This window comes from Melopsittacus undulatus, chromosome 5 (assembly GCF_012275295.1).
Source record: "Melopsittacus undulatus isolate bMelUnd1 chromosome 5, bMelUnd1.mat.Z, whole genome shotgun sequence".
NCBI classification, from domain to species: domain Eukaryota; kingdom Metazoa; phylum Chordata; class Aves; order Psittaciformes; family Psittaculidae; genus Melopsittacus; species Melopsittacus undulatus.
The window spans coordinates 85999467-86071555 of NC_047531.1; the positions used below are offsets into that span (position 1 = coordinate 85999467).

General features: G+C 38.7%; 1 protein-coding gene across 1 annotated transcript; it reads left to right on the plus strand.

Moving 5' to 3' along the window:
* Nucleotides 1-17820: 17820 nt before the first annotated feature.
* SLC15A5 (solute carrier family 15 member 5) lies at nt 17821-48637 on the plus strand. The gene is made up of 9 exons (XM_005148189.2): nt 17821-18190; nt 19887-20109; nt 24874-25043; nt 28910-29130; nt 30344-30530; nt 34444-34632; nt 38939-39070; nt 46536-46644; nt 48493-48637. Exons 1-9 carry the CDS (start codon nt 17821-17823, stop codon nt 48635-48637), a joined length of 1746 nt encoding a protein of 581 aa, XP_005148246.2.
* Nucleotides 48638-72089: the final 23452 nt, after the last annotated feature.

The window sequence follows — 72089 nt, forward strand, 5'->3', positions numbered from 1 at the left end:
ATTCCATGAGCATCAGTGCAAGTTTCTTTCCTTTACTAAATGTTATTGAGTAAACAAGCCAGCTAGAAAGTTTCACAACCTTTTACAATTTGTTCACAAACATGTAAAATGTAACTATTGCTCAGTGGGATGACACTTGAAGTCCTTTGACTACCATTCTTGTAGGAATAAGAATAGTTGTCTTGTTTCTTCCACTTCTTTAATAGGATTTAGGGGGCCTATAAGGATGCTGGGGAGAGACTTTTCGTTAGGGACTCTCGTGGTAGGACAAGGGGTAATGGGTTCAAACTTAAATAGGGGTAGATCGGGTTAGAGATAAGGAAGAAATTCTTTACTGTTAGGGTGGTGAGGCACTGGAATGGGTTGCCCAGGGAGGTTGTGAATGCTCCATCCCTGGCAGTGTTCAAGGCCAGGCTGGAGAGAGCCTTGGGTGACATGGTTTAGTGTGAGGTGTCCCTGCCCATGGCAGGGGGGTTGGAACTAGACGAACTTAAGGTTCTTTCCAACCCTAACTATTCTATGATTCTATGATTGTGTGATTCCATAATTTGGATCCATCTCATCCAAATCCTATGGAAGCCAATGTAATTTTTATTTATTTTCTAACTTGTGGGATATAGCTTACACTCAGCTTCAGTGGCTCACGAGGATCTCAATACTTTTTATGCTTTGAAAAATAAGCCCAGTCACAATTAGTGGCACCTCCTTTAAATCTGAATTTTCACAGTGATAAAGAAAATTCTTACACTGGATGTTGAATGAGTGGGGCCTATCTGCAGTTTAACTCTCACATGTGCAGAGAGTGATAGCAATGGCATGTATTTCTGAAGAACTTTTTATCAGCTAGAGATAACTTATCAGAATAAACAATGATGGGGCAAAGTTTCCATCTAGCAAGTTCATGACATCTTATGAAGCAGCAAACTTTATTTTTCACTTCTGCATTGTTGTGCAATAGTTTTAATAAATTTCTTAGAGAATCCCAGTTCATAGTATAACACAGGAAGGAAAGAAGGAAGCAAGCAAGGAAGGAATGCAAGAGGGAAGATGGTGTTGATATTGTAATGTCTTTCTGCAGAATGAGTGGTGGTTAAAATGTACTAGCCAAGGGTTTTCTTAGCCCTTTATCAGTTTGATATACATATGGGCAATGGTGGAGGATTAGGACAGGTTGTAATGAAACATGGTTTAATTTACCCACTTTTGTTATGGCATCAGTGCTCTAAATGTAGTAATCTTTATTAAAAATTAGTACTGTTATTTGATATTTTAACTGGAGAAATAGCTACATGTTCCAGTTCAGCTACATGTTCCAGTTTAGCTACATGCTTTAAAAGCTTAAAATAAGTCAAACTTGTGACAACACCTAAAACTGGATATATATGCTTAACTGTGCAGTTGCATTGTCAATAATGTGTTTATTGTGCACAAATTTAGACATGATCATAACTTAGTGCAAGATTCAGGCTTATGTTGGAGAAGTAATAATTTATTTTTTTACTTTTGCTACTACTTTAAGTTATAAGAGAGTAAGGGGAAGTTTGAAAGGTCATGCTCTATGTATTCTAAGCCCTATTATGTACTGCAAAGCCCAGTCATGGTTGCCATTACATTTGTGGAAATACCTTAAAGAAACTATGGAGAGATTTGGGTAGAAGAACTTCAGGCATTTACAGAAGTTCCCTGTGTTGGCGTTATGAGAGGTGGGTGAGTCCAACTTCTCCCACAGTGCTTAACTTACTCCTTACAACCTTCAGGCATTGTGTTATGCAATTCAGCATTGTTTGTTGTGATCATGTTGCAAGTTCTTTGATAATTGCTATTCGTCCTGAAATCCAAATCCTTCAGGCAGGTGAATCTGTGTGAATTTCTCATGGTAATCCTTTGTGCTTATAGGGGAGGAGGGAGTTAAAAATGGTGGCTGAGTACAGCCCTAAAGGTCAAGCCAGCAGAACACATAACATGAGAAACAACACTCTCATTTAAAAAAGGAAAGTTCATTATAAATACTTCTACTTTCAGACTTTTCTTTCCCTAGACATGACTTTTTTTCCTAACTGGTTTACTTCCTGAATCGGTTACTTTGGTTTTAGCTTGGGGCAAAGGTTTGGCAACTGTTTCCACATATTTTTAGTTTAATTAGATTTTTATATTCTTTATTAAAAGAGTATTTGAAAAATGCAAATCCTGAAAGGCCTACTTTTCTGGTCAGTACAGAGTGCCCTCACATTAGATTGCTCTTAATAGAAATTAATTGTATCATGCCTATAGACCTTGGAGCAATTTTGTAGGTATTAGATTCTTAGACATCTCTGGTGTTTTATTATTGATTAAAGAATGAGAGGAAATCGTGTGGCTTAAGACCTTGTGCTGGGATTTATGAATTACTTCTTTTCCTGTGTGACCCTTGGCAGGTCATTGAGTCTGTCTTTCAGTTTCCCATCCGTGAAGCAAGGAATAATGATGATTTTCTGCTGCTGCTCTTTGTCCATCATGCCTGCTTAAGTAATTCACTCTTTGGAACAGGTCTTGTTACTTGCTAGTGCAAAGAAATCTCATTCTGAGTTAGGATCTGGAGCTGTAATACAAATAATTAATATCAACATTAAACAGTCAAAGGTATTACATCCAAGATGCATTTGGCCTGAGGCCACATAGTTCTTAAAATGATGGATTTTTAATTGATTATTTGGAATGATGCTGTTTCTCAGACTAGCTAAATCGCTTAAGACCCACGCATGCTGGCTATATTTAGAGGCGAGGAGGTGGCAGAATAATTCTTAATGTGCTCTGTTTCTAATAACCCAGGTGAGTGACAACCTGTGAGTGCTGCATCTTTTCAACCAAACATGACTCACAGCCCCCAGGCAGCAAGCATGTGCAGGTTAGAAATTGTATTGAACCGTCCACATTCAAGAACCAGTGAAATACAGCCATAACCATAAACATTTAATTTAATAATTTCAGGTTAGTACAAGGATATAGGCATACTAATGGCTTGGCATCTATAACAGCAAAATGCAAAAAGGCTGTGTAAAGTCTGTGTGGGGTTTCAAGGTGAGTCTGGAGTAAACAAGGCAATATTTTCATCCCAAAGCATACCCTGATGCTTTCAGAAAGCAGAAATACACCTGGAGTATCAGGCACTGTTATGAATTCTGCAGAAACTATATCTTTACAAGAATAAGATTATACCTAGTGTCCAAATCAAAGGCAAAATGTAAATGGCCTTCTAAATGCATTGATATTTATACTGAAACAGACCCCCACACAAATGGCTGTTTCCTAGGCATTTCTTGTCCCAAACTATTACTAGCACCCATAAGTGATCTCGCTCTCTTAGAAAGCATACATGGTGAAATCAAGTTAGAAACTGCCAGGGAGGTGCAAGAGAGGAGTGAGTACCACGTGTTTCACATCTTTGATGAAAGCTAAAAGTAAGTGGCAAAAGAAGGAGAAGCTGGTTTTCCAGTGGGAGAAGGATCCCTCTGTCTTCTTGGAAAATGCTTCATGTCACTTGTGCTCCAGGGGACAGCAGGCCCAAGTGGTTCTTGTTTTGTGTCCTAAGCTTGGCACTGACCTTGGCACCCAGCCACATAGCACTGGTTTCTGTGAGATTACCCAAGGCAAGCTCCTCTCTGGGAATCTAAGACACTATTACCAAGAACTCTCTGTGGTGCAACAACTTTCTGTCATCACGAGCTGCAAAGTTAAAGGCATGCTTTGGTCCTGACTGCAATAACAAAGCTCGCCAGGCTCTGAAATAGCTGCATCTTTGTTCCAGCACGTTATCATTAAAGAAGTTAACAGCTGCATGAGAAATAAAGGCAGTTCTAACTATTTGCCTTCTTAAGGAGGTTTCATTAGACATTAGATATGGCCCTTCTTCCCCCAAATCACTGATTCTTTTTCAATAGTTCCCATGTTTCATCTCCAGGAATTTGCATTCATAGAGCATGAAGTAACATGTGTAGTTTGCCAGTTTATGCAATACATGTAACAACACTGAAAACAAGTTAGGTCAAAGGCACAAGGCTTTGGTTCAGAATTTCCTTGCCTCTTGCTTCCTTTAGAGCGAACACAGTATTGATTTTATATTTGTCTCCCAGTTCTGTTTCTCAGAACCCAGTTCCTGAACCCTGTGGCAGGAGAAAGCTAGGCATAATACCTGCTTAACAGCAAGTGCATACCCAGCTTGGCTACTGCCAATGGAATTTCCTCATGTCAAAAAATCAGGTAAATGTTACTCAGTGGTTTTGCACCAGACTAGAATCATAGAATCATAGAATAGTTAGGGTTGGAAAGGACCTTAAGATTGTCTAGTTCCAACCCCCCTGCCATGGGGGTTGTCAGTCCCTCTGTCCAGGATTTAGTTTTATTAATATATGTAGAAAAAGTATAATATGCAAAGTGATCTTTTCTTTTAAACCTGAGGTTCTTTCAATGCCTGTGTATTACCTTAAAGTTTCCACTTAATAGGCTGTTGCCCTGCATTGTATTTTCTGTTTCCTACAAGAACTAAGTTGCTTCATCTGCCTGCCCTCATGATAGAGGACTTTTCACCTAAAATTATATCCCATATAAACCATTAGTCTAATCAGTTCAACTCTCAAGGAAACTGATAAATGAACAGTAATCTAAACCCCAGCCTCCCTTCAAGTGCTAGCCTATGTCAAAGGGCCTTAGAGTTCATGCCGTTCTGTGTAATGAGTTCTGCCCTGGGAGGATGGAATAAATACAGCTTGATAGCTGATGAACATTTGAGATTCTTTCTCCTGAGCAGGATTGTGATTTTCCTGCATTTCAGTAAAATAACTTAAAAGCTAATTTAGTCAGTGTATTGGTGGTGGTCAGATGTGGGTGCTTGACCACTAAAAACTAAACTGGCAAGCTACACACTCCTTTCTCCTTAAAGTCACTTAAGAGAAGGGGAAATTATTATCTAGAGTGAGCTGTCAACCTTTATGCCAGCTTTTCTCTTGATATGATTTATAAAGCAGCTAAGATAACCTCGGGGGGGGGGGGGGGGGGGGAGCTTTGCAATGGAAATAGCAAGTAATTCTTCTCTAATGAACATAACACTGTCACAAGTTTAAAGTTCAAATCTGAGGTATGAAGGTTTGGGGGAAAAAAAGAGCCTGTAAAATACTAATGTGACAGCATATGTGTTCCTTGCCTGCAAAATGTATGAAACAGGAAAAACAGGCGAACTTTGTTTTTCTAATGGGGTTTAAAGTATTTTTCAGTCTTTATTAGACAGAAGTTCCTCAATTATGGTTGGGTTTTGATGCCTTTTTGGGGGTTTTTTATCTTATTTTTGCTTCACACTCTCCTCCATTGAGATGAGGCATTTTGCTCAGCACAAGTTGTGCGTCCTTTTTTCCTTCAGCACTGCAAAATGTACCGTCACAATTGGCACTCATTAAATAAGCCTTTGTTGGTAGCTGCAGCCAAAAGGCGGAAGGCTGAATGGACTACAGGAACTTAAAATCCTGGAGGACGCTTGTCCTGACCAGAATTTAGAAATACCAAATAAGGATATACTGGAGAACTCATTCCTTGTCACTCCATTAAAAAAAGCCTTCACACCAAAATCCAAGGAAAAGAAGAATCCCATTACTCTCTGGCAGCTTTCACTGGTATCTAACTAACTTCAAAACTGCTTTAAAAATAAAACCAGATCTTTCCTAAAATCTGTTAAATGCAAACTGAAAACAAAAGAGAAATTAGAAAGTTGATAAATCAATGGCAATCAGGCTAACCTGCCCCTGAACTTACCCAGCATATTTCTTATGATGAGAGCTGTATGAATGCAATTTAGTCAGTGAACCATAGTATCTGCAAGTTTACTGAGGCCGATAGGCTTTCACTGGCTGGTCAGTATCTTTCTGTCTCGAGGCTACAGTTGCACTAGACCCTTGCTATCACCTGAAGTAAAAAGAGTAGAATCATAGAATAGTTAGGGCTGGAAAGGACCTTCTGATCATCTAGTTCCAACCCCCTTGCCATGGGCAGGGACACCTCACACTAAACCATATCACCCAAGGCTTCATCCAACCTGGCCTTGAACACTGCCAAGGATGGAGCATTCACAGCTTCCCTGGGCAACCCATTCCAGTACCTCAGCACCCTCACAGTAAAGAATTTCTTCCTTATATCCAGTCTAAACCTCTGCTGTTTAAGTTTCAACCCGTTACCCCTTGTCCTATCACTACATGTCTTTTTGAAAAGATAAAAAAAAGGTGGGAAAAAGGAAAATGAGCAGATTGTATCATTCTCCAGCTGTTTTCAAATGATAGACTCTACCACAGCAGTAGCAGATTCATATTTACTCTGAGAACCTGACCTGATTGCATATGGGACCTACCTAACATTCAGGGAGCAGCAACCAGGTGGCAAGTAACCTGTCCCTCTGTGGCACAAAATGCACACTGCATGGGGACAGTGTAGCTCGAGATTTGTTCTGCAGTAATGTCTCCTGAGATATGGTCACCACAGATATGGATTAGGGTATACAAAATTTGGCATCACAGCTGTTGAAAAAAAATCAGGAAAACATTGGAAGTTCTTACTCTTTTCAGCAAAGTTTGAATTTCCACAGGGGAAATAAAATCAGTAATTCCTGATAAATACAAAGCTTAGTATAAAAAAAACATTAAAAGTAAAAAAAAATAAGCAGCCTCTCTCTTTTCCATTAGCAAGTGTCTGAAGTTTTTTGTCTCTTAGTGACACAGAGAGATGCTAAATGCAGTATTTTGCCACCATCATGGGATGATTTATCTATGAAATGTAATTGTTTTATGCAGCTGTTATACCTCCAGTGGTAAATAAGGCTTTGTTTGTGCTCCAAAACGATGCCACTTTAAATATACCGCTGTAGTTAAAGTAATACAGCCCATTGGTTGTTGGTACAGCCCTGTAAAATGGCATTCAGTCATGTAGTTGTCCCGGTATAGTGAGGGGAGGATATCTGCTGATTTTGTACTGCATTGAACACTGAAGGTTTCATTGGTGTTACGGTAACAGCTGGATGAAAAAGGGCAACTAAAATGTTATGCTGAGAAAGGTCTTGAGTTCAGATAAGGCCCAAATAGAAAGACTGTGAGCAGCTTCAGGAACAAACCACATTTTCCTGTGGACAAAGGTAATGGTAGCACATTATGGGGTGTATTAAATATCATTAACAATGACAAAAGTATGGCAAAGCCATTTCACTGAGGCAGGAAAATGTAAGGTTTCTGGTAGTAGTATAAGGAGCCTTAACACTGAGCACATAAGAATTCCTCAGGATCCAACTCTTGTGCAGAATAAGACCATTTAATATTTACTCTCAGAAGTCGGTGTCTTCAAGTTATAAAGCTGCTTCTGAGGACTGAATTAAAGTCTGTACCATTGTAAAAAAAATGATAAATATCTTGCAATGCTTTGAGTATAGTATTTGTTTTCTGATTTCAAACAGGCAGTGAAAAACAATTCTTGCCAAGGGTTTCCAGTAAGGATTACAGCTGGACAAGGCTTATTTTAATGCTTGATTTTGTAAAAGTCAGGTTCAGTTAAATTAATTGCCATTTTGCAAGGCAGAACAACTTAGAGAACATCTGCCTGGAGAAATTCTGTGGGTTCAGGACAGAAGATATTCTCCCCAAAAGATACACATCAACGTAATGCTCAGTACCAACGATAGAAAGGCTTTAAAGTACATGCTCCATACATCAAGCCCGGGATCTGATTGTTACACTGATGGATATTCTGAAAAGGCTTATCTTTTTTCTCTCTCATGTTAAATTTGGAATGGCTTTGATTTAATCCTTAAGTCGTTATTTAGGGTTTTAGTTTCTCCTCTGATCTTATTTAGGATTCTGTGTTTTTGTATTTGGCCCTGCTGTTGATTTGCTAGGGAGCCACAACTTCTTTGTGTTATAATTGACCCATCTCTACTATGGCAAATAACATTCCCTGCCTATCTGACAGAAAAGTGCCAGACTTAATTAGCAACAATGTTTTCAAAAGTGATTAGTTAGAGACATCCTGTGAAAATCGAGGCTCTTGAAGACTATCAGGTTGTGCCTCTGGATATGCATTCACACTTAAGAATTCACAAATAAGTTGTTGAAAAACAGTTGGTGCTCTGATAAGATGCATTTTAAACACACTACTGTATATCACAGCAAATATATTAATGGCTACTTTCATACACACATTCTGAAACCTCTTTCCCTTAGTCAATTCCAGAGACTTGAAATCCTACCTACTCTTAGTTCATATATTCCATTGCAGAGAAGGGCAAACTCCACCATACCTAGTGAGGGTTACCTGCAAAATTCAGAGGTAAAACACACTATGGACTATGAGAAGAAAGCACCCATGCTGATGCGTTCCAGATGTTCCAAAGTTCAACTGCTGGCCTGAGGATCCCAGCCCTGGTTGATGATTAAAGAGATGTAGGCTCTGGTTCATTTGTCACTCCTGACATGAAGGTAGTCAGCCAGCTGCCATCCATGGGAGTGGCAGGTAGCAAAGCAGGCAAGTCTTGCACGAATCTGGCCTGACAAATGTGAATCTGCCAGATTATGACTAATCTGGACCCGAGTAATACAATTGCTCAATTTTTTAAAGAACTGGCATATTCTAAGGAAAACAAGTCCTCACCAGCTTCTGTTGGTTTACATCTTTACCTCTCCAACCCCTTCAAAGGCAGCAAAACTGTAGAAAGGGACAATGAAGAAAAAAGCAGTGATAACAAAAAGGAGTCTGGGAACAGACTGAAGAGGGATAACAGTACAGAAATATCAGTTCCTGCTTTCTGCAGAGGAACGAGTGTGCAGGAGCACAGAAAAGTAAATAAAGGCCAGGTTAAATTGGAGACAAGTAAAAATAGCAGCAGAGCAGAGGAATGGAGAGAAATGACAGCAAAACAAAAAAGATGGAGAGTGGAAGGAAAAGTAGAAGCCAACCTGATTTCCATAGCTTGGTGTTAGCAGTAGTCTGTAGCCCTACCTCTCTACTTCAGCCACTCTACACTTTCCACACTCTGCAAAACGTAAAGCTGAGTTTTACAGAAGCTCTCACTTCACAGCAGTTACCCCAAGAGTAAGTGCATCTTGTGCTTTGAGATTATTACCGGCTCTCAATTGTTATTTAAAGACTATTCACAATCTAGCAAGGAAAAAAAGAAGACTGAACACTTGTACAGGTCATCCGAACTTGGTTTTACAATACTTGTCCTGAAGTCTTACTGATCTCTCAAGTCTATCAGTGGTATTTTGCTTCAGAAGGAGGACTGAAGGGACTGTATAGCACATAGAGAGATACCATGATAGTGAAACCTAATTATAACCCTTACTAAAAGTGCAAGGTGCTGAGGTATCAGTTCCTTTTACATGTACACAGACTGATTTCTTGGGCCACTTACAGACTTTTCCTGTTGCAACCTGAGGTCTTCCCTCAGAAATTATTGCCCACTGTTACACCTGGAGAGGCAAGCATTTTGATAATATGGCTATGTCATTGTTGAACAGTACGGGCCTTGTGCTCCCCTTGCATCACTTGGCACATAGCCTTCTCCTTCACCATTCCAATTGGCCACAGGAGCTGGGCAAGGAAATTAGTGTCCCTTTGCTTTTCTTTTCCTTTCAGATCCTGGTGTGATAACCAAAACCTGGTTTGCATTCCTCCACCTTCATCTCTTCTGCCACATATATAATTACTTGATGTATGTCTCACTAAGACATTTCGTATCTAAACCTTCAAAAAGTCTGTCAAAGAGAATGCAACAGGGAGGAAAGCTGAGAAACTCAAAAGGAGGTTCGAGCCAATGTGTAGTATGACTGTGACAAAACTTTATTGATCTACAAACACTTATGTATCTAATTGTAAAATTTGGGCACCTAATACCAAATGTGTTTCATATTATTCCCTTTCTGTCTTTCTTTTTTGAGTGTAGCCTTTTCTCCTGTAACAGTATCAATTATTTTTCAACACTGTATCTCATCCCATTCTTTCTCATCTCTTTTTCAGTACTACCCTTTTGTCTGCTAAATCATCAAAGGTAGTTTTGTTCTTTTACCTATGGTGGCAGAGTCTGTAAACACTCAGAAGCATCTTAGAAAGAGAATTTCTGAGTGTAAGCATTTGTGATGCATTTGCACTAAAAGCTTTGAATTGCTGCCTTTGATAAAGCTATTTGGTCTGATTATATTGTTTTGGAATCACACATTCAAGCCCACCTCTCTGAAAAAAAATGAATTTCTCAAACTTTAGTATATTGCATGTCTCAAAATGGAGGAGGATTGTTTTTAAATACCTTGTAACCCCTATCCTGAAATTCACACACCAGCAGTTAAGACTGACATTTAAAGTCCAGTATTTCAACACCAACAACTCCTAATTTTAAAGACTTATCAAGTAGTAACAATAATAATTATTCTAGGTTTAATTCTCTTAAATGGCTTTCAAGCATTTGAAGACTGCATGGACAGATACTGAACATGACAAGCACCCTGCATGAGTGCTGAATAGCAGGTGTAACAGCCATTAATGGGTGTAGTGTATTTTCTAAGCAGGAATTGAAAACAATATTTCAAAATAGAAATTAAGGTCTCATAGACTAGAATATAGGTGGGAATAACTATATATTTTTGAGATTGAGTGATGTCCTTAAACTACCAAAAGTCATAAAGAAAAAGAGTATTCACATCATCAGAGGCCCAGAAGCACAGTCAGCTATAAAGTTACATGACGTATTCATGCAGCATTTGAGGCTTTGAACCTTCTTTCATAAACCTTTGCAGTTAAAGACATCACTACCCAGGGACAGATATCACAGCACCCACCAATTGCATCAGTGGAACAGGTTATGTGATCCATCTTTCATTTGTTTCAGTCAAAATCAGTCTGGTTAAACAGTAACTGAAGTTGAAAAAGTTAATCCACCATGTTTAAGTTAATTAACAGAGTTTTGTTCACTTGCCATGTTCAATGGCAAGACATCTAGACAAATTAAATATGGATGTTGCCCCCACTTACATGTTAAAATGTGTTTTCTTACATCCACATGTAATCAGAGCAAACCACCCTTTGAGTGTATTATGTGTATTGATTTTCAAGAGCACCTTCTTGATGGAGCTCAGCACCCTCTACTGAGCGTATCAGTGAGCCTTTAAAACCATGCTTCTACAATAATGATTCTTTAACCGTGTTCTCAAAAAGAATATTTTTATGGCAACATACAGATTTTACTGTCTGCTAAGTTGGTATCTCCTGTCCCTCTTTTTTTATGTATTGATGGTTTTAAGGCAAGGAACTGAACTGCTTTTAATAAAAAGCATGCTTTGTTTGAAATGATAGTGAAATCACTTACAACATGTAACAGACACTAATCTGTCTTGTCTCCAGTAATAAATCAGTAGCATACATGCTGTTTTATCATATCTAGAGACAACTCAAGGTACTTTATTACAAGCTGTGCAGTGGTTTAAAAAAGAAAAAGAAAACAATATCAAAACCCACATACTAACTTTTTCCAAAGAGAAAATAAATGAATCCAAAGTTTTCTTGTTTTTTTGCTGTGTACAGTGTACTTAAGCTCTCCATTGCATCTCATGAAGGACTGTAGGCAGAGAGTACTAGATGGATTTAGTGACAGTATTTATCACAGCATTAGTGAAACTCATAATCAGTCAGCTGAGTTTGTTTGTATTGAAATCTGGAGGTAAGGGTGCCAGGTTGATGTCTAAGTACATCCCATACCTTTCCTTAACCTTAGCTTTTGTGGGTTGATGTGAAGACTGGAGATGCTGAGCACTTCTAATAAGGCAAGCCATTCTACCACTGAGACGCGTATTTGGACCAAGGATTCTGCCCTTTGCTGAAGTTCCTATGTGCTACTGGACTGACATTTGGAAACTAGCCTATTCGGTGTGCTGAGATACCACTCAAAGGTCATTACAGTACTTAAATGCGGATGACATAGATGCCCTAACATAGTTGTGTTCCAGAGGAAAAGAAGCAACATGTGGCTTCTCGCCTTTGAAGGAGCATGTGGTTTCTGTATTAAATGTCAAACATAAAAGAAACCTTAAAGAAGTAGCTGCACTTTGGAGATCACAACGTGCTGTAGAAAGGGTCTCTAGGAACTCACACATTTTTCAGCTGTGGACATTCAAGCTTGCAGCTGAATAAATAAAGTTATGTTACACTCCTGTACCAGTTTACAAGGTGGAAGTATGAATGAACAGGTGAGGGAAATAAAGGAGGTTTCAAGAAGATATCTGAAACTTTCTGTTTTCAACTTTTATTCAGTCAACTGTGAGAATTTATAAGGAAATTCAGATGATGTGAATTTCCTATGATTGTTGACCTATCCATGAAAATTCATGAGATTCCAAATACTCTTTTGTGGACAAAACTGAAAACCTTAAGGTATTCTTTTTCCCCTTGTAAAATCATGCTCTGCTGGCTCTAACATTCAGCTCCCCTTTTCTGCCATTCTCCTGCATCCAGTGTGCCTAACTGTGCTTTTCTCAGTGCTTTTTCACTCCTGTCTGTTGGAATCTACCTATTTTGTAAACATAATCAACTATTCATTGACATAGAGTCTTGAATTTGCTCTGCCCCAAAGTCCAGGAGAACAGCCCTAATCTCTAGATTACAAAGTTAGCTTCCCTGCAGCTCATAAAGCTTTACACAGCGTGTTACAGCTCCAGCAGGAGAGATTAAAAGACTATCTGGGCACTGCAGTGGTTGGAAAGCTCTTCAGTGAGGTGGGAGATCTACTGTCAATCCCCTGTCCTGATGAATATTGGCTTCTAAAAAAGATGCTAACATCTTTTCGTGGCTTCACTGAAACCAGTTAGGTTGGATCAGGGATGAATTTACAGTAGAAACACTGCCATCACATAGTACTTATATATGTATTTTAGAATACTAACCACAGTTTGCTAAATGGACTTGAATATAAATGAACTGTCACTATGGGAGAATAGCTGAAATCATCTTGGATGTACAGATAATATTGTCTCAATTGTGAACCCTGCTTTAGAATCTCATTTCAGTCTCTACCTAAAAAACTATATGTCAGAAGAAAATAACCTGAGTGCCATCTACAAACTATAACATGACACAAAAAAAGCCATCTTTCTGTATGATAGAGCTACTTCTAATTTTCCCATTAGACCAAATGACATCATAAAGAATATCTGCCAACAACGTGATGTAAAACCATACCATGCATAATGAAAAATAATTGCAATTCAATTACTCCTGAATTATAAAACCGTCAGCTAGGTGCAATAAGACAAACGCCTTGGAACATATGAAAAACTGCTTAGCATAGATAATTCTGTATGTTTGAACAAAACCTCCAAAATAAAACATGTGTGGTTTGAAGGAACAGGGGAATCATGCCAGATTAATTCTCAGTTATAGCAAAAGGATCACCAATTTTAAAACCATCCCCCTGAAAAGAAAATTCTAAAGGTAAATTAGGACACCTTTCTCACTCGTACAGGGTATACCCAGTAACTGGGCAAGAAACTTCTTTTTCCCTCTATCATTTTTTTGCTTAGATTCTGCTTTGACAAAGTATTTACCATTGGTAAAGTTTTGCATGTATTTGTTCTTCTGTATGTTAGACAAGTAAAGTTCTCAGAAGCATCAGATACAGGCTGCAAATGCTGTGAACTCCAAAAGCAGCACTGCCATATTGTGTCCCAGATCTGATCCAAGACTATCTGCACAGCAGCCAGAGAGCCCTGAGACTGCAATGGCAGGCATTGCAAAAATCACTAACATCTTGTCTGAGGTAACATTTTAAATAGAAGAAGTTTCATTATAGGATATAGGACTTGGGAAATAACACATTGTCTGAAGTGATACCTAAAGATGAAAAAAGAAGAACCTCCCCACCCCCAAATCGACAGAAAAAGACAAAGATTTTACTAGAAGCTAAATTATTTTTGTTTTTTTTAATATGAACCTTTGCCTGCTCTACAATTAAACTCTGTCCCTAGAGCTATTTTGAGGTCCTGTGAAGCACATGCACAAGTGGCAGGTCATCTCCAACTTGTGCAAGACCACAGCTTCTAGTACATATTTTACATGCCTCTAAAGACTGGTAATTTGCATTTGTTGATTTTTTTCTGCTGCATAGATATAACTGCAAGGAAGGCAAAAAAAGAGAGAAGAATATGCCTAATGCCAGTGTCTGCCCTTTCCCTCAGGCTACACATTGCGCTAGGCAAATGCAGGCATGAGCAGTACCTGTAGGAAGAAAGCAGTGATAAGCTGCCCTTGCTGAAGGGCATCCTGCAGGTCAAACTTGGTTTGGTGTCTGCTATTTTGTGTTAAAATGAATATTTCTCATATGCATAAGAGAAGTAAATTAAAGTTGTGATTTTGAAAACATGAAGTCTAGTCTTAACCTGTGCTTTTACCACATCTTTTTCTGTCCCTAGCCTTGTAACTCTTCTAATTAGTCACCTGGAGCTGTAGCAAGACACTTGGGGACAGAAGCATTCCTCCAGACTTGTCTTTACAGCATTTCCTTGCTCCCTCCTTCTCTGTCATCCAGCTTTGAGCTGTGTGTTTTACTGTGGCTGCCTGATCAACCTACCCCCCTGGACTTGCTTTTACACCATCAGGCAGCAAACCCCAGACATGTTTGCCCCTGTTTGGCAAACTCTCACCTAGAGGTGTTTTGCTCTGCCTTTAAAACTGCAGTCCTCAGGTCAGTGGTCACTGAGCCAGCTTCTCAACCCATGCACGTTAATGGAAGGCCTGGTGCTAACTAGAAATATATGACCCATGACATTTTTTATTTACAGTGTAAAACTTGTTGTGTTGGATTGTCAGTCTTGTCCATGTCAATTATGTTTTTGCCCCTGATATTTAGCAGGAACCACAGCTGCTGCTATGATGAAGAGTAACACCTCTCGCGTATTCTGCCAAAGAGTAAAAAGAGTAAGAGTAAAGAGTAAAACTGAATTAAATTTACAAATACATTATCTCTAATGTCCTTCCAGAACATGAACAGAGGTGTAAAGTCATTACTACCTTTTAACCAGAGGAACTGGTGTGCTGAACACTGAGTTCTGCCTCTTCAATTTCAATAAACTACCCCCATAATATAAAACCTGACCACTATCACTTGTCAGAGAATATTAGGAGAAAATTTCAGTTCCAAATGGTCCAATTTAACCGACTTGCCTAATGCAAATTTAGAGTTTCAGCATGTACAGAAGTAATCTGCCTTGGGTGACAGGGCACCAAATAGCAAGCCATTTATTAATGGCCAGACCTCTAGTGAGCTCACACTGTCCTGTGACAGAAAGTATTTCTGTAAACCTCTCTGCAAGATCTGACTGTCCCATTTGGAAAGCCATTCTTTAAAGATTTGATTAAGAAAAAATATACAAAGTCCTTACTGGCATTCAGAGGTACTGCCAGAAGGACAGGGTTTTGAAATAGCCCTTATATGGTGCACCTAGTTTCTGGCTGCTTCAGTATATGTAAAACTCTACATATGTTAATACAAATAATAAAGTTTTCCATCAGGCATTTCTATTTCCATCGTTCCATCTACTACATTGTGTATTAAGAATAGGGCAAATGAATGGTAGGTGATTAAACTAGAATTCATCTAAAACCACATCAAGTAATTAGATAGACCACCTAGAATTGCTGCTAAAGTGATTAAAAATAAATCAATAAGGATCATATTGTTATATGAAGTTGTATATGCTCTTAGCATTGAGCATGTTAACTCACATACTGATTGTGATCTGTGACTATCATAACCACCACACCCATATTAGTCACCTGGAAAGGCAATACAAAAGCCCTCTTACTTTCTATAACATTTGTAAGTCAATTATTCCTTTTCCCTAGCTTGTAACCCAAAATTAGGGTAAATGAAAACACATGAGGTCTAAGAGATAGCCACCCCAGCTGGTAACCCTTCTGTCTTTACCGGTTGCATGATATGATTCACTTTGATTCGTGAGCATCCATGAGAACAGGTAAATTTTGCACTCTTTAAAGAAAAATAATTTGTAGAAAACCAGACTATTTTACATTGAAATGGCCAAAGGAGCAAGAGTGTATGTATCCTGATGTTTTCTATCTGATGCTAAAATACACTTGTATTTCCTTAAAAAACACAAATGATCATTTTCCTCATGAACAGTTAGAGATGCTTCAAACAACAGAAGATATATGTGCCTTTTAGTTGAAATACTATTGTCTGCCCTGTTACAATTTGGGATTGGCTTCATTAGGCTTAGATGGAGAAGCTAAATTGAGTTAAATATGATTTCTGGTTTGGATTTCTCTGGTTGGTTCGTCCAAATGAAAATCTCTTTAGCTACTGCAGATCAGAAGACAGGAATAGTTCTTGGCATGCTACAAGTCACAGCCATTTGCGTCCCCAACTGGGCTTCTCTGAAAACTATTAGTGTTTTGCTATGCTAGTCTAAAGCAAGAACTGCAAATAAATTAAAAATTATCTATTTTAGAATTATTTTGGGAAATAATCTGTTGCTGCTTAGATTTAAGTTTCACAAAGTATAAGCTTTATGTTTGAATCACAGTTGCTTCTTTTTCTTCAGGAGGGGTGGGTGAGGAAGGGATGTAATCTTGGTATCTATCTTTATCCATACTGGTTATACACCATTGTGCATCTGTTTTGGGATATAGGAGTTCTCACTACTAAATAGATCCAAAGAGGTAAAATTTGAGTAGTTATATGGACAGATGGAAACAAACAACAGAGCCTGTGCCTCAAAAAATGCTCTCATAAGCACTGAGATGTCTGTTTAAAGAAGCAGATCTGATTTACCACTGCCTTGTAACATGTGTATGCATTTACATCTGTGAAAAACAAATGCAGGATCCTTCTCATTCTTAGTTGGAAGTATTTTGAGCAGGTGTTAGTGATCTTAATGAGCTCCACAAAACAGAGGTCCTGATCAGGGAAATCAGCAAACTTCCCTGTGGATAAGGTGGCAGGAGCATTATAAAGCACTGTAAGTTGGGGTCTTTCTAATTTTCTTTCAAGCTTGTAATTACTTTGGTTGATACAACACATCATCTGTGCCCTTGACCTTTACAATGCATTACAGCTATGATGCAGTATCTAGCTAAAGGAATGGTTCTGATTTAGATTGGTTTTTTAATTATTATTTTTGTTAACTTTCTTTTAAAATTTGCTTTTCCAACTTCAATGTAGTAACATGACTTATTTTTATAATTAACTTTATCTGAAATTCAACCAAAAATAACAGGAAATATAATAGTGATTAGATACTAACCTTAAAAAAAATCCTTCTCTTTATCTTTGCTTGTGGTTTTTCACTTGTTGCCTAATTAAAGTATCAGACTATTATAAGCAAATTATTCCCTTGATGTATTATTTGAATTCTGCTGAAAATGTTAGCTTTCATGGGTATTTAAACCTTTATCTTTAACATACAGATAGAGTTGCACATACAGTATTGGTTTCACATAATTTAATAGGTAATGTAACTCTGGGGAAAAATCTTGTTCACCCCCAAATGGACTAATTAAATAAACTGATTGAATTTTTGAGTGTCATTAAACTCAGGAAGTGAAATGCTGACAGAGCTCTTATATTTTACTTTATTTTTTAATACTCTTTGATCCTATAAGTAGTGTCACCAAAGTGACAGGTGCCTTAAGAGATTGTCGTAGTGAAGTGTGGAATTCAAAGGGAGTCTTACCGGTTTGCTAATTACAGCAGAGGGGAATAGCAGTATACCTGTAACTTAGGCTGCTCTACACAGTTTCACACAAAAAAAGACAAGAATGCTTGATGCTGACAGAAGGGATATGCAAGAGGAGCAACTTTTGAACCGCATGGCTGACAAGGAGCAACAACCATTACCTGGAGGAAGCAACTGTGCTGGAAACCTGTCTCAACCTCAGAAGAAACTCCAAGAAGCCATCTGTGTGCTGCTGGTGGAACTGTGTGAGAGATTCACGTTCTTTGGCATTGTCTGCAACATGATCCTCTTCTGCACTGTTAAACTTGGCTATCGCAACTACCAGGCAGCTATTGTTAATATGTGCTTTGTAGGCACCTCTATGTTGACGCCAGTCCTGGTTGGGTGGCTTGCCGAATGCCTTGTCGGGAGGATCAAAGTTGTGTGCATCTGCATGTTTCTACATTTCCTAGGTAGGTAACACCCTGGGGACTATTTCATCTAATTCTGTTACAGAAATGCATTATTGGGCATTGTGTTTGAAATCTAATAGCTTTCTCGAACCTTGTGGCCATTTACTCTCACAGCTAATTACTTATTTTCTCCTCTGTGAACTGCAATGAAGTATTTTTGCCTATGTACTTTTGTGAGGCAGTGTTTTGAACAAGACTGAAGTACATTCGCATGTGTATCTTGAGGCTAGTTAGTGCACCAACTTGACTCCTTTAAAGAGGCTTAGCTATTCAGAGCACAGACACTCAACTCTTAAAATCTGTTCCCTTTACCAAGTATCTAAGGTTATTAATGTTTGGTGCAAATGAGAGCCTTGACTCAGAGAGATAGTTTGAGAGTTTGGAAAGTTCTTCCTAGCTGTTAGTAGTAAGATTTTATTGTATGTAAAGGTATATGAATGTTGTGTTTGGACAACTTAGAAAGGTGTATTTAAGCACATCAGTACAAACAAGTCTTAAGGAGAGAGGGTGTATCCCAGTATCTGTATTGAGAGTCTGCTTTCTGTTAGCACAGTCTGAATCTTTCCTACATGTTATTTTGGAGATCTTTTACATAAAAGCTCTGTTCTGTAGTAAGTCTGTTCTGCAGCAATTGGTGCATCTCACAGCCGGTGGTTATTCTGTCAACTTCAACCAAGCTAACAGAAATACTTTTTACTCAGACTATTTGGGCATAAGCAAGTCTGATTTCTGCAGACATGCAACAAAGGAAGGAAAGAATCAGAGCAACTCCTGTAATGCTCTTGAGCTGATTGCAAAATCATTGTGCAAGCAGCCTGGAAAAATGATTGCTATCATGTTCCACTGTTTCTCCCATGGGCTTCTGGTGTGTAACCTCCTTCTGCCACTTGTCCCTTCAATGCATATCTTAAAGAAGAAGATTAGTGACACAAGCAGAGTTTTATTTCTCTGGGTATTGCTTTAACCAGAATTTCTTTGGGAGTGAGTTCACAGTCATAGTCGTAGTCATTCCTAGTGTTGGTGGTGTTGACACATCAATATATTTTGAGATTAGTCTCCAATTGCAACTTGGAGAATCTCTAGCTGATTAAATCTGAAAGAGTTGCTTTGCAGGCTAGAGATGGTAAATGCAGTTCATGGCACTGCTTCTATAGGTAAAGTTTCTGAAAATCATGTATTTTCCATGAAGCTGCAGCAAAAAAAACCTTTCTTCAAAAGTTTAGAGAATTTATTTGTTACATTATGATTCCCATTACATTCTGGGGTTTAAAGAGGATGCAAAAAAGGCTACACATCACCATGGGGTGGGTTGTTTGGTTTTCTTTGTATCTGGTCAGTGTTCTATCAGGTGAACTTACATGTTCTAACTTGTGCTCCCTTGCACATGGAGAACTACTTCCCTCTATATGCAGGCAATGGAGAAGGACAGTGAAAGGAGCTATGTTTCCAGGGTGAGATCTTCAGTTGATCGAAGAACCTGAATACTTACAAGCATTTCAGGGGAAGATTGCTTTCTTGGAGGCCTGTATTGGTCTTGCCTGACTGTGTTATATTGACATCCAGAATATTGTCAGAATGAAGACTCTTCCTCTTTGCATTTCTCTATTATGTATTTTTTATGTATCATCTGTCTTTTCAAAATAACTGCTTTCAAATTACAATCCCTTTCAAATAACAATTTTCTTTCCAATTCCAGGCACAGCACTATTACCTGTTGTGGCATTCCCCTTTGAAGATGTTTACATTGACAGACGACATATTCTTCATACACTGACCAAAAGGGAGCAAAACATAGTATTCTACTTTGCACTACTCACCGCTAGTCTGGGAATAGGAGGCATAAGGGCTATAGTTTGTCCATTAAGTGCATACAGCCTTGAGGACTGTGGACCAAAGGAACTTCTTTCCTTTTTCAACTGGTTGGTAAATTGTTGGCTAAATATCTTTGGGGGATCATAGAGCAATGCCTTGAAATTCACTTCTGACTTACAAGGCATATTTTATAGATGGTGTATTTTGTGTTTTAACTGCAAAACATTCAGATTTTGGAAGATTTTCCAAGAGCTTCTGTAAAACTTTTCCTAATTTTTTACTTTTCCTAGGGTCACTAAGTGACCATGTAGCTTAGCCTCCTACAGAGATCTTCAGGCAGAATAAAGATGAACTGATTTGCCCAAATGCTCAAAAGCTTGACAAGCTAGTTGCTCTTGGTTGCTCTAGGTAGAGCTAGTTGCTCTAATCTAGCTCTTTAATCTAGCTCTTTTATGCTCTTTAATCTAGCTATCCCTTTAGGATATTTTGCTGTTACTCCCTAACTGTGTCAAAATCAGAGTAAATTTTCAGCAGTGACAGGCAATGGGAATTGTCTGCTGGTTTGTTGGAACCAGGGATGGCAAGCAGTCTGGAACTGCAAATCTCGGTGATAGGGATCTGCTGTATTGTTTCAGTTCTGTTGCTGTGAAGTTTTGCCACCAGATAAACCACTTCACTTCTGTGTTCTGGTTTGAATATTTAAATTTTCTTAAGAAATCTTTGAGCAAAATTTGATTCTCAAATGGTTCTTAAAATTTGATATTTTTTCATATGAAGTATTTCTCTCCTTCAGTGCATCAGAGAAGTAATTTGTATTATATGTTTGCCTTTATTTACCACTTCTGTAGCACTATACAGGCTGCTGTATAGATTCACTTGTACTTTCTGGTTCGGCTGTGGAGTGAGTATCAAAGAAGGCAGGGTGATATAAGCCCTAAACTAACCCCTTTTCTCTCCTTTCCCTCTACATGCATGGTTATTAAAATAATAACTGAGCTCATTTGCATATTAACAATGCAGTGCAGAGGAATCAGTGAAGATCTTAGTGAATCAGTTCTTTCCTCCTTTGGGGATGGCATTCCTGGCTATTCTTTTTCCTCCAATTAAGTTAATATCAAAGAGTTTTGAATTAAATCCAAACTTCAGTGAATAAGGCAGCAGCTTTACCAAAGGTGGATGAGATTCCTTAGTTCCTTAGGGCAGATTCTGCTTCCTCGACCTGCCCATAAGAGAAAAGAGAAGGAAAGAAAAAAGTCCTTCATTTTTACTCTATTCCGAGTTTTAATCCTTAATTAGCAACATCATTTTGATTAAATAAGACTCTGGGGGATTAAGACTGGAGAGCAATCAGTTGTTCTGAAAGATAGCTCTGGAGAATTTATTGTACTGTGGTCTTAGCCATTCGGAATTGTGTTTAATCAAAGTGACATTTCTCAGTGTTGATTACAAAGGAGAGACAATACGAGTAAAGTATTCCTTGGGGGAATCCAATGGGTCAGTTCTTGGAACTTTGGAAGTATCAAGAAAGGCACATGTGCAATTAAAATAAGAATTACTAATTTTTGTAGTGGCATCCAAGGAGGGGCTGTTGGGGGTTTCATCCTTCACATTCTGAATCTTGTTAAAGCATCTCAGAATAGAATGACTTTTTTTTTCTTGGTAGGCTGCTTATCACAGGATTGAATGTTAAAATAATATAAAATGGGAAGGTTGCATGCTCTTGGTGAGTTTGAGGCTATGTCTTTAGACAAGTTCCATTTGTATCAAAATTATAAGATTAAAGGTTGGGTTGAAAGGCCCTGTAATTACCTGTTGTCTAATTCAATCCTTGAAGTATCATAGAATCATAGAATAGTCAGGGTTGGAAAGGACCTTAAGCTCATCCAGTTCCAACCCCCCTGCCATGGGCAGGGACACCTCTAAACCACCACACTAAACCATGTCACTCAAGGCTCTGTCCAACCTGGCCTTGAACATTACCAGGGATGGAGCATTCAGAACCTCCCTGGGCAACCCATTCCAGTACCTCACCACTCTAACAGTAAAGAATTCCTTCCTTATATCCAATCTAAACCTCTGCTGTTTAAGTTTCAACCTGTTACCCCTTGTCCTATCACTACTGTCCCTAATGAATAGTCCCTCACCAGCATCCTTGTAGGCCCCCTTCAGATACTGGAAGCTGCTCTGAGGTCTCCATGCAGCCTTCTCTTCTCCAGGCTGAACAGCCCCAACTTTCTCAGCCTGGCTTCATATGGGATGTGCTCCAGGTTGCTTTGCACACCCAAGGCCTGTTTCTATCCCCTTGAATGAACTATAATCCTGACCTTTTAAATAAACAGAATATACCAATGCTAAGTGAAAACAGGACTTGGGTTCTGCTGGATTGTTTCCTTAAGGATTATTGCTTTTCAGTGTTAATGTTATGAGCAGGTACTATTTTTGCAGTAGGAAAAGTAAATTCTGTCTATGGAAGCAGAGAATGGGAGCAACCAGTACAATCCAGATGAGGGAAGATAGTTTTCAGTGTTGGCTTCTTGATCTGATGTATAAGGAGAAAACCAACAAAATGCAGAGAACATAAGGATAAGTAGTATCTTTCTTCTCCCCTCCCTTCTAAATAGTCTTTCCACATAATGCAGTTTCCACTGTTATCCTGGACACGCTTTACCTGGACTTTTAGAAATGTGTTTTTATCCCTTTGGGGCTTTTTATTCCCACCTTGTCTTTGCAGAGAACTCTGTGGTTTAGTGATTCTGAACCAGTTTATGCTCTTCTACAAAGCTGTGATTTAGCTTGGATACTGGACCATACGTGAAATATCCTGGTCTGAGTCTGGATAAATCAAAATGTAAATTGTGAGAGTTAGGCATGCTTAAAAAATAAAAACAAATATTTCAAGTGACAGGAAATCTACTGAGTCTTCAAAAATAATCCTAAAAATGACAAAAGATCAATTTTAGAATGTTTTTAATATATTTTACTTGCTCTCAGGTTGTTTCATCCAACAGGTCCATTTCAACTGTTATATTATACAGTATTACAAATTTTTTACTTAAACCTAAACAATACTGTATGTCATCACCTCGATGTTACTTTTTGAGTTATCATAATGAATACATTTCTATAAAATGTTATAATAAAATCAATAGGGTTTTATGGGCATGTCATGATAGTATTCAGGTTTGTATCTGGACTTCATTCTTGAAATGAACCTCCCACACTGGCATTTGTAGGACTTTTCCAACCTAGCTGGTTCTATGATGCTGAGACTTCAGAGTGCTGACCTTCCAGGAAGGAGCTGTTCCCTGCAATACTGGACATGATAGTCAGTTTAATTATGTAATTCATCTGTGCCCTACTTGGATCTCTGAGACACTTTACATAAAGCACATCCAAATACTGTAGTATTAGACAGCAGTTGTATACGAGAGCTAGAAACATGTGTTTCTGGTTTTGTAGGTTCTGATCTGCGGCAGTCAGTACAATATGGGCAAATCCCCAGATTCTAATGAGTGCATTGAGGTTAGTTTATCTTTCTTCTTTGGTCCATAGGGATAGCTCAAACATGGTGGTGGTTTCCATTCCCATTTCTGTAAGAAGACAGGAGCCTTACATTTCAGTAGTTTGCTTTATAGTGCTAAAAAACAAATGCTCTCTCCTGTACTTAATGGTTTTCTTTAGAAGTTCCTACTTCCACTGAAAAAAACATAGAGTCATGAAGAGCATCAAGACTTCAGGTAGCTCAGCCACACTTCCTTGGAAATCTGTGAAAGACTGTTTTTGTAACTGAACAGACCTGAGGAGTATTACCAAGGTCTGTACTTCTGTCATCATAAAGTTTTCCTCTCTTGGCACTAGCTAGATGTGTTGTAATGGGCAATGTCAGAACATGTGGAAGGAGTATAGCAGTAGTTCAGCACTGTAGCTTACAATATGACTATAGTTTGTGGTAATTATGGCAGACCACCTAGAAATAGTTTTTATTGAATGAAATGTGGTTGAGGAAGTCTCCTGGGTGCCAAGAGAGACTTGCAAGTCCCCTCTCAGGATTTTCATCTCAAAATACTTTCCTGGAATTGCTGATACAGGGAACCGCCAATCGTAGCTGATACTTAGCTCCTGCCCTACCCACTCGTTTGGAGTTAAGGGGAGATCAAGCTGGAAAGTTTGGGGCTTGGGTTGTTGAAGGGTAGCTGGTCTGTTACAACATGTTAAAGATTTGTCTTTTATTGTTGAGAAGGAAATTCTAGATGAATTAGCAGATATAAGTTCTTGAGTCCAAATAGCATGTGAGGCAGAAGTTACATCAGACAAGAAAACAAGCTTTGCTTCTCAGGCAGTATATTTTAAGCTGTATAATTATGTATCAATGTGTATTTAACTTTTAAATGAAACCACTTTTGGTAATCTATAGCCTCCCTGCTACCAAAAACTGCACCATGCAAACTCAATAGACGTCTTTAAAGCCAACTTGCAAGGTGAAAGTTTATTCAAAGTTAAAATTCTTAACGTTTCAAAAGTTAAGTCTGCAAGCCAGCTGAATCTGAAGCAATAAAAAATGCAGGTGTTAAATGTGTAAATAATAACTGTTGATGTATTTCATTAGTCTGAGCCACAAGAATATTTGCAGTACTAGACTGATAATTTGTTCAGCTTTACTGCCTTAATACAGTTACTTAAATAATATGCCTATTGGAGCTGAGACATCCAAGTAAAGTTTGATGTTAATTGTTGTGTCAATGTGTTCATGGTACTGACACTGTCTATGCTTGCTATACTTACCATGCCTTTAATGTAATGTTTTAATCTTCTGTAAAGGCTTTGTATTATTCATCCTCTCCCCTCTTCTCTCTCTTGTCTGTGTGTACTAGGTTTTATTGGCTGGTTAACTTAAATTCAGCAGTTGTCTTTGTCACCATTTCTTATATCCAGCAGTCTGTGGCCAGAAACCTTGGTTTTCTTATCCCATTTGTGTCCATGCTTATGGCTATAATCACAATTCACATGGTGCGGGGTGAAATGATTTACAAACCCAAAACAGGTAAGAGGCAAATATATCTTGGGAAATACCTTTAGAGATCAACTTGCATATCTAAATCAGTTTTTGCACAACACTTCCCTGTTTGTTTGGAGATACTTGGGTTTTAGTGCTACAGAGTCTGTGTGTAAGAGGATATACAAACTCTGTGAAAATAGACTTGGAGAATCTGGATAGGCTGACAAAAGTGGAAAACAGTTTGTGGTAAACTTCTGTATGTTTTCTGTCATGTCAAAGCATTTGCCTATGCAGGAAGATGTATAATATGCAAACTGCTGGTAGACTTTATTTTGTCATGTTTGGTTCAGCCTATGCCCAATGCCAAAAGCAGAGTTTGCACCTATGCTAAGGTGCCAAGCATACTGTGTTTTCTCCCTTAGGTGTGTTCCATTGCTTCAGCTGAACTTGCATCTGGGCACCCAAGCAGTGTGATTAATCAGTGAAGCAGAAATAAGCAGCAGTAGCAATGTAGTTTTATAGTGCCTTTATTTTGCAGAACATCTGATGCTTACTGTTATTTCAATGTGCTTGCTTATACATTGTGGGTTTATATATTTGAAAATAACTAGAAACACTGAACAGCTCTAAATAGTTCCTGTGCAGTGCATGTATTTTAAACCAGATATTCTTACACTTCTGTGGCCTCACCAATTAGTACCTGAGCTCTCCGAAACTCTTTGAGCCTGCTGCCCCTCTCCATTGACCAAGCACAGGAATGTAAGTGCAGCCTAGGTGACTTGAATACGGCTGTAAATACCCAAACCTTGCTATTCTTTTTACAGTAGAAGCCAGCAACTTAATTCAACTTGTTATTTCAGTACTTTTATTATAAATATATCCTTACCAAAAAAGAAATTAGCAGTGAGGGAATGAACACAAAAATCATATCATAGTGATGACATCACTAGAGAGGTTTATTCAAACAAATAGAGCCAAAGAAATGCACTTCCTCTCAGTGCCCCCCAAACCTCTTGATGATATGCAGCTGAGGTCTGCAAAGACTAACTTCAAATTAACTAGCTTCTTATGGAGATAATGGTGGCTGGCTGGCTCACTGGGACTCACTATAGGTTTTACAACCTGAGTAGGTAAAAAGATTTGCTGATATCAGCCCCTGAGGTGGACTATTTCATATGGACTAAATCTGAAGTTTATCATTTAACTAGTTTAATTCTGCTAAGTGAAATAACATAAATTTGTACATCATGTCTACCTTAGCCATCAACAAAGCTAGCATTTTTTTTGGTATCAAGTGTTTTTCCCAGTGAGTGTTGATTTATCCTATACTTTGCAAGTCTTTGCAGAATGCTAATCTCTGTACTAATATCTGAAAAGCTGATCTCCTCAGTCAAAATAAAAGACAATATATTTTATACCTTTCAGTGTGATTATGAAATTGGAAATTCTTCAAAACTGTACTTTAAATTTGTAGGTAACATTAAATTATTTTTATATAAGCTGCCTTTTTATTTTAAAGTAACTCTTCAAATAGTTCAGACCATACATTCAATTATGTTTAGCTGTCAAGCGTGGACTTCATTTGCATTTCTTTCCACTGCTATAATTTTGAGGACTGGCAGGTGACCAGAGATGAGGAAAAAAAATGCATATCTACCATCTAGGGTGCAATGTAGGCTTTTTATTGTAATTAAGGAGCATAGATATTCATGATTAGATCAAGGTCAAAGTAGCAGAACATTAGAGCCAAGGGCTGAAGAGTAAAGGAAAAGGAAAATCACTTTGTGAAAGTTACAATTTAACATCTATACAGATGGATTTTTTTTATTTTTTAAAGAAAATATTAAAAATAGAAGTGTACAGTTTATGATGTTGATCTACACAAAGTACAGTGATACAAATGTACTTTTAAACATGTCTCTTACTAGCTGATCCGATTTGTATCCTGAAGAATTCACCAATATGGACCTCTGTGGGGTTTACTTATTCCCTTTTAAATAAAGGATCAGATACTTATTTTAACTACATCATTGTCAAAATCCTTTTGATATCTATTAGGCTTATGTATCATTCAAGTTTCAGGTTGCTTTTTGAGCTGAAACTTTCAAGCAGCTTTATCTTCTAGAAACTAGAACAAGGTTTACTAGATTTTATAATGTGCTGGAATTCCATGCTGAGAAACATGAGACAAAGAATCTATTTGTCTATTTTGCCACATACAAAAAAATGTTTCCTTAGTAGTTGACTGAAATGACATTAAAGAGGGCCTCAGCTGATCCATTAGGAAAGGCAGGAAACTGACAGGATTTTTTTGCCTAGTTTAGGTTTTTTTCTTTCCAGTGAGAGTAAGAAAGAAGAGTCTGCTCATCCTCTTCCTTTCCAAAGGAAAGAGGTGGCCATGACTATCATTGAGTCTAGGTCAGATAAACCAGGGCACAGCCATGTTGTTGCTCTGCTGCACTGTCTGTGATATGGTGCTCTGTGCATCTCCTGATTTCCACTCTAACTGTGTTCAAACCCTTGTGGAGGAGAAACACCACATTACTGCTTTTCATTTCTTCCTTGTGAATGTCCAACCTCTAGTGTATGACAAAGCAAAAGATTATCACTTCTCTGCCCCAACCCATGTAATTACTAGTTCTACCAGTGAGTTGAGCTGATGCTGGCTTTTCTGCTACTATTTCTTTTTACTTCTGAAAATAACTCTGCTTTGACAAGAACCCCAAATCCCACTTGTTTCTGGTTTGCTTCTTAGCTGAGTAAATCTGGAACTCTGCAGGTTTTTCTTTTGGTCATCAATTTTGTCCTTGAAATAATCTAGATCATAAACTTAAACATCACTTACAATAAGTGATAACAGCAGTCTAGTACAGTCATACAGAACAATAAAAACTGTGCCAACTCTCTGTGTTTTCAAGCTTTGATATGCTATTTCAGATTTTATTCAATAGTGCAAATAGTCTACAGGTTAATGCTAAACAGCCAGGGAGTTTTAAACGTTAGGTTATCTAATAAATACTTTAGAGGAAGTGTTTCCAATAGGTATCAATGGATATTTCCAGAAAATCATTTCCATAGAGACAATAGGGGGACATTTTCACACTGCAGTCTCAGTTCACCTTAGTTTTTTAGAAAGCATTTATTTATAGATATGCAAGTTATTGTAGTGCTTCAACACTGAGAAAAGCAGAGAAGTGCTGTAATCCTTATTTGCATGGATGGCAACTTACCAAAGGTAAATGAATCTGCATTCCCAAGCCTGAAGCTAATGGTTTTATCCTCATTTTACTTCTGTTTCCTCTGAGTCAGAAAACCAAGTTAGCAATTCCTGAACCCAGTAACCAGTGAGCAAGTTTTAATATGCCAAATAATAGATTGGACATTTCTCCTCTGCTGCAGCATGGTACTTGGAAACCCTGAGATAGTATTTCTGGCTTTGAAATGCATCCATGAAAGCTCTCTTATCCCATCAGTCCTCTTTTGAGCTCCCTTCTCATTTGACTACTACCCTTCCCTTGCTGTTGGACTTTAGCAGATATGCCATACTTCAGTACTGTATTGAATTGAAAACTAACCTCATTCAATCAATAGAAAGCAAAAGCTAAGCAAATCAATACTTAGCTGCTCAAGCACAGCAACAGATTGTTGTACTGTGTTAAATAACTAGTAACAAAAGGCGTTTTGCTCTGTGGATGCTGGGCTAGATTGCTTATGTACAGTTGTGTTGTGAACCAACCATCTTCCAAAGAAGAATGTTTTGGAACAAATCCAGTCTTTTATTGCTTTCCCCCTCCCCAAAAAGACATAAAAGTGAATATATCAGGTTGTATTTTCCCTCCCAGTGTTTTGTGTTGTTGATTTTAGCTGCAAGCAAAAACATTCCGATGTGTAATGTGTTTGGTTATTTGCAGACAGTTCACTGCTGACGACTTTTGGGGTAATTGTTAGTGCACTGAAATTGTCCTACGTGCGATACCGCTACTTTAGTGGAGGTGTGACAAACTGGCTAGATCATGCCAAGGAAAACTATGGTGGTCAGTACAGTGAGACTCAGGTGGAAGGCACGAAGTCACTCACCAGGCTCTTCCCACTCTTTACTTTCCAAATTCTATACAGAATGTGTATAATGCAGGTAGGTACTCAGCTTCTAAACTAAAACCTTGAAATGTACTGTGACATGTTTACTACTATGTCTCTAGGAATGTGTTTTAAACAGTTGCTTTACTAGTGGAGCAGCCTATGTGATTCTTGCCACTTCTGAGTGCGTACGTGTTATAGAAATATAAGTGTGTCAGGAAGCTACTTAAGATGACACTTAAGTATCCTTCAGATTCATTTATTTTTACTTATTTGTGTTAAAATGCTGCTTAAGGAAATTCTTAAACACATGTAGCATATACTGTTTTACTGACACTCCATCTTGCCATCAGCCTACATTCCCATCCGTCTGCTTCATTCTTTCTCCTCTTTCCTTCCTGACCCTCCCCAAAACCACAAAAATCCCAAACAAACAAACAAAAAAAAGCAAACCCCAAATCAACAAGCACACATATATGGCCAAGGCCATGCATTAATGACTGAGATGGAAATGAACCAGATACCATTAATCGGGGTTGTAATAACCAGCTATATATCTAGAAAATATAAAAGTATTTGCACTGCTGAAAGAGATTACTTTTATTTCTTTGGCAGAATTTCCAGTAAATTTAAGGCTCACTCTTAGACTAGGCGATAGATTGGTATCTTCTTTTTAAAGATTAATAGTATTTTCTCCATATTATTAAGTTAACAGCTTTCAGTGCCTGTGATTCATGTTGATGATATTTTAATTCTTATTAAGAAGTCAGTTCTGATTTGCAATAGGCAGTGGAAAGGCAGAAGGAAGCAACAAAATTTGGCTCAAATCTGATCTTTCACATTCTGTTGCCATTTATTCACCCTTTTAAAATTTATATCTTCTTTCGGAGGTGGAATGTAGGTGAAAAGTATTTTTATTAAGAGCTAACATTTGAGTAATTCTTTGGCACTGAACAGACTCACAGTGAGTAGCGTTGACTATATCCTTTGCTGAGGAAACCCTACATGAGCTCAGTTACTAACTATACATTAATTTTCAGACAGCTATAAGGCAATAATATTCTACAAAATCGTATGTGCTGGGAGTGAACGAGAATGTCACTGAAAGTGTTTTACCATAATGGTCACTCTTTTTCACCAGAAGGCATTTGGTTTACTGTGACTTCTTCAGAAGGAAAAAAGTTGGAGAAGTTTCAAGTATTGTATAACTTTTACCCATGAAAGGTACCTGGTATGCTAATGGAGCTGGGTTTTATTCTTCAATACAGATTCCCTCAGGATATTATCTCCAAACCATGAATTCCAACTTGCACTTCAGTGGATTTGTCTTGCCAGTTGCAGCAATGAATGTGATAAGCATTGTGCCACTGCTGATTCTTGTTCCTATTTTGGAATGCATTAACTCAAATCTCTTTAGTTCCAAGGACACTGGGCATTCTCCAACAATTTACATTGGTATGTAAAAAAGACATGTGTTTATACAGTTTTAATAGGTATTCTGTTTTTGAAAGAGAAACTTTAGTAACAGATGATGGTCCTATACAAATAAATCTGACCATAAATGTTAAGATGAACTTGTTTTGGGATGATGCTTAGGGGTGAATATGTGTCAAAGGAATGCTGAAAAGATGGTCCTGAAAAAAATATGCTAGATATCAATAAGAAGTGAATAGGTTTTATGCAGGACAGAGACTGAGTCTCTTCTGACCAATAAAAAGTTTTGAGAGACATTCACAAATAAATAGGACACATCCTAAGGCACTTGTGAAAGAAATGGTACTAACCGTGTAGGCCTGAGACTTCCTCTTACTTGGTTATCTTCCAAGTTTATCCATTAAATTTTGGAAAGTAAATTTACTTTTAAAGTCTATTTTGGGAATAGAAGAGTTTTTCAGTTAATTGCTTTCTGATACTGGAGAAATGTTCACTGACCAAAATTGTGAACAAAGGCTTTGTTTTTCTGGTGTTTTTATGTTATAACTGTATCAATGTTGGGACTGCAACTCCTAAGAGAGAAAAAGTACTATCACTAATACAGTTTATTCAAGACTCTATGGTTGTATCACAAATGAAATGAAAGTATCTACTCTAATTCTGTGTCTGCAATAGGTATTTTTAGAACTAGTGAGCAAAAGAAAACATGAAGAAAACTATGTAAAACAAATGGGTATATATCACTGGACTGTTGTTCCTATTGAGAAGGCTGAACGTTTCACAGGTGAAAGGTTACTTGGAGGCATACAATTTTCCAGCACTAGAATTTTCATTTCAATATCTCATATGGAATAATTGGGTGGTTAGTAATTTTATTTATTAAAATCATAAACTGAAACATACCCTAATGGACACTCACTTCAACTGAAGGTGGATCTCCAGACGTGAAGTATTATCTCTTTCTCACAAAAAAGGTACAACAGTCTTCTCTGAAGAGTTCTGTTTTCAACAGTAAATGTTGTCTAATCAGGCTTGCAGATTGGCACTCATTTTGGAGATGTTCATAGCCTAAAGGTAATGATGGCTTTAGAAGGGTTCAGCTGCCTTCCATTGGCACTGATGTGTTTTACTTATTCATTTGTTTATTATCCCCCAAACCTCTTACATTCTAGGATCTAGAGGAATCCTCTGAAACTGTCTTTTAGTATCAGCTACATTTAATACCACCAGAAAAGCAGCTTCTGTTCTGTATTTGCTTAAAACTCTTCTGTTTCATAGATACTCTCATTAAGCTTCCTACATTATTTTTAATCTTCCAGCCTGCATTACAAACCTCAGACAAAAATATTTATAAATGACTATTTTCTCAGTGTGCTACTATTAATTCAGAGCCCCATGGCAAGCAGCACAGTGAGTACTGACACACTCAGAGGTATTAATCTGGCTAAATTAGCCTAATTAAGAGTGTTATTAAGTTTTATACAAACCAGATGCATGTAACGCAGCAGGTTGCAATTACCCCAGTTTTTAAAATAACATCTGCATTAAAACACAGAAAAACCTCCACACTCAGATAATAACTTTCCTTAAAACCATGGAAATTTCAAGTTAGTATTAATGTTCTATCCTGTTATGTTGAACAGCAGTAGAATCTATGCAGTGGTTAATTCTTAATAGCTTCATTTATTAAAATAGCCTCCTGTTAGGGATGATAAATTACCTGAGGCATAAAAATACCTGTGAGTACAGGCGATGGCTTTAGATATCCAAGTATATGACTGCACCTGCAAATACAGTAGACCTCTAAGTGCCAGTATTTTTGCCAACAGTTAATTAGGCTCACAATTACTTTCAGGAACAAAATTGGAAGTATAAATAAGCTGTTGGTGTTAAGCCAGCCTATAACTATGTTTTTAATGCAAGTCTTGTAAAAGAAATTCAAATAGTTTTCTGGAAATCTTCAACATGTTAAGAAAAACAGTTTTCCAATGGTGACCCATACAGACAATGTTGAACTGAAATATCTGATGGCTGTATAATAAGGTTCTACCTGAAAACTGTGATCTGTTACTGTTTCTATAGTTGGTTTATTTGTAAAATAGATATGATCTAAAGAACATGCAAATCTTAATGTGAATTTAGACTGTGTCACAAATATATTGAGTACCTGGACCTCTTTATGAAAACCATTGAATATTATTTGGTAAAAGTTCTTGCTCTAATATTCTTAATGCTTGATTATACTGAAATGTCTCATTAGTCTTGTATTTACTCCATCCAAGACTGATGTGGAGAATAGCTCTCCATACAGTAAACAAAAGCAAACCTCCAGCCCAGTGTCCATTTGAGGTGGTTTGGGAGTTGATGATGGTCATTTCTCCCTAAGAGATGCTCTAGTTTGGACAGTATTCATTTCAGGAAAGCTTTTTGACCTGTTTTACTCGGGATATGGGATCAGGAATTGAGAAGATCCAATACAACCTTAGTCTCTAGATAACATAAACAACCTTGTCCTAGAAACAACCCCATGTGTTACTGAAAAACCTTATCTCCTATAAAAGTAAAGCCTCAGATGGTCATTCAAAACTGCTTGTTTAAAAGAGGACTGCAGGAAGAAAAGGTAGGAGGGAAACCAGGTCTCCACGGCTCTCAGTTTCTTCCTCTGCCATGTAATGTCTTAAAAGAAATATTATGATTGTTGGGAATTTGGAGGTTACATTTTCTGAAATGTTTTGGCTTTCAATAAGGAAAATGGCTTAAAATATAGCACTGTGTAGTGATATTGAGCTGCTTGAGGTTTCTTTAGTACTAACATAATTTTTCACAAGGAGAACTCTTGCTTTGGTATATTACAAGAAGCTCCTTGAGGGCTTTATACCTGGCCTTCGTAAGGTGCATTGGCTAGAAAGTGCTGTTGAATTCCCTCCTGTCATCAATTTCCAAGCAATAATTCACTGGTGTTCTTATTAAGCACTAAAGGGCCCTTAGCTTCTAAGCCTCAGGTTAGGCAGGGAGGGGGGTATTTAATGTGCAAATGCAGAAAGACTGTGCTGATAGAAGGGTATGAGAGTTTGCTGCTGAGAGAATAAACACTAGTACATGCAAAAACATAAGACAGCTAAGGCCACTTAACTATATGAGTTTTCTGCCTTTTCTGTCCCAAAAAGACAGCACTTTTGTGCACTTTTTTGAGCACTTTTCTCACCCAAAGAGACAAACTTCACATGTGTTATAAAAATAATCTGAAACAAAAGCCTTTGACCGTGTAAATCAGTTCTAATAAGCATAACAACTTCTGGTCTTGAAGTGAGATGAGGCTTTGTAAGACAAGTGAAGAAACACAGCCCAGGTATCTGAGCCAAAGCTGTCACAAGGAACCAGATTCTCAGACCTGTATTTACATTGCAGTTTAGAAATACTGAGGAATCACAAACTTAGTCAAAACCAGTGGGAGCTCAAAATGTCTGAAGTATGAATGCTTCAAGTTCAGAAGACTTAAAACTTTGCTTCGGTTGTGTTTTTCTAAGGGACTACAGCCATTTCATATTGGCAACATCAACAATATAAAATAATACATTTAAAAAGTATCCCCTATGCAATGCATGGTGAAGTGAGTGTATTTAAAGTACATCTGAGCTTATTGGAAGTTTTAATCTTGCATTATGAGGCTAAAGGGGAAAAGTTTTTCCTCTCATGTATTATGCATCCGTAAATGCTTTCTGTGCTGACCTTGTGCTCATTTGCCATATACTTAGAGTTTGGCTTGTGGTGTAACAAGTACACTTTATGCATGTTTATGTGACCAGAGAGGACGTGTGGGATGGGGTAGCAAGGGGAAAGTTCTTTTGCATGTCTTAGGGCTTTGCTTTACTCTAAATACATGACGATCCTGTACCTACAGCCTTGGCGAATTCTCTCTGTGCTCTTTACCCAGTTGTAGGTCAGTTTTCTGCTGCACTTTCCGTGATGGTTGCTGGCTTCTCTGAAATACACCGAAAGCATTTCCCTCAGGTGGAGCAAACACTTTCTGAGGAGGTTCTTCTGGTCTCCTCCATGCCTTGCTTCCACTTGGCGCCTCAGTACATCCTCCTTGGAGTTGCTGAAGCCTTGGTAACTCCCTCCTGTGAGTAGAATCTAATAGGTTAAAGCAAGAATATTCTGATTTGAAAAGAATGATATAATCCTCCTAAAAATAATTAGTGTCATCTGATATTTTATCCCTGGCTCTCTTCCATGGGCTTAATGAGTAGATCTGTGCTTTACCTGCTTCAGAGTGGCATCATTTCTCATGCTGTAATTTAGAGTGAGCAGTGACATTGTTCCAGCTAAACTGGAAGGCAACACAGCCCAGTCAGGTCCCTGTGGTGCATAATCTACTCTTTGGCAGGGGGATGATAGGAGTGGTGGGACTCTGGGCTCAGAGGCATGACAGGTCTTGAAGCTGAACCAGCTTCATGTGAGGGCTGGACCAGATGAGCTACTGAGGTCCCTTCTGACCTAAAGTCTTCTGTGGTGACTCTTTTTTGGAGGCAGAACAAATACACACGAGAGATGAGCTGTGGTTATGGTCTATGAACACTTCCTCGGCCACAGTCAAAGCAAGGTGAAGCAATTCAGCCTAACTCTTTCCATTTGTGGGCCCAGCTAGTAGAATTATTACATGTTTTTCACTGACACAAAGCATATGCAGGTGGGTAACACAATCCAACTGACAAGCTAACCTGCAGAATATTGTAGGCAGATGCAAGATTCTTGTTTGTGCTCTAATTGGGAGTCATGTGAACATGCCTGCACAGAGCATCATGCCTCAGCTTGTGGCATGGAGCCAGAGATAAACGCTCCTGTTCTGCAGAGAACAGGCAGAGCTTAGCTCACGCCTGCTAGCCATAAATTATGTAGATACAGTTTTGATTGTGAATCTGAACCTTCTCTTCCTTACATCATTTACCTTTCCACATCTACACTGACATTCCTGAGGCTTATTTTGTTCTGAGGAGCACACAGAGTGCTTACCAATGTTTTAGCTTGCAGAGCTTGAAAAAGAAATGTTAGTATTACAAAAATAATCTAATCAACATTCACTTAAAGAGACACAGGTAAAGTAATTGACTAGCTGATCTCTGCAGGCATTTAATTCTGCAGGTTGAGTGTCTATTGTTCCCATAGAACCCAAGAAATATTCAGATTTGTATTTAAGAGCAGAAAATAACTTCAGTGTCTTAGCTTCATTCTTACACTCTAGTGAGAGCTCTGGGTCATGGTCTGTCACTAAAAAGGTAATTTTCCCTACTTTTAAATACTTAGCACTTTCATAATGCCTCTTTATCCGATAGCTCTCAAGTACTTAACTGAGACAGGTTTCTAGGCAGGTAATTTGGTTTCTAGGTTACAGGCTAAGTGTAACTGAAAACTGTGACCTTCTCTGTTTAGCTTACAAAAGAAAAGGTTAGGAGGTGGCTTGCTTACAGTCTTCCCATGCAGAAACATGGGAATAATATTGCTGGTAGAATAAGGCTTTTTAAATCTAGTGCACTGGGACACAACAGAAGTCCAATGACTGGAAAATGACATTAGCCTTTAGAGAAGAAATATAGCTTCATCTTGGGGGGTTGTTTTTTTTTGTGGTTGGGTTTCATTGTTTGTTTGGGGGTTTTGTTTTGGGGGCTTCAATGTTTTTAAAGGATTATGAATAGCATTTCTTAGGAAGAAAAGCTGTCTTTTCAATAATGATTAAGTATCTTGCTGAGAGCTGCAGTTAGAGGTGTGATTCAGGAATCCAAGTGAATGGGACTAAGTCTGATTTTGAGGCTTGCATAAAAAAACCTGAAAGTAGGTACCTAAAATAGTAGGTTACTGCTGTAGTTGATAAGGATGCAGGCCTCCATTTACTTGCCCACACATATGTGTCTGGAGTGATTTGTCATGGAGTATCTAGGCTATGCATGTAAGGCAAGCAAGCTCTTTAAGGTGTCTGTGGCCTCCAGCTGCTGCTGGAGAAGAGCATGGTTTTCCCATAGGTCTTGCACCTTATCAGACAGTCCAATGCAGATGGATAGTGCACTAGAGCATTTTTGGCATCACGAGGCATCTGTATTCAGGCTGCTGGAAAGAGCCCTAGGTTTGTACTTCAGTTTGAACTAAACTGCTGTTCAGGAACCGTTCAGTGGATCTCCATGGATGGTAATGACAGCCTAGACACTTAAATAGTTGTTTCACCTTTCATGGCATTTTACTACCTTTGTTACACAGAAGGTCAAATTCAATTATCATAATAATTTACTTGACCTGAAAGAATATGATCCAAGTTGAAGACAGAAATGTTCACGCTTGTAATCAGAGGGAAGAGAAGGAGATATCTCATTTCTAAAATGCTTGGTTAGAGGGGCTAGATTTGACATATTGAACTCTTCATCTGCATTTCAGCTCTGATACTTAAAATTGTGTTTATACGATATATTATCTTGTTGATAGGAGTTTTATTCAGGTGACAAGAGCATGCCTGAGAATAATATCAGCATTTAATGTTTTCCTAGCACTGAGGTAGTCTTTAAAAAATAAGGTAAAACAATGATAGAATAGTTGCTCTCCTCCACAATGTTAGAACATTTGACATTACAGGCCTCTGACAGCTTAAATTTGTAACCTAAGCTCGGTTTAAACTAGGAAATTACTCTTTTAAAACCCAATGATTTAAGAAGTAAAACCAAAACCTCTGGATAAAATACCACCACGCACACAAAACAAATATCCCACCACCACCACCTCCATCCTGTGAGATAACATTAGCAGACATTGGCCCCCACGGTGCCTGAGACTGTTGTAGAAGGGAAGGCATCCTGCTGGCCACAGCAGCTATGACACTACCAAGTGTCCAAGTCATCCAGTGCACTGGAACTGTTTTGCCCTACAGAGGGTTAGCACATTTCAGTATTTGATCAAGTGCTGCAGGAATATCATCTGCCCATCAACAAGTCTCAAAACACTTTGAGATTTGGAAGTCTCATAACAATCGGGTCTGTTAGTTAAAGGTTATATTGGGGATCACTTCACCCACTAATTGAAATGCAATAGTCTCTGGAGTGAAATGCAGCAGCTGTTTAACAGTTCACAACAGCATTCTGGGAGAAACGAGGAATGGAGTATGCAATTGGAACAGCAGGGGTAATTTAGGTAAGCAGGATACAATTGCTCAGACTGAATTTGGTCAGGGTGTATGCTTTGCACCCCTGCTTTTAGAAGAGGAGAATAACCCAAAACTTTTTAGGCTCTTAGTGAGTCAAATTAGCTAGGACACTGACCATGTTTCAGCCTGTACTGTTGTATCTACAGATGGTGTCCCAGGCTCACCTGCTTTCTCTAGCCGTTGGGCTTTTGTTTCCTATTGTGAATAAGAAAAAACCACTGCCCATGCTTTGTTTTTGGTTTTGTTTTTTCCTTTTCTGTAATATGTTTCCAAAGCTCTCATTTAGGCATCCAAATTAAAAAAGGATGGAAGATAATGATTGCAGTTTCATTTGTATTTAGAGATGCTTCAGGCAACTCAGCATCCAAATAGGATCCTCTGCTGACAAGTTTCTCAAGCTGGAGGTCATTCAAATTCAACAAATAAGGCAGGCTGGGAGACACTGGGGGTTAGAGAACAAGTGTGGGTCAGAGCTGAAGGTGTGAAACTAGGAAACTTGAGGTTTTGGTAAATGGAAAAGTTACTCAAAAAGAACAGCTATCATAAAGACTTGTTACTGTAACCTAGTTTAGCCAAATTACAGCTGGTGGGATTATGTATAGTCATCCATGCTACAATAGAATGCTACAGCTTCCGCTTGCTACCAAAGCTGTTGCTGCTTCTGGCTTAGTCTTCTGGCAAGAAAGTGAAGAACAATATCTTAAAACATTTGCTAGTGACTCTGGGGGTTGCTCTCTGGGGAAGAGCAGTATTGCCCAGCTCTAAGTTAAAGCCAGGTAACTGTCCAGGTTAAGGTAGAGCCCTAGATTTGGGAAGCATTTACTAGTGGTCATGCTGCATTGGCTCTGGCATAAGAGGTCCTGCTGTCCTGCAGTTAAGTATCACATCTGCTGTCTTCACGCTTGATGACTGTGGTGGTGTTTCTCTTGTCTTGCTGTGCCTGAGGTTTTACAAGGTGAAAGTAACTGTCTGGGTGAAAAAGCTTTGCATACTTGTGGAATATTGATAGTTGTATGTGAGATGGTTTATTATGAAGATTAATTTAAGCAGGTTAGGTAACCCTTTGTTAAGAGGGTACATACTAACATATCTGCCCTTCAGCAGCAAGTATATTCTCTGTAAAATGTGGAAAGTTCTTATTAGAGGCACTCTAGATTTTTTTGTCTTTTACCATAATTTACTTTTTTTGTTTGTTTGTTTATTTGTTTGTTTTTTAACCTCTTTCTGTATCTGCTTCTTTTCTAAGGTTCCTTACTTTCATTCTGGCTTGTGCCAGAAAGAATGAGAGGGATTTCCATGCATTTTTTAACTCTCTTTAATGGAGCTGGCTGCTTTATGGGTGCTTTCTTTGTTCAGACAGCCCATGCAGGCTCTCAAGGTAAGAATATGCTCATGACTGGTGTTCCTGAGCAGTTTTCTTAATATTATTGATTTGGAGAATTAGGCATCAGATTTAAAGGGGATGCCAAAGTTTTATTGATTTGCTCTCACAATTAAGATGGAATTAAGATAGGAAATAGCCTTCCAGCTGTACTCATCCAATTTTAATGAGTCACCTTAGTTCTGATAGTTGGAGTAATTAGAGGATGGCATCTTGCAGGAAGCCCTCACCTCCAATCTCTATACTTCTGTTCTAGAAGACAAGAAAATGGATTGTCTAGGAAGCACTTTTTTATGTTCATGAAGAAGTAGGTTCATGTTAGCCATGCTTCCATGGAAGCCTCTGGCCATGAGAGTGAGATTAGTGCTTCCAAGAGTGGAGGACATGCCTTTCTTTTTGTCCCACAGTGTCATAGGGGAAAGGAGGTTGGGTTGAGTGTTTCAGAGCTGTCTATGGAATTTGTTATCCTAGAGCTGCTACTTCTTTTCTGCTTTCTTTACACCTCTCCCTTTGCCAGCTACAGGAAGAACCAGATTCTGTGACAATGCAGTCTCATTGTGGTTTTATCCTTCTGCAGATGGCTACCACAATTCCTAGAGAACTTTTATTTTCAAAAGGGAGTTATTTCACATCCAGCCTTTTGAGGAATATTTAGGTTCAGCCCCGAACTGGAGATTTTTTTGGGTTGTTGACTTCAAGATGGGCCAAGAGTTTCTTAAAGTCTTTTGTCTTTTGCTGATGAATCTTTGTTCAATACAAAAAAGACTTGTTTCATAAGTAAGGCACTGGGGTTGTTGAACTGAAGGACAGGGATCCCTCTGTTCACATATTCAGCAATAGTTCCTCTTGCTGAAGAAGTACTTCTAAAGATGCTTTCCATTGATAAACTTGTTATTGCGCTACAGAGAGCTGCTCTTTTATGGCGCACAAATGCTGTCCCTAATGCATGACACCATTACAGTTACCATGATTGCAGAATTTGGTTACTGCTCATGGTTAGAGCCATGTAACTTAAAAAACAAGTGTTTTGGGTTTGTTTTTTTGACATATTTTACTGCAATTTAACTTTGGGTATAATTACATTTTTATAAAATAGTTAAGCATAATGTCAGCATCAAAATATTTTGCCTGTGTTATGTTACTCTATGTGTAATTTATTCCTTTAAGATTATTTTTATAAAAAGCAATAGAGGAAATGAATTTTTGCATTTGGTTTGTAATTTGAAAGGTTTTTGTCTAATTTTAAATCAAGCTGATTTATTCTTTTTCTGTAAGTCTGCATGAAAACATTTAATTGATTCAAAAAGAAAATGTTTATTTCTTGCCAGAAATACTGTTTTATCAGAAGCTTCACATTTTTATCCTGGCTGCGACCAAAAAGCCTGAACTCTCCATGTTCTCCACAGACTGCAGTTGTCACGTTCTAACCTCTTTTGCTTAAGATTTTTGAACATTTCCTGGCTATAATATTATCCCTTTTATGAAATCGAGTGCCAAACTGCTCTACTTAGCTTTAGAAGAAAAAAGCATAACTTAAGGCTTTATTTGTCAGGCCTGCTCTTCCTATGGATGGAATTGACTGTGCCATTGTCCTGAGCAAAAGTTACTCTTGAATTTCCAAGGGATTCAGTGCCAGTGTGTATTCAGATTAAGGTGCTGTAATTGGACCAAATAAGCCCCTAAATAGGAGTTTTCTACAAAACTTGAAAAGCTTTAGAGAAAATACAGTGAAAATGTTCAATATTTGCTCTGTTGCTCTAGTTAGAAGCATTAGAGATTACTTTCCCTATTGGTATGTAAACAACATATTATTGGGCTCTCACATTTTGTTTCTAAAAATAAGTGGAATCTCACTGGGTATCTCTTTCCCACTGTTCCTTGCGTGAATGGGCTAATTATCCCAAGTGACCACAACTCATGGAATTCACAGTTTGTAAATAATGGAGATATTCCTGTTTCTTAGAATCAAAGAGTGGTTTGGGTTGGAAGGGACCTTAAAGATCATCTAGTTCCAACCTCCCTATCGTGGGCAGGGACACTCTCCACTACGCCAGGTTTCTCAAAGCCCCATCCAACCTGGCATTCTGCTGTGTTACAGCTCTTCTGACTGAAGATTCGAAGTACTCCTCTACTCATCCCAGCTAGACTTTTGTCTTTCTGACTCGTAAATCAAAGCAGGCATGGGATCATACTTCTGGAGCTGGTTATAGACTATAACAATAACCAAAGGGGCATTTAGGCTTGGTTTTGGTTTTCTTGTAGTTTGATAGGAAATGTTACATACAAAATTCTTTTCTTCCACCTGTACTTATCCAGGCTCTTCCTCTGTGCTTCTTACAGTGTTCTTTGATGCTTGTGATACAAAGCTTAAGAGCAGCAAAATAACTATTTGTTAATTTATAAAACCTAATGGTTACCTATTGAACATTCTAAAGATGACAGTGCTTCAGCAAATAAAATTGTGAGCTGCCTTAGAATTCAGTCAAATTAAAGTCAGATGATACAAACTAAGCTCCCATTACATTTGATTTTTTTTTCAACTCTGTTTAAAGAGGCAGTTGGTATCTGGACAGTTTATAGAATTATTTCTTTCTCTCCTCCAAAAAAAGCTGAACTAATATATTTATATTGAAAAGAACAAAGTTCTTTATCTTTCATTGAAAGATAATGATTGTGTTTAGGTAAGGTTTTGTAAGGCTTAACAAGGCTCAGTGTGCAGCTCTTAGGCTCTGGGTGCTTTTGACTTGTCCCATGGTTCCCATTTCACTAAAACCTGAGCCAAGACTATTTCTGGTTCTCCCATCTCTAAGCAATGAGACCATCTTTTTCCATGAAACAATTCAGGATACAGTGAAGTAGATCCTCCAGTGTGTATTTTGAAGTGCTGAGGCACAGAGGGTGTTGAGAAAATTTAAGCATTTTAATATCCTATTTCATGTCACTAGTTTAGGATTTTATTTGGGTTTTTATTGGCAAAGTTGATCAGATATCAGTCACAGTCAAAGCTGCATTAATCATTTTTAACACATCTATGGAGGATGGTGTGAATATGATAAAATAAGACTTAAAAAAATCTGACGAGTGCAAACAGATGACGGGTGACAGTGATATTTTCAGTACAAGCTGGGAAACTGCTTTCTTTTGGATCTTTTACTTCTCCTAACATTTTAACGGATGAAGATGCAAGACAAAACCTGTCCTCCGATGCCAATCATTTCAGAATACATTGCTCTAAAAATATTAATGTAAATATGTAAGAAAGACAAGGGCAAAAAAAAGGTCAGAGGAAGGAAAGTGCCCCAGACACAACTTTATCTGCTTGTATTCAGAGAACTGGGGCTGGTTTTGTGGGTTTTCTTTTGGTTTTGCCTTTTTTACTTTAATTTTAGTTTTGCTCTAGTTTGGAGCCTTGTGTGATTCTAAATACCAAAGATGATAAAGCTAGAGGATATTTCTTGCAGTCCAGATGGTGGTGTCCACTGGTGCCTACTTAGCTAATAAGGATTAGAGGCAGACTGAGGCTTTAATTTCGCTATGATTAAACATTAAATATATGAGCACTAATACAATCCATTCATAAGATATGAATTAAATTTTTCTATAATCATAGTCTAGGTTGCAAAATACCTCTAAAATTGTTGGAATCTAATTTCTGGCATGTGACTGTTTTGCTTTGTCTTCTGTTTTCACAATACTAAAACACAATGGTGGTGTTCAGTAAACAAATTGAATGCCTTCCTGTGCAACTTTGGGCTCTTTTGTGAATCCCTTGAGAACTCCAAGGGAGCCATCATAGTAGCAGACACCTTAGAATCATAGAAGCAACTAAGTTAGAAAAGACCTTTAAGATCATCAAGTCCAACCATTACCCCACATCTGTGAAGTCCATCACTAAACACATCACTTTTGTGCACTAGTATTTGTCAAAGACTGGCTTACAGCCCTTTCCACTTCTTCCCTGATGGCTAATATTGCCAGCAGTTTGCCACTGTCATCATCCACAAGAAGCAGCCCAGGAAAGTGGGTTTTTGTCTGTGTCCTAATTCGTGCTTTGCCTGCTTTTCTGTTTGTGTTGGTAGGATCAGGTGCGTTCTCTTGGTGTTGTATAATATTCCTTCTTCTTATACTACCTCATGTTTCTTTAAGCAAAACCGATAGGATTGGAAAATGATAGTGAAAGTTTTCCAGGTGCTTTATTTCAACAACATACACTTGAGCAAATGACTGCCTAGACTTAATCTTCTAATTTGTTCTAAATTTACCACAAAATGCATAAGCAATTCACCTCTAACCAATAAGAAAAGGCTCTTTAAAATATGCACAGCTAAAGGAAACTTATGATTCTCTGCAGTGAATCATGCTACAAAGTATTTCCATTGTTGGAATAAAAAATGGAAATCAGGAGCTTGTTGTAGAAAGTTAATTCCCAGTGAGCAATTATCTGTGTGACAAACCAACCTTGTAATTGGCACTTCTGTTGGCAATCTCCATAGAAAAGTAAAAGGATTGACAGAACCCAAAGGCAGTGTCTTTTGGGGGAAGATGAATTGTTAGCATATTGCGTGCTGATTCAATGATGAGAAAGTGCTGGCCACTTCAGAGTAGTACTCCAGCAAAAACACACTCATTACCAGTAAGTTCCTGACATTCATGGCTAAGGGTAAAATCCTAAAAATATGGACCCCAAATACAGTCAGTGGAGAGTGCTGGAGTGTGTGCAGGCAGCTTGTGGAAGGTGTTAGGTAAAGGGTGACAGCCTCTAAAGGAGGTTTTGCTGCCTGAAACACATGATTGATGTTTCAACAGCCATGACTGCTCTCCCAAGGCTTCCTGCCAGCAGAGGATTCTCGGTGCGGTAAGCGTAAGCACAAGTAAATGTAGTCCAGGCTTATCCCCTCTCTCATGGAAAACCAAATTCCATTTAAAAAGAATAGGAAAAACAAAAATGAGAAATAAATATTTTTGGCTGAAAATGGGAAATGGTTACATTAACCTTTGCTGTATCCACTGATAGAAAGATACTAGAAAGATAACTAGAAAGAGAGAACACACACTTCAGGGGCTGGAGTCTTACCACACCCAGTCTAATTCTGGCCCTGCCTATGCTGTTGCTCATTTATAATATATGGCTTTCCAAAGGTTTTGTGTCATTATCTTGGCCTCGCTGTTTAAATACTGGCAATTACTGAAAGAAGAATTGAGGAGACTGAGCAGTGGTCTTTGATGCAAGCCATGGAAGAGACCAGTGGTGAAGTGGGGGCTAAACCCTTATCTGCTTGCCAGGCCACCCTCCTACCCTGCTAAAACCAAACATTCTGACTCCCAGAGCTTCAATATGGTGCTTTGGTAGCACTAAGACAGTTTCAAAGGTCCAATTTACTCTGGTTTTTTAGAAGGTGATAATTTTTCTGCTTGTTTTCCTTTTTTCTTTTCTTTTTAATATGGCTCAGCACTGTTTTTCAGTACATAATTTCTGCTCAGGTTCTGTTGTAAATGCTTTTCCGTTAGGAAGTTCCTGCTGCTCATATAGTTAGCCTAGCACACGTGAATAACCTAACAGACAGTGTGAACTGTGCTTTGACAAGCTGTAGATCTGAACCCCATTGCATGCGTTCTCTTTCATCAGGTACATGCGCTCTCCCTGTGACTTCTATTGGCCACTGGGGGATGTGAAATGAAAAACTGACTGATTGTGAATTATGACAGTAAAAGTTTATAAGCTGCTAAAATGAAGTTATAGCACCTAGAAGCTCGGTCAACTGGCAATGTTAAATGATACAGTTTGGGATTCGCTCTGAGATAATGCAGGGGTGAGGTGATGCCGCTCTGTGACAGGCAGAAAGGTAACCTGGCATGGAGCGAGCTGTGGAGGAGTTAGAGGAAACTGCTACAATGATGGCAGTTGTTCTGTGTTAACGTGGGGACTGTTAAAGGTAACTGCTTTGGAAAGAAATGTGTTTACATCTCTAAGAAGATGTGGAGGAAAGAGAAAGATGTAAATATATGGGATGGAGGGGTATGTGTGTAATGCTGTGGCTGTCCCAGGCTGTGGAGCAGCTCTATCTCTCCAAACAACATTTGAACAAACTAAGAATAGCATTGGATGACTAAAGATGGCATTAGTAGCTAAAAGATCAGTTAAGGCTACCAAGTTTGTAAAGCACAATGGCAAAGAAAGGCTGGTTTTCCTCCTCTCCCTTTTAGGTTGCTCAAGAGGTGAATAATCACTCTGTTCAGATGGGTAGGATTTGATACCAGACTTCTAAGGAGTAAAGAAAGGCCACATTGATGCTGGTGTTTTAGTTCTGGTCAAGAGTGTGCTTTTGACCTGAAATTCCTGATCCCTGATTTGCATCACAGAATGATCTTGGAGAACAAAAAACTTCATTCTTTAGGGTGGAACTAAACCAAAAAATGCTTGTGCCTGATGTGTTCCAGCTGTTAGTGGGAACTGGTCTGATGTGACCCCCTACCTGAGCTGTGTATAGTGTGCACGTCACGTTCTCGGCACCAGCTGTTTCATGCTCTGTGTTTGCTCCTACTGCACTTCACTACTTGCTAATGAAGACAGCCTCTTTCTTCTTCAAAGCGATAAATATTCTGTATTCCCAAATAACGTAAAAGGATGTTACAGCACTGTAGAGCTCTCTCAATTTCTATATCTACTGTAACTCCTTTTTCACCTTGGTTTTATGTTTTTGCTGTAGTTGATTATGGTACTTCAGGTACTGATTTTCTTCAAAGGCAGAAAGGCTGGGCTGGTGTTCTTTTCAACCATCTTCATTTCCACAGTTATTTTACCACCAGAGCTTGTTTTCAGACTGGTTGCAATGGACAACATTGAAAGCAGTACATTTACAAACTAAAGCATGTAAGAATGGAGGCAGGGAAGACTGGGTGTACATAGGTGGTACTGTCCTCTGCTGGATGGAGTTCAAGCTGCCAAAATGTCCCAGACACTGTTGCCAAAAGCGTTGGTAGAAGAAAGTTTGGTTCATGCAATTAAATGCTTTGTGCTGGACAAGGACACTTTGCAGACTTACAGTTAAAGGCAGTTGTAAAAAAAGGTCAAGTAAAATGTCAGGTAGTATCTTGATAATGGAGAACCATCCGAGGCACAGAACAAATGCTCTTTATGCATTTTCTTAGATTTGTTTTTAGGTTTGTTTCCTTCCACACACACCCTTTAGAAGGGCCTGTTAAAAGCATGAGGGATGTGAATAGGGATTTCTACAGACCACTTTAGCTCTTCCTAAAATGTTCACATTTGGCATTCATTTAGCTATATGCACAGGATTATATAGAGGGAAAAGAGCCCAATCATTACAGTAGTATCTGTGCAGAGTTAGGTTTTCCAGATTCGATGAAAGATTGTGTCTTACACAGAGTTATCTTTATGTCTTTCACATGAGCCATGTCTGATTCTGCAAGGTAAACTAACTCCACATGTCTGCTTTGCCAGGCAACTGGTTTCCACATTTGCTGCATGAAGGTAAATTGGAGAGATTCTTCTTCTTCTTGGCTTCCCTAATGATGGTGAACACCCTGGGTTTCTGGACCATTGCACACAGGTATCTGTGAGAAGAAGAAAGCTTTATGTTTCATTTGTAGATATGGGTAAATATTCTTGCAAAACCTGTGAACTAGTGTGTAACAGAATTGGTAGTGATAGATCAGGTGTTATCATTCAGGCTTCAGGATTTCTGATCTGCCTTGGGGAGAGACATTTCACAGTAGCAATTCTGTGGTAAGGTAAAAAAAATGTAGTTAACCTTAAGTATTTAAGGGGTTTTATTAATAAGAAAATGTCTCGAAGACATGTGTCCAGTTCTTTAGGGAAGGATTGAAATATGTTGGCATGCAGTTTAGCTGACAAAACCAAGACACCTTGATCATGGGACTAACCTCCATTGCACTTCGCTTTGTACCAATATACAGCAAGCATTGTTGTCTTGGCAAGCTTACACCTTTAGTGTAGGACATTAGGTGAAGGGGTTGTAAGAAAAGAGCAAGCTGTTACTGGTTAGTGCTGTATACAGTGGTTTCAACATAATAACCCTAAAATATTTTCTTATAATCTACTGGACAATGAGATAAAAGCAACTTTTTACTGAAGATAATGAAATTGCTCTGTTAGACCACGCACAGGAATCAGTTTTATGCCACATAGGCACCTACAGAGCCTAGGTTTTATACCTGGGTGTTGCCTGTAAAATGTAAGGAACTCGCAACTGCAATCCCCTTTTATATCCAGGGTGGTTTGAAAGTTGGCCTGCCTCCTGTATTCTGGAATGTTTAATCACAGTTAATTTCCTATTGTCAGTATCATAATACTCATAGTCAAGAACAGGGGGGAAACAACCTGTGTCACCATGAGTGGGAAGGGTTGTGTGTGAGTGGCATTCTCCCTTAGACACTGGGATTTCTGAAGGAAATCCTTCAGAAACCTTAGTGAAGTGTAGTGATTTGATAATGACAACAATATATTTCCAAGGGCAGTGTACTTGTAGAACTCTTGAGAAAAATACTGGTTTTTCTGTTACAATAGCACTAACTTTGTAGCAGCAAAGATTGCCATAGTGCCTTGTCAGTTGTTTTATCTTGTCAGTCTTTCAGTGCAACCTAAGACACAAGTGGCCATTTATTCCAGTGGCTAGGTCTTGATTCTATTCTTCTACATATGACCTGAGTCATGACTAGAGATGTTTCTCCTGCATGTACTTTGTCTTCCTCTTGTAAAATAGGATTTTATTCTTCTGTAAAATGAAATTTTCATTAGTGACATTTGTTGCTGAAAATTAAAAGGTTTTGATTGTCAAAAAGTGGCTATAAAATTTATTGAGTGCAACACAATTTTGAAAAATAAAATGTTTTTGAGGAAATCTTTGACTTAAAAAAAGTTTTCTAAAATTTTATTTCAAATCTTTATTTCACGTCAAAATCAAGGTGTGCGCCACTTTTCAATAGGACAATCAAAACCTACATGAAATGTGTTTTTTCAGATCAAATGTAATCCTTTAATTTTCTGCTGGATAAGAATTCTCCCAGCAGGTAGAAAAGGGTGAGGGATATTCAGATAAACACTGATTTAGTGGTGGGGGAAAGCAGGCTTTAAAACCCTGAATTAGAAAAAAAATACACTAGAATTTGAGGGGAAAATAGCATGTTTCTTTCTTGAACTTATTAAAATGACACAGTACAGCTGTTATTGATACTCGCATCCCATTTGGCGCATTTCATTCTGAGGTTCTGAAAGGTTCTAGGAAAACATAGATCGCTACCCAGTTTTTTGGCTGCTTAGAAGTTCAGAACTCAGAAGGCACTGTAACTTGCAAAGTATTACCTAATAAATAATAGGTGAAACTAATACCAGAAAGAATCATTATTATAGTATTTTCTTTCTCTATTCTCCTTCTCAGATACAACAATCTGAATCAGAAATACACCAGTGAATTCAGAGCAAGTCTTCCTGAAGAAAAGCTTTTGAAGGGTGAAAAAGGCATCAAGCATTATGGTAGTGTCCTGGAAAGATCTCCCATTTTGTCTCCTATGGAGAAAACCTGATAAAATTTCACCCTTGTTTGACTAAATTTGGATTGTGCTATCAAGCAGATTTCTAAGGGTAAATTACCTAGCGTACTTAAAGTGGAACTGGCAATGTATTTATCCATTATCTTAGGAAAATAATGTTATTTTTAAGTTTACAAAATAACATTCATCGTAGGATTTGGCTTTGTGGGATGCTTGCACAGTCATAATGCACATCGAGGGAAAAGAGAGCTCACTGCTTGGCATGGTTGATGGATAGAGGCTTTTAATATCTAAAGGGAAATAGACAGGTATCCACATGTATTTGTACTTAGTAATGGTTCAAAATTAACTCAGATACACGTTTGTTTAGTAAATTACTTTGTGACAGTGGAATTTAAAACTATTTCTGGAGTCTGGTATTGCCTTGTTGATACTTGAAAAGATTTCTGTGATATTCTAGTCTTTTCTACTTATCTGCTACACAGCCTCCAGCAAGTTGCTTCTTTACTTTAGTTTCCATGTCAGTAAAATGGATGGAGCTGTACCAACCTCCTTTACAAAACTGCTTTGAGATCTACCAAAAATATGTTACAAACTACATATTGGTATTAAACCCATAAAGTATGTCATGAAACATTTATGCTGGGGTATCTAGCCTTTTATTTGCAGAAGCACAGTGAGATGTGTCATTCCTAAAGGATTACTTCCAGAATATTGTGAATAGAACAACAGGGTATTAGAATTTATTTACATCAAACTTACAAACTGAAGCCCATTTGAAGGGGGTAAAGACAATTAGGAAAAAAAGACTAGGGAAAGTAGATGCAGTTGGAAAAAGGGGAAAAGATATTAGTAAAATGCATTCCATTTAAAGCACTAAACAGTCTTAAACACTCCCCAAACTGGCTCACTTGAATATTGCAAGTTATACTAATCTAGCACTTAACATTTCTTTTTTAAGTGGTATTAATAAAAAGAGTGAGGATGCAAGTGGGGTTTCTAAGTGCTGAAGAAACATATTGAACCCAAAAACTAAAGGAGCACCATGATACCAAGATGCTTATATTGGAAGTCTCAGTCAATCCAGAATGCTTGCTAGATATGAGCAATGCTCTATCACAAGAGGAACTACATTAAAGGGGCATAATGCATTGAAGTGACACAGGGGTTAGTTTGTGAGCTGAAACTATGAATGAGCTGGTACAGGAAATAATTTCTCCCCATTAACCGTATTTAATGCTGTATATTTGGGTTGGGAGTTGCAGGAAGGTGAGCAAAACATAGTAAATACATCTAAGAAGTAGAAAGGAAGGTAGTCAGGAGCTGTTAGCTTGATTTCACTGGTATTTAAGGTTGGGGGTTTGGTTTTGTTTGTATTTTGTTTGGAGTTTTAATTTAAAAAGAATATTTAAATTCATGAGATAAAAGAAATGTTGAATAAAATGCCACACATATGTATCAAAGGTAGATTTGACAGACCCTCTTAATGTCGGTGTGTAACGAGAACTCCTTTTCTAAACAAAACATAGTAAAGATGATCTGCCTTAACTTCAGTAAAGTTTTTCAAACTTCAAGTGAGGTTAGAAGTGACCACAAACATCACAGCTCAGTTTTGTTGGTTGAGTGCTGCCTACATTTTCTGAATCATGTCCCAGAACACAGTGAAATGAGTGTAAAGGGCTCTGTTGATGCGGTTTTGACTTGGGTGCTGTCTACTGGCTCTGGTTATAACTACTTGAGTAGAGGCTGTGCTCAGCAGAGGTCATTACTAACTTTGAACAGGCATGTGTATTGCTGATTACTGCTGGTACAGGTTGGGGGGGGGGTGTTTAAGGGTTAAAAGTGTATTTTCTACTATATTCATGTATTTTATACTGTATTTATGTGCACACACACACAAAAACAAATACAAGGTCTGTCCCAGACAGTTCATTGAGCACCTCGGTTAAGTCTAAATGTATGGGACACCATTCTGAGTGAGGGAGGGTGAAGAAAGCTCGCTGGAGAGGATTAAGATCTCCATCTGTTAAGTTTGCACTGATGATAAAACACATGCTCCCAGTTGGAACAAGATGCATTAAAAGAGCAATTTCACTTCTACTGCCTAGCAACAATGTCATTGAGCACCTGCAATAGTTTAAACATTAAGCATAATTGGCTTTGCTTGACATAAATCTGTAGTTTTGTAAATAAGAGCAGTTGAGTTTCCATGTAATACCAATTAGCTATAAGGAATGCTTTGTTTGCTGAAGCCTGCAGTTTTGCAGAGGAAAGAGGGAGTTGTTAAGACTCAGCAGTAGCAGTCAGAAGGTAGAACCCCGATCAGACATTACATAGGCTTTGAGTGTCCTTGTGCAAGTTATTTAATCTATTTCAGTCAGATTCCCTAGGTACAAAAGGAAGAATAACATTCAGAAGTCTTTTTTTGGTGAAGAACCCTGAGTATGTCTGATTAAAATACCTTGGAGCATTAAACTGACTTGTCTGGGTCTCTGCTGGATTTATTTTCCCTTCTTTTAGTTAGAGCTACTATTGCATCTTGAAAGTTCTTGTAAATTATCTAGAATCACTTGCCTTCTGACAGTGATGGAAGAAAGAGGTGCATGACCCACTTGGTATGAAAATCAGTCTTGTTCAGCTGCTGTGGGAGCTCTGAATTGGAAAGATGATGTAGCAGAAAACCTTCCATGTGGCCCTAGAGCAGAGCTGCAGAGCAAAACTAAAGCTTTTAAACTGCAGAGTGGTGTTTATTTGCTATAATATGTACTAGATTTCCTTTGGCAAGGACAAGTACGACTGCTTTCCACAGGATGTTTTGAAATCTGCTGTTATTTAATCACAAAATTTAGACAAAAAAGTAAAAAATCACAAGTCTCTGTTCTGAATAAAAATTACCTTTTCCTTTCTATCCACCTGGTTTCTAGAAAGTCTCACCCATAGAAGTACTATTCTGTTTGTGTAGTACATTATTTGGGTTTCAGTCTCCCTCTGTAACTATAAATGCAGATGTTGATTCAAAGAAGGTTGACATCTGAGCTTTGTTCAGTCTCTTAGTACTGGTGCCAGCTCTTTAAAGTTAGTCAATCAGTTCTAACACTCAGTGACAGTAAGACTGAAAGGAACTGCTCTGACAATGAGTTTTTTCAGTGCTTTGAACATCCATCATCTCTGCAAAGTTCCAGATGATTCACTTTAAGACTACCAAATTGTAGATACAGTCTACATGTTTCTGTTGGGGGATACATGCTCTCAGAAGGAAAAATTAGCAGCATGACTTACAAGTTGTTTTTCATTTGTTGGGTGGTTTTGTTTGGGTGTTTTCTTGAGAGAGTGTTTTCTGGTTGGCTTTGTTTTCATTTTGGAGGTGATGGTGTTTGGTTTTTGTTGCTGTTTATTGGGGGAGCTTTTTTTCTGATGGTAGGTGTTTGTTGTTGTATGGTTTTTTGGTTGTATGTTTTATGGTTGTATGCTTTTTTGTTGGTTTTCTCAGGTTTTGGGGTTTTTTTTCCCCGCAGATTAAATAAGAACTGTTGATTAGGTATATCTGCAGTTTGGTGTGGGTTTTTTCCAATACCTTTCCAAACACCGGGCGTTTATGTAGAAACCAAATATGTTTCTTTAACCCACTTCTGAGAAAACATTGCAGATATTAACATTACATTTTTGAGAATTAGGCCTCTTTTCTGTTAATATGGGAAGCCCCTGTTGAAGTACTTGTTCTCTCACATCTGGAACAGCTTAGTTTAGAACAGAGGTTTTGAAACTGAGTCTCGTATACTCAGCGGAGTGTGCTGATTGGATACTGAATGTCAGTGTGCATATTATTTAATATAGATATATTTGTTTTCCTTTCAGATCAGAAGAAATATTTTGAAATCTAAACCAAAGGAAACAATCACAGGGTGGGAGGTATGCAGAACCAACAGAAAACCCTTAAAGCAGTCATCATTTGTCCTCCCTGCTTTGTAACCCAGTAAAAAGCATCTTTTGAAAACAGGTGCTGAATGCTTTCATTGTCATGTCATGTGCACTTCAGAGGCAGGATGCTGATGAGGTTAGGAATGGTAGTTATAGTAGCACTCACTAAAAAGGCATAGAAAGCTATCCCAGTTTTGGTTTTAGATGGTCAATGAATACACTATGAAAATACTGTCTATTTAGCTGGCAGAAAGAGGCAATCTTTGGTAAAAAGCAAAATCATAGATTCAAAACAAACTAATAGTAAGCCAAAGGTTGCAAGACAATGCTGCTTGAAAGCAAATCTAGCATTACATGCAAGTCTGAATTTCTTTACCTTGACTCATAGAGTTCTCTTATTGTCTTGGAATTGTTCCTTTATAAAGAAACAGTTTTTTACCTTTAAAGGTGAAAAACCTGGGAGATTTTAGTATCATTCTGACAGATGATAACCCCCTCAACAAGCTTTGTGGTTATTTAAAACAGCTGTCATTTAGTGGAAACATTCTTTAAGCTTAAGCTGTTTGTAAACTAAACTTTAACGGTGAGATTAGGTAAAACCTTAAGCAGCAAAATGACCTGCCTTATGTATCCTGTGGAAAAGAGCTAAGGAATGTCTGTGACTTTAAGAGAGAAACTTCATTGCAGAGATCCAAGTGCTGAAATTATGCAGGTCTTGCAGAATAAGCAAATAATTTCAGCAACAAAGAGAGCAGCAAACTGTACCAAGAGGGGAGGAAGGTGATTATTACCTACTCGAAAATAGTGTTGCTTCATTATGGTATGCTTCATTCAATGCAGCTTTTGATTGCTGCTCCTTGCTTGTGGTAGGAAATTCATGTTTATGAGAATACATGAGAGTGAATGAAGGTCTCATCTCTAAATATTGCATAGATGTTAAAAAGACTGAGTACAGTGGCAGTGAGGGCACAACTAAAGTACATATCTTCTTTAAATATGTACCTAAAGTATGTATTTAAAAGAAAAACATTGCTAGAAAGAGGGTTCTCTTGTAGTTCTGGCTGAAATAGCTGAAGGGTATAACTTGCTAAATCCAGTGCTTCTCTTCTTTTCAGTTGCAATGTGAATTACCAGGCAATCGATTCTTGCCCTTGCAAAGTTTGCTCATCTGACTAATTGCCAAAGTGGACTATTCTCTGCTCAGTTATTTAAATTAACAGCCCCTGTGTCTATCTAGCAAGGGTTAACTAAATCATGCTGATTTTGTTTTTGTTCTTTCCCCCAGTTAGCATTTTCAAGCTATCTTCCTATTGTGAAGTGATTGCTACATCTACCTTTCCACATTCTTTAGAAAACAATATTTTCACTTTCTTCAAACCTCTTTAAGATGCAGCGAGTTCCAAATAATCACTTGCGCAGATGCTCATAAATGCCTTTTTTTCCCTTCTTTCGAGATACTTGTGCAGCTCCGACACAGGCTCAGGCATGTAGATCCTTCAGAAATGCTCAGAGAGAGTGGCCCAATTTAAATTATCTATTGAATGCTGAAACACAAATTGCACATGAAATCCCCAAGCTTCAAGGGTCTCTGGCAGGTCACATCCTACCAGTCACTCAAACATTTAGTCAGTGCTACCCCCATGCACCTATGAAACTGAGGCTGTTTGACACCTCTGAGAATATTTCTCATGTTAGATCTGTTGTAAATGAGCACATGGTCCAGAATAATTAATGGTAACACTTCAGTCCTTTTTTGACAGAGTTGTGTTTCTTACGCAGTTTGTGCTGGTCTGTCTATTTAACTGCAATCAGCCATGCCTGAAAGACAGGAAAGAACAAGACGGACAAGTGTGTCAGTGAGTGAACCTCTTTTCTGTAATTAGAAATGCACAGGGAATAAATTATTCTCTAATTCAAGCTGTCCAGCTCACACTAATAATAACAACCCAAGAAGCAATCTGTTTGTAAAAATTAAAACTGAATTTGTGAGACTCTTTGGTGCAAGACAGGCTTTACTGTGCAGTCTTGTTCTAGTTTATCATGCTTAAAGGGCTCCGTCAAGGCACGGTGAGTGTTTCAGGCTGGGCTGCACAGCCATTTCATGTATGCATTTCCCATTACACAAGATTAGCTAAAACTTAAACACAGGTAACTAGCAATTCTGGGCCAAATTCTCCCCTGCTAAATTAATGGCAGATAAGGAATAAATATCATAGAATAAAGGCATGAACAAACTTGGCCTAAGCCATTTTTTCCTTCTGTGTACACCTTTTAATACTTCTCCATTCATGCTTTGTTTACCTAAGTATCATTCCTATGAGTCTGGTAATTCTTTATAAACACTGGCAGGGTTTAGTTGTATCTCTAATGGCTAAAGGTTTCATTTAAATTACTCCATAGTGAGTCTTACCATTTTCAAACTATGGCAGTATTAAAATTGGAGGAATTAGACTGATTTGTGAGGGTCTCTTTTACTGTCACAGCCAGAAGACTATAGGCTAAACTCTTTCTTCTCTGTCTTCTAGGGCAGAGAGAGGATGAGATCTTGAACTTCTGGGCCCCAAAATGTTTGACTCAATGGATTTTAGCTATTCATTGATTTTTTTTTCCTGTTATTTTTTCCTTAAGTATGTCTAACTTGTAATTGTAGCATCTGACTAAGATGCAGAACTGAGTGCTGGAGGATGTAGAGCACTCTTACTTGACTTCAGCTTGGAGTTGAGTAGAGGAGATGCCAAAGAACTAGCTTTCCAACAACGGGTCTGAAAATGAGAGAGCACAGTCTTCATTTAAAACCTGCAAAAGTAATAAGGTCTCGGGATTAGATATGTTACTTGTGCTCCTTCAGAGCCAAAAGCTATAAAGAACTGCTCAGTTTGAACAGCTGTCATAAAGCATCCCTGACATTTTTAAGCAATCTCAGATCTTCGGATGAAGACCCATGATAGTAACTCTTACTTTTGGAAAGCTGAAACATACACAATGAATTCTGTGTCAGACAACATGGTGCAAAAGAGAGTGTCAACCGCAAGAAGTCAACCTAACAGGTAACAATTTCTTATTATAATTGTGAAATCTCAGCAGATCACTTTATCCATTTTATTCTTCATACAAAGCATATATATTATGGTCAGTTGCTGATCTGAAAGTAATAGATGAGATTCAGGGAAAAGAACAAAAGGTATCTAGGTTTTCTGACAGACTTGTGAATATACATCACTTCAAACTGAGTAGAACAAGCTTGAAGAGCCACTGGCCAGCAATTCAGAGTACTTAATTAATTTAATTGCAAACCATTAAAATCTCAAATTAATTTATTATTCAAATCTATTCATGCACTTTCCTCCCCCAGGGCTCTACCCCTAAAAAAAATCCCTTCCTTTTCAGTGCATCTCTGTTTTGTGAACATCTGAAATCCAAACAAAAGAATAGCCACAGTGTGCCAGACCAGTCATCTTTCCATCAGTGTGTGAGCAGAAAGAAAACAGAACAAACACAAAACCCTTCTGGTAAACCCTTCCAGGCATCCAGGCTGAAGGAGTTATATTTAGTTCCACAGTTTTATTCATCCCAATATCTTCTATAACTAATCAGACTACTAATACTAACTACACATAATCCTAATTGCCACTTTATCATGCTCTAGTGAAACACAAGATTTAGGTACTTGTTTTCAGTTTTGATTGTTGTTTGGGTTTTGAGTTGGGGTTGGTTTGTGGGGTTTGTTTGGAACCTCTCTGCTAGTGCTTGTGCTCTTGCAGGCTTTTTATGCCTTGTTTTTTAAAGTCCAAGGTGAAATCTGCCATGGCTCAGACCCTTCACTGATGAGGCTTTTACAAGTAGGAAGGTGAGAAAGACTCTATGAGAGAGAATAAATTCATAAATCACCTTCACAGAGCACAAAGTCTTCAAATGTTATTTTGCATGAGCAACTGCTGCCCTTGCCATAGCTTTGTAGTTCAACATCTAACATCGGCAAGCTGTGCTAATAAAAGGAGGGTGGGGACAGAGGAGGGATCTGATGCTTTTTGTGGTGTATCCTCTCATTATAAGCATGAAATAAGTCATGAGCTATCAGAGCCTGAGCTTTCTAAGTCTGCAAAATAGGCTTAGATTGATTTGAAATTTAGCTCATGAATCTGTTAGTAGGAAATTCCTTTCATGAGAAAATAGGATTATGTCCTTTTTAGTCGCAATAAACAAGGATCTTGGTCCCTTCTTGATGGCAGAATTTGGTCTGGCTTTTTAGAATGTGGCAAAATATAGAAATATTATTTGAAGCTAACACCACAGCTTCCTACACCTTCTAGTGAACTTAAACCTTTCATATGACCCCACCTCAAAAGAAGGATGTGCAGTAGTAGACTTCCTGGTGTACTTTGGGGTTTGTTTTTGTTTTCCTTTGCCTTCTCCAGCTTTCATCCCACCACTACCCTCAAAGCTTTGATATGAAGAGCACCCCACAGTATTACAGATGTTCTCTTATTATTTCAGCTCTTCTGGATGCTTTTGACTGGCAGCTGCTCACTGGTCTTATGCTGGCATCCCTGCTTCTGCTCACCTTTTGTCTCACCTGTTACGGCACAAGGGTCTTTCCCATTTGCCCCATTGCACACCACACTCTGACCCAGGCTTCCTGCACATCTCCTCAGAAGTCATTCTGCTTTCTCGGCTCCCTCTAAGGATCTGTCACCCAGCCTCGGTCAGTGTTGTATTATTAAGCATGGAGCAGACACCATGCGAACTTGCTGGAAACTGTATTCAGAGCTGTTTCTCAATGTGCATGAACTGCTGTTCCCCTGCTCCCTGGTTTGCTCCCACACATGCATGTCTGCACGCACTGGGGATTTGACTGCTGTGGGAATTATCGTTACCTGCATCCTTGCACACTCCCTGCTCTCTGTCAGAGATGCTGGTGTTGTAACTGCCAGGTAGATGGTGTCTGTGCTGCATCTGAGGAACAGTGGGGACATCCAGTGGTCACATGGCTTCTAATTAATTACTCCCGATGCCATCAGTAAGATCAAATTTCTCAGCTTTCTTGTTTTCTCAGCGTTTGACTTGTTTTTCATCATAGCTCATTATGCTGTAAAGCGCCTGACAGAAGGTTGGGAATGAATTCTTTCTCTCTTTTTCTTACCTCCTTTGTGATGTTGCTTCATATTTATCAACAACTGCAATCAGGAAATGGAGTCTCTCTCAGAAGACGATCTGGGGATATCTTTTAATTGCCTTTCAAATGGAAAATTTGGCCGAATGAGTAAGGAAAAGAATAGCTATTGTTTTGAGTTCATAACACACGAATAACTGGTAAATCTATGTTATTGCCAGAGGTGATGGGGATTTAAGAAAAATAGATGTCAAATAATCACAACTTCAACTTTTAATACAACTTTTTCAAATTACCTCATGCATTATTCATGTGTACCTTGGTTCATCTGGAGGCTGTCATAAGACGGAGAGGAGCCTTCTCCTTCCCTTTTCTGAATCCGGTGGTGATCACATTCAGTCACGGCTCATCAGGGGAGCAGAGTCTCCCGTTTTTCTGACTGAGTGGGCATTTTCTGGGATAATGCTGAATGGGATAGATTTTAAAATAAATGAATAAAAAAGACCTGTGATTGTCATAATGTAGAATAACAGCATCAGTGAATTCCAGACCTTTGCGTCAGAAGATGGAAGACGTTTTTTGCCCTGCCCTAATGACTGCTTGTTGTACGGTTGTGTGAAGGAGTCAACTGTACTTTACCCACTCCAGAAAAGGCACTAGCTGATCTTCTACTTAGTAGCATCAAAAGAGCAGAATGTCTCTCTCTGCAGTGCGTCAGTATGGCCAACTTTGCTCCCTGGTATTATTCAGAAACATTAAAAAAGAATATGAACTCTCCGGGGATTGAGAGAGCACATAAATGTCTAACTTAATTTCTTTTTATTTAAGGAAAAACAAGTATGTAATATTACTATATTCCTCATAATTCATGTGATATTAGTTAATTGCCTTTTTTGTTGTCAAACTCCAAATTAAAGAGTGTGATTTTTCTTATACTGTTTTTTGTTTCTCCATGGAGATAAAATTTGTGGAATTCATGGGAGAAATTCTAGTAAAGGTCACTGGCCTAATCATAAAATGTCTTTAAGATTTTAATGATCCTTTAATGGAGTGCTATTGGATAATTCCTCCTAGAAAGGCCCTAGCTCTGTCAGAAAGCCATTTGAAGCAACAGTGCGACTTTGGTACAGCTTTTAGCAGCATGGGTTTGTGTGTACTACCTTGGTGACAGTGACCAGTAGAAATGCCTCAAACATCTGGAAAATAATGTCATGCACAAATGAAGCAAAAGAGAAATAAAGGATCTGAGACATTACCTTGATGAAAGTGTATGAAAATTTCAACAAGGAGAATTCTTATAGAAGAAAAACATTCATATAAAATGTGTTTGTCTTCTGATCAAGTTATATCAAATTATCTCTGTCTTATTTGTGAAATGATAACTGGCTTGTCCCAGTGTATCATGATGGTTAAATTTCAACAGATCCGTATTTTCTTTTCTGGGTGCTTGAGATGACAGAAACACCACACTGGACAAAGCTGTGGTGTTCTCCCTTTTTTGTTTCTTATTTGCTGGTATTTTCCAATGCAAATTCACCTTCAATCCCTGCTTCAAAAATTTGGATAAAAATCATAAGGTAATAAAGAGTGTGACTGAATCTATGTCAGAAGTGAGCATTTACATATCCTCATTTCAGAAAACAAGGGTTTCTTTAGGCCAGTCATGTGCTTTTTATTGTCTGGTGAAAGTCTTCTGAATATTGAATTGCATCTTGTTGATATTGAGGTTTGAAACAAACCAGTTTCAAAGGGCTGGATTATTACGTACACAATTTTTACCTGTTGCTGACTGTTCTTGTTATCCTTGAAGTAAAACAGAATTCTAGAGCATTTGAGGGGGTGCTCAGGAAAACTCAGGGCTGCACATCCTGTGTTAGCAGGTCATTAATAAGCTCAGTAGCTGAGCTAAGACTATATGACAACTCACCTGTTTCCCCCTCCACTTCTTTCTGGAGGGAGCTGCTGCTTCTGCTTAATGTCTCCAAATAACCTAAAGTAATATGCATTTGAAGTTGTGCCAAAGGAAAGTGTAACAGTGCTTGACAATAGCGGATATTGTGAAGATAGGAGGTTTTTTTCCGTTTGTTGTTTCATATTTGAGATGAGCTTTTCCGTTTTTGCCTGAAGTTTTGCTTGATTAATGTATTCATTAAAGAGGAGTGACGGTAATGATTAAACAAAAACATCTTTAAAATGCAGAGTTCATTTCAAACCATTTGGTTTTGTTGCACACAAATTGGATTGGCATTGCATCCTGCACAGCAGGTACTCCGCTTGAAATCAAAGACAGATGCTTTTACAGGATTAGAAAGGATATCTTGAGGGGCGGAGGATGAGATTGAGGTTGGGGGGTGGGGATTTGTTTCTTTTTCTTGTATCTTTTAGTAATAATGGTAAATGAATAATGATAATACTGTTGTTTTGTCTGCCTTGAGTACCAATAATATTGTTTGCTCACAATTAAAAGGAAATAAAAGCTCCATTGTAACTTGGATCGTTAACAAGAATACTTGAGATTCTTTCCCTCATAAATAGCTAATGACACCTGAGTCTGTTTGAATTTTAATGCTAAATATCTCTGAATGAAAATATTTGACTGCTGAGTCATGCCAGGCAGCCACATTAATTTTTATTACTTCTTTAATTACCTGGCACTGTACATGTCTTTTAAGAGCTTCCCAAATCGTGTAACATAGTCTCTGTTCAAATAAAGACCTCTTGAGGGAGCTGCAGCTTGCAGGGGATTGTAGTTGGTTATAATAAATACAATTGAAGCTTGTCTCTTGAATGGGAGATCTCAAAGATCAAGTTGTGTGCAGAGCTACTCACCTTCCTCACATGCACCGAAGCCACTGACTAACAAAGCAAAGAGGGGGATAAGTCAAGGGTTAGGGTTAGGGTTAAAATGCCCATTCTGGCTGCCCTTTAAGAGGTGTGATCTACAAGAGGTGTAAGCACCCTGTGAAAAGCAAGTTTCGGTGAAATATCATCTTGAACACCCAGATCCCGTTTGCCAGCAACCTACAGCAAAACAGTTTGCGATAGTTTGGCATGGAAAATGATCATATCATCACTCTGACTGTGGGGCTTCTGAGTTGGAGTACATTCCTAGTTATCTGCTGTGCCTAATCATCCAGTCTTTCTGCACATTATAGCCTTTCTGGTAGTGGTTACTGCAGCTTGCACTGTTCACTGCTTTCCAAGTAACCATTTCATTCCACATTTATGCTTTACAAAATATTTTAACCTAATCTCTTTCTAAATATATAATTTGAAGAACTTCTCCTGCTTCTTGACATCGCAAAGCATCAAAATCATTGGGTTTTCCCAATGAAAATTCACATTTTTTTTTTAATACTCTATTATCTTTAGTTAAATCTTAGCCTCACCTGTACAGAAGACAGTGGAAGGGAGGAGCACCTTGCTGAGAATACTTACTTTTAGTGTCACTGGTAATTTCCTTTCTGTGTTCAAAGATTCAGATTGCATTTGGGGTTCACTTCTCTGTGTATTGTTCAAATACAACATGGAGTGTTCGTAACCCCAGGATCTTGATGGTGCCTTTTGAAACAATGAAGAATACTGAGAAATAAGAGAGAAATAACATGTATTCCAGCCAATCAGAATTTTTCTTCAGCTAATGTATTTTCATAACATCATTTCATGTAGTTTGAGTTCCATCTCAGCTGTTAGTGAATAATATCTGTTCCAGATCATGAGAATCATGACTGCAGTGGACTCTCATTCAGGGTTTAATATTTAGCTTCATTTTGCTGCCTGGCTTGACTGAAAGTCTTGTGGAAGAGTCTGAGTGTGCCCAGCATTGTGTGGATTATGGCATCACCTATATGATTTTCAACCATAAAGGCCTAAAATTGCCATAAGGGTTTTGTTTATTATTGTTATTGGGTTGTTTTACATTTCCTGCATTTTATCTGTAATATAAATGTCTTACAGAAGCTAAGAACTGCATTTAGATGTTGATGATCATACCATAGTAAGGTGTGGTATTTTGTCATTCATGACTTTACTGCTGCAGAAAAGTGCCCCAGACCCTTACCTGACTTTACTTTCAAAACTGATCTCCACTGGAGACTTAACCATGTCTTTTTCTCCTACTTAAAGCCTTTTCAAGGTTTTCCTAGAACTAAGTTTCTTTGTCTGTGTTCAGTATGGATTCCTAGACTGGTACAATCAATGTTTTGCTTTGGTTTTCAGGATAAAGGATCTTAACCTATATAGCTGCTACAGCCTGGACTAGAGAAATATACCAATAAGCTTCTGCTGTACATTTTTTCTTGTCCTACTTAAGAAACAAATTCTGACATTTAACTACATGCAGAGCAATAACTGTCTCTTTCAGAGACTTTCATTCCAGTCATAAATCAACCTACAGATTCCAGAGGAAGATGTTCAGTCCTGAAAATGAAGAGACACCTGCAAAGTAAGAATATAGGCCAGGATTTGTAGAGGTATTATTTCTAATCCTAATATGTTTGCATAAGAGTCAGTTTGGGTTTTTTCCTCCTCCATTATTAGTACATAAGGTGTTCAAATGGCTGAGGATTTAAAGAAGTCAGGAATGAATGCTTGCTTTCCATTGAACTTTTCAGAGGGAGATTTGAGATGCATTCTTTTAAATTCATGAAGAGGAAAAGAGTTTGCTTACTCAAGAACAGTATCCCTGCTGAAGAAAGATGTGGTGTTTATCATTTAGCAATCAGCTTAATTGCCTTCCATTATGAAATTGGCTTGGATTTTTGGGTTTCCGCCACAACAGTTTTTAATAGCACAGATGAATTTTTCATAGAAAGAGAATGAAAATAAGTTCAAAAATGATTAATTCAAAGACACATTTTTCCACTGTGCATTCTTCTGTACTCCTGCTGGAAATCATTGAGTCATTTGTTGTTATTGCTTGTCAGAAGACCCATCCAGGTGGAAGCTCCTTCTATTTTATATTAGCAGATGCTGTAGGAAGCCAGAAATAGGGAAGCCTGTGATCTTCCAGAATTGAATACAAGAGGCATGTGATCAACCCCACACAGCATTTGAGAGGTTTTACTTCCTCCTGACCTCAGTAGGACCTCAGGTATCTGTAGAGTCATATTTGAGTGCCTTGTCCCTGACCCACAAAACTCTTCAGTGCTTATTTTCCCCATTGTAAGGAGGAATATACAACAGGGCAGGCAGTTGGCTTCCTCTCATCTTGGAAATGATGGCCACTTCAGATCCATAGCTGAGGAATGTCACACAGTTTGTGCGTGTGGCTGTAGGAATGCAGGCAGCAGTTTTGGGGGAATCCTTTTCTCAGAACTGCTTTCCTTCTTTCCCTTCATTTTCCCTGCTTTCCTCTGCTTGAGAACTGTGTGGTTTCTCTTAGGTTGTTCTGAGCCTTTACTAACTGCAAAAATCAAATCTGAGAGGGCAGCAGAAGCAACAGTAAGTGCGATTTTAAAAGCACTGCTTAGTAAGTGATGCCACTGAATATTTGGGAAAACAACTTTCCTTTCATTAACTTGGAGGGGATTTTAAAGACAAAATGTGTAGCTCTTTAAATCATGTCTGATATTAAAGTAGTCAAATCCCTTTCCTCATAAGTATAAAGGTAACTTCTGCTAGTATAGGGGGGTTTACATATTGGAAGTGAATCTACATCTGTCTGTGCCAATTTAGTTACCACCAGTAGATGTTTGATTATATCAGAGCTCTTCCATTAAAGAAGAGAAAGTAAAAAAGTGCCCCTTAACTTTCTGTACTAGAAAACAGATTATGGTTAACTGTTGTATTTGCCATTGGATGTGGTATTCATAAACAGCATTCCACTGCACATTTCCCATTTTGTTTTCTGTCCTCTGCTCCTGTGGTCTGAATATTAACATATAACTGAAGCTAATTTTTGAGGGATTCAGGAGACTTTCTAAAAAGAGGCATTTCTCTAGGCATTTAATAACTGTTCCTTAAAACTAAGCAAAATTCCTTATATCTCCCATGTAAAATGCACTGATGAAAACAAATGTTGCTATTGAATTTCATGTCCTCTATTCCAGAGGAAGAGGGAACAAATGAAAGCTTTACTGGGATAAAGTTTTAAGGGGTTTTGCTGGATATATGTTTTCAAGAATGGGAAGTTGTTGTGAGGAAGAAGAAAATAGATGCAAATATAATTGTATAGATTTAAAAGGAAAAATATAAAAAAGCTCTGTGGGTTATGCTGAAAATGATCAGAATCTGTGTTTGTCTAAATTTCCCTAACAACTAATTCTGAAGCCAAAGTACTTTGGGAATCTTATAATCTAGGAAAATCTGACTGATATCTGACACACATTAGTAAATGCTGATTCCTTCCAGTGGTAGCTGCTGTGTGTGCTTGTAGCTGTCAGGAGATCATTTGGATGCATTGTCTGATAATAGCTGTATTTTTTACTTACCTGTCAAATTTGAAAGGAGGTATTGATGGTGTGGATGGTTTAAAGAGGATGGAAGTGGATGTATACAGTACATGTCTGACAAGCAAAGTTGGAAATGTATGAGTTAATTGTATATTGTTTCGTTGTGGGGTAAATTTTTAATCATCTCACATAAGTACTTTCTCAGTGAAGGAAGTAATTGATATTTGGGACACAGAGGCATATAAATATTTTATTCAATCTCCTAAAAATAAAAGAAGTCATGTGGGTTCTTTCATGAACTTATGTGTTTGGAAGGTTTAAGATGAAGGAATTTATTCATGAATGTTGAGAAGCAAAGATAGGATCAGCAACAACAGCTGCCTAAATCAGTGGAGACAGTAGTGACTTACATAGTTTTCTTTTAGATCTGCTTTTACTGTAGAGGGAATGGAGCTTGTAAACATTCACACCTTTGAAAATGAGTAAAAAGCTCTGTAGGTGGTGACACACCTCCTTTCTCTTCATTTACTAAGTCTCATCACCCATTCCTGCATTCCCATTCCTCTTTGGCACTGACAGTATGGCACAGAGCTATCAATATGAGCTGCAAGGAAAGTCTGGAGCTGAAAAACCTTGTTATGCTGAAACCACAAGTGGAGCTTCTGGACAATAATGTGACAGTAGCATTATGTACTTCATTTGGCTGTTTGTTGTTTTGTAAGGCTTTGTATTCAGTTATTCAAAGCCAAGAAAACATCAGAATAACATACTAGTATTTTATTTAGTCACACAGCTGGAAAAAGTGTGCCTAGTTAGATGCAAGTGGTGAGTATTAGTGACACTGATGAACATTTTAAGTTCCAAATCCCCCTAATTTTTATCCCAAATTTCCCTATCAAATGTTCTGTGGCATTTCCTAAAGCCCCTTCATTTTTGTTTTGTTTTATTTTAATGAAAATATAAATATGAAGGGAGTACAGGACATAGAGTTTTTTCCTGTGTTCAGACTGACTTTGCAAAGATCACAGTTAAATATTACTGTTACAGATCCTGCTGTAATCATTATAGGATCATGGCATGGTTTGAGTTGGAATGGACCTTAAAGCTCATCCAGTTCCAACCTCCCTGCCATTTGTGGGGACACCTCACACTAGACCAAGCTGCTCCAAGCCCTGTCCAACCTGGCCTTAAACACTGCCAGGGATGGGGCAGCCACAGCCTCTGGACAACCTGTGTCAGTGCCTCACCACCCTCATAGCGCAGAATTCCTTTCTTATCTAGTTTCAATCTACCTTCTTTCAGTTTAGTGCATGGGCAGAGAAATTTGTCCCCTCCACCAGGCTCTGATTTGTGATTAGAACAAGAAGCTGAAATAGTGTAGCAGAAGAAATGTAATCCCCACCTGGGTATGTGCAAACACAGTCAGACACAGCCCTGGTCTGACCCAGGACTTGGGGCAAGGGCAGGAGAAGAAAGGTAGGATGGGTGGGATGTGCTGGGGAGGTGGGAGTGTTGTATTGAATGTTGTTAACAGGGGATTGTCACAGCACTGCCAGAGCTGTCCTCTGCCCTCAAATCCTGCTTAGGTAAACATGATAAATCAGGAGTTCTTCTGAAAAGCTCACTGAAATCAAGTTTAATAGGTTCACCAAATCTGATCAGTGCATTGTATTGTCCCATTACCTGTTTGTCCAACTTTGATAATACTATTGTCAGTGCCTCATGAATATATTTGGCTTAAAATCTGTGCTGCAGCACCAGTTATTTGGTTTTGTGGTTGTTTGCGTTTCCCCCATCCCCTGTTTACTGCTTGCTACCATTTGAGCACAGCACATTGTTTAAAAAGCCCGTGAAAATATAGATTGTGTGATCTGCCTCTTTTAGACCATTCAGTGATGACATTTCTACTGTACTACTTTATTGTGACATTACCTGACTAGATAAAGCCATTTTCTGTCTGAGAAGGGGAAGAAGCTGGCAGCATCTACATAAATCCTGTTACTCGTTTCATGCCGAGACAGGGGTTCCCAAAGGGAGATCCTCTGGGACACGTCCCTCCTCAGCAGAAAAACAAACAGAGGCACAGCCTGTTTCTGAAGGATGGGGCTGATCAGTGTTATAATGCTGCTGTTATTACAATGAACATTTGTGGTCCAACTGCTGCAGTTTAGTTTAACAGATATCCCAATAACTGTTAAAAAGTAAAGTGTATACAGGGTGTACTCTCCGCCTGCTCCCTCCTTTACCCAAAGCACTTGGCATGCCCCTTGGACTCCAGTCATAATATATAATAATATAAAATAATATAATGTGGGATCATTCATGCCAAGATGACTGCTTTCTGCCCTATTGAATATTATTGTCCAGTGTGGCAGCTGTCAGATGTTTTGAAAGCACCAGTTTTTAACAGCACCCTGTTCTGTGAGCTGTTCACCTATAGATCCTACTGTGCTTCATAAAAAGAAGGTAAAATTCTTATCCTTCTTTTGCAGATGGAGGACTGCGGTCTTTATAGATAACTGAATAGGGAAGCTGGATGGGATTTCTGGCACAGCACTTGAGAGCCGAGCTGTAGGCCAGCCTAGCTGAGGCAGCAGTGTTGTAGGTGCGGTGTTATGCAGGGTTGCCTCTTGCAGCCCTCACTGTGTGACTGGGAAGGGGAATGGACTGATTTTCCCGAGGCTGCTTTGTAAGACTTAGAGTCTGTCCTCACCTGTAGGCTGCCCAGGGTTTTTGTAGTGCTCTCACTAGGCAAAAACTTGGAATAACTCTGGGAACAAATACAAAGTGGTATAAAGCAGAGTAAAGCTGTACAGACTGAAGAGGTAGAACTCAGAAGAATTAGTTTGTACTTGACAGAGAAAGCACTTTGTTCTGTCCAACTGGTAGTTACTGGGAAGCAACTGCTGACAGCATCCTAGAAATCAATAACTGTGTATACACAGTGTATCTGGTGAGGCTGTGTGGACATCCTTACTGCTGTCCTGAGCCTTTAGAAAGAGGCTATTACTTTTCTGGTGGAGTCCTTGATCTGCAGCGAACAGCCACAACTCTAACAATAATATTCTGTGCTTTTTTTAGTACCTGTTTCACACCTCAAAACTCCTTTACAGAGCCTGCATGAAACAACCTGAGCAGCGGGTAGGATAGCCGCTCTTTTTACTACTGGTGGAACTGGAGATCTGAAAGACTAAGTGATGTGCCTATGGTCACATGGGAGGTCTGTTGTGCAGACCGGAGACTGAGAACAGACCTGTCAGCTCCTTCAGCATGCAAAGTGTGCTCACCTGTGCTCTGCATTGCACTTCAGGCCTCCTGGTGCCCTGTTCTCTGCCTTGCACACATTACCACACCCCCACCTAGAGGCTCAGTGCTCTAGGAAGAAATAAAGATGCAAAAAACCCCCTCACCCTTTTATACCATAGCTGGTTCAAGGGGTTTTAAACACAGGCTCTTTTTTGCCTTTTTCCTTTTTCATGTGTGCATGCCACTTTGTTTTCCAGCTCTATCCAAAATACCCAGGACTATATAGTTGGCTGATTGGTGTCTTCTGGGTCTTTTCTGCTTTGATAAAATGCTGCTAGCTGTTCTGTACCTGTTCTTTTATATCCTCCCCCTTCCCATATAGCTACCTATATCATATGGAAAGGATCAAACAGTTTTGATTTTTCCCAATGATACTGAGAAATGCAATATTTATCACAGGTTACTTGCAGAGAAGAAGAAAGGAGAATCTAAGAGTGTTCCCTTCAGCTGTGCTTCTGTCAATGGTGGATGTCCCAGTCCACCCCTGTTTTTCTCAGTGTGTTAGCTCTGCTCACTACAAGGTGTAATGCAGCAAGACTGATAAAGTTGGTTGCCCACTGGCCATGTGAAGAAGGAAAAACAACCAAAACTGGTTGTTAGTTATCCCCGCTAAAGTGCTAAACAAATCTCCAAGCAGCTAAACTCCCTTTTTATTACTTACGGAACCTTGTAAATCAAATATTTATTAACTGAAAACAGCTTTGCTCACTGACTGATCTTGCAAACATGGGACAAATTCACGGCAACTGGCTAGTAGCAAATTGCTTATTCAGGCTGCTAAAGAAGATCAGCCTGATGGAAAGACAAACTATGCGATGATTTTCCTTCCCCCTGCCTTACTTCCGAGGAACAACCTGATAACAACACTACTTTGTCTGCCGTATTTATCCTTCATGGAAATGAAAGTGTCTGAATGAGGTCACTGCTACTCTTTTGAAGAGGACTTTATTTTCATCATGCCTGTGTCAAAAACAGAGCTTTAGTGGTTTGGAATCGCATGAGCAGACACAGATATTGTTTCAATTAGCGTATCAGGTCCGTCACCTGGTGAAATGAAAAGATCCTTTACGCGTCTGCTTCTGTGATTGCCGTCTGATCATCTCTTACTGTTTCCTGGCTTCATGTTAATCCGTGGGGGTCCTCAACAGTCTGGATGCAGCAAGCTGAAGCCCTTGGATGTTGAGGGATGACAGGATGCAAAGAACAAAACTAAACTCACACTCGTTTTCCCTTTCTCTGGAAGCACTGCCCGTAAACTTGAAAGATCTTCGGTTGTTCAAGGCTTTGCGTTTGGTTGCTATAATGAAGGTGATTTGCTGGCCATTGTCTAATAAATATCCCTGGGGAACACAGAATGACAGCATAGTTACGCTCATTCACTGAAAGGGAAGCAACAGAACAAGCAGGGATCTCAGGCATTTAAGAATGACTTTACAAGGAGCTGTTCATGGATACTGCTTTCCCCCCACTAAACTGCTGCAAGCATACGCGTTGTAATAATGCACACAGCAGACTGGGTATTGTCAGTCAGTATTCAGTGTCTCATTTTGTGTCTGAGGATCCACACCTCATGTCCTCAAGTTTTGCTCGGCAGCTCTCTGTCAATGCTCATCTGCTGTGTTTGCATCGATTTCACTGGTTATTACCAAAAGGGCTTCAAATCTTATTAGTCCTTTGTGTAATTACGTTTGTTCTCTCTCTAGGACTAACCCTGTTAGGTTCTCTGCCAGAAAAGGAGAGGGTCACTTCTATGTGTTCCTGAAGCCATAGGTGACCAGTTCGTATCAGGCTAGGCCCATTGTATTTTTCATTTTCAGAAGGTTAAAAACCATAAGCACATCTGGGTCTTCTGAACCATCCCCTTGTGAATTGTTGCTAATATTTTCCCTATTTGTATACCTTTGGACAGCTGGAGATGGATATACTCTGACTTTAATCACTTTGCCAAGCTGGAAATATGTATATATTTAAAAGAATCTACATTTTATATTTGTGACAAGATGCACGAGCCTTCCTGAGCAAGCAGCAACTGCCAGAACCCACAAATCTCTGTGTTTGTTTTACATCCCCCAAGCAGGGACAATATATTTTACGGCATGCATTAACAAGATGGTTGTCTGAGACCACTTATTTAGATAATAAAATAGCCACCTAGTTACTGTTCCTTTTTTTTTACTTCTTTTTTAATGTGTATAAACTATAGTGTTCAAAGCTCCCTGAATACAGAGTAAGAGTGGAAGAGGGAAAGGCAAGAATCCCATAGAAAGCTGCTCACAATCTGGCTTGAATAAGTAAAACATAGCGTGTTCAATTAAAGGACACTTTAAGATTTATGTAATATTGTTCTGACCTTTAGTAATTAATGACTTTGTGAAACGATTTGCTGTGCTACTATCCCTGGCTCCATCACAGCCTTGTCTCTTCATGAAAACTAATTTGACTGATGAAGACACAGATATAAATCACAATGGTAGTTTGAATTTCCTCATGTGCATGTGCTCTTTCTCACTGTTAAGAATACTTTCCTACTTAGTTTAATCTAGGAAATGAGGAATGGAAGAACCTCTTTGCTGCCACAGACAGGGCAGGTGATGCTGTGTGATTTGGTACAGGCTGCTGAACTGTTTCTCACTAGCTGAATCACCTGCATGTTGCCCACAACTTTCCAGGCTTCACTTCCAGGCAGTCGAGGTCTTTGTGCCCAGGGTGCTAGCTGCAGGCAGCACACCTGGATCTCAATATCTTCATCTGAGAGCATCATTACAAATACATGGAATTTCTCAGTTACTGGTTAACTGCAACAGGATGGATGCAGCCAGCTGCTAAATCCCTGTTCCTGCCCTATCCACTGAAGGATGTTTGTCTTGCCATAGGTAACTGATGAATGAAGATGTGATGGGTGTCGTGTTGTGCATTAACACAAGCACCAAAAGGTCAAAATGCTAAACTGATAGTGTGTTTTTCCTGGGTGAGAGCATGTTCATTCTTCTCTACAATTCTGAGGTTTCAGATCTCTTTTCTCTCTGTTACAAGACATCTACCAGTGACTGAAAAAAGGTCTTGAGGAAAAACTTGGACTCAAATGTGCAACCAGAGTTGTCTTGTGTTTACACCTCTTGGACACTTTCCTAGAAGTGCAGTTTCAAGTCTTGGTTTGCATGCTGCAGACTAGATATTTCATATAGATAAATACAGAAGTTGGGGCATTCTTACAGAGATTTTTGTGTTTGCCATGAAGTAGCATTTTGTCAATTTAAAAACCAAAAGAAAACAAAATAGCAACTTGTGTTTCATGTATTGTGAATTTCTTGTTGCCAGGAACAGGCCTTGTACACTGTTAAGGCAGGTATTATATCTTTAGGTTCAGTACATTCAGTGCATCTCTCAAGAATGCCTATTTACTTGCTGTATCCTGTTACTTATTCTGAAATTGTACTTTATTATTTAAAGGGGTTTCTTTGTTTGGTGTTTTGTTTGGTTTGGTTTTAACTCTATCTTAAACTGACCCTGATTTTCTAAATAGCTCTCTGACAACAGAAAGCACCACGTGCAGGATCTGTGGGGCCTCTTTACTTTGTTATTCCTAATGTTTTGGGTAAAATGATTTAGGCTGAAGCAGAGGCAACCTAAGTGTTGTAGTTAGGAAGTAACTGGACACATGAAGAATTGATTGGGCTTGAATTTCTCAGTTTCAGCCCATCCTTTAGGTATAGCATTTCATGAGACTACACGATTTATACTTCAAACTCTTATTTTTCTCAGAATATATTTATTAATAGGTTGAGCTATGTCCAGTTTGCACCTGACTGACCCCAGAGAATTAATCTAATTTGCTGTCTGTAAATATGGGAGTGCAGTTTGCCTGAAGGCCAGGGGACAGAGGCAAGTGGACGGTGTGATGAGAGGGCTCTCACATAGCACTCCATAAGTGAGGACAAGCACTACAGCTCGGTGTCAAAACCAAACCAGAGAACACAAGCCTTTCCCAATAGCGGGTTTCCAAGTGTTATCTATTTCTCTTGTCCCCGGATTTGCTCACACTTATAGGAGTACCTTTCTGAACATGGCTTCATAAGGTTTCTTCACACGCTGTCACAGTCTATGGTGTGTGGCAGCTGCTGTAACCTTCAGAGGACCATCCACCCTTAATGCTGCTGTGGAGGATACATGACATCTGCAAGGGAGCCATGGTGCCTGGGGAAGCAAGGGGCTGGAGGACACTGAGCCTTGCACCCCTACAGTGGGGGCTTTATCAGGAGAGCAGGGAGCCAAGCAGGGGGTTCCTGTCTGCTCCATCAAAGCTTGTCATTTTGGGTCCCTTCACTATCAGGAGAGCTGGCCATGGCAGCTGTGGCTGAGAGTAACAGTGGGCAGTGCTGACCCTGCACCCTGCACTGGCATACTGTGTCTCATGAGGGTGATGCAGTATGTGACGGATCCACTCTAGCAGAAGAGCGTACTTGGGACATGGTGGGAAATGGTTGTTTTAAAACCAGATTGGATCCCTGTCCTGGTGAGCTGCACAATGCTAGAACAGCTACTGGGGCACAGCGTGAGGCAGGAGGTGCAGAGTTGACCACATAGCAGTCTTATTTGCTTGCCTCTCTTCTGCCCAAGTGGCAGGGCTAGCTCAGGGAAAGCCTCTGGAGTTTCCTTCTGCATTCAGGAGGCAGCTGAGCTGGTGTCCTCCAGGGCCAGGAGAGAGGGAAAGAGTGACAGGTTGGTAAATGGAGCATTATACCTCTGACAGCATAGGGAT

Excerpts from the sequence above, each read along its gene's own strand:
- SLC15A5 (XM_005148189.2), top strand. The coding sequence starts at position 17,821 with ATGCTTGATGCTGACAGAAGGGATATGCAAGAGGAGCAACTTTTGAAC. Across the intron at positions 25,044-28,909 it reads GATTTACAAACCCAAAACAG|ACAGTTCACTGCTGACGACT; the intron begins GTAAGAGGCAAA and ends GGTTATTTGCAG. Across the intron at positions 46,645-48,492 it reads TTCTGGACCATTGCACACAG|ATACAACAATCTGAATCAGA; the intron begins GTATCTGTGAGA and ends TCTCCTTCTCAG.